Source organism: Vitis riparia, chromosome 16 (genome assembly GCF_004353265.1).
Source record: "Vitis riparia cultivar Riparia Gloire de Montpellier isolate 1030 chromosome 16, EGFV_Vit.rip_1.0, whole genome shotgun sequence".
Taxonomy (NCBI): Eukaryota; Viridiplantae; Streptophyta; class Magnoliopsida; order Vitales; family Vitaceae; genus Vitis; species Vitis riparia.
Window position 1 is genome coordinate 21095145 of NC_048446.1, and position 72089 is coordinate 21167233.

General features: G+C 36.0%; 2 protein-coding genes across 4 annotated transcripts in view; one reads left to right on the forward strand and one right to left on the reverse strand.

Annotated features, from left to right (window-relative positions):
* The first annotated feature begins 29754 nt into the window (after window positions 1–29754).
* Window positions 29755–55961, forward strand: LOC117933641 (ethylene receptor). 3 transcript variants are annotated; one of them, XM_034855111.1, is made up of 7 exons: window positions 29755–30056; window positions 30482–31429; window positions 49240–49608; window positions 49732–49998; window positions 50075–50202; window positions 50440–50637; window positions 55372–55961. In XM_034855111.1, exons 2-7 carry the CDS (start codon window positions 30524–30526, stop codon window positions 55727–55729), a joined length of 2226 nt encoding a protein of 741 aa, XP_034711002.1. In that variant the 5' UTR covers window positions 29755–30056; window positions 30482–30523; the 3' UTR covers window positions 55730–55961. The 3 variants fall into 3 exon arrangements, with proteins under 3 accessions (XP_034711002.1, XP_034711003.1, XP_034711004.1); XM_034855112.1 differs by having other exon boundaries at window positions 29755–30013; XM_034855113.1 differs by having other exon boundaries at window positions 29755–29945.
* Window positions 55962–65209: 9248 nt separating this feature from the next.
* Window positions 65210–72089, reverse strand: part of LOC117934193 (interactor of constitutive active ROPs 4-like) — a 7152-nt gene continuing 272 nt past the window's right edge. The window contains exons 2-3 of the mRNA XM_034855833.1: window positions 68799–68882; window positions 65210–66666 (exon numbers count right to left, since the gene is read on the reverse strand). Coding sequence (XP_034711724.1) covers window positions 65526–66666; window positions 68799–68812 — 1155 coding nt within the window. The 5' untranslated portion in view covers window positions 68813–68882 and the 3' untranslated portion in view covers window positions 65210–65525. The remainder of the gene's footprint in view (window positions 66667–68798; window positions 68883–72089) is intronic.

A 72089-nucleotide genomic window follows, 5' to 3' on the forward strand; every position in this document is an offset into this window, starting at 1 on the left:
TCAATATCCTTTGGCCATAAAGTGAACATAACCAAGGTATCCTAATGTCTAATAACTAACGATACAGAATGAATAAATTGGAATGACATCTCATTTGGAATCAAATTGAATAGTGTGGGAACCTAAGAACCTAATTGTGGACCTCGCATTTCGGCTCAATGCGTTTCCCACTCGAGGGCGAGCTTGATTTTTATTTGAAAAATTGATTTTTTATTGATTATTTGAAAATGACTTGGAGTTGCCACTTATTTTTGTTTTATTTTTAAAGGGTAAACAAAATAAGAAAGAAAAACCCTAAGTGTGACTCCTTGTTTCGGAAAAGGTGGTCTGTGAAAAACCGGATCAGGTTCGGGGGTCAGGTTACTTATAGGGAAGGTACGGTAAAGATCGTAGCACCCCTCTAAGTCCCTAAAGTCGGGTATCTACTAATAAAATGAAATAATCATGGCAATGGATGAGTAAATCAATGGATACCCACATCAATCATGCATATATGAGAATCAGAATACATATAGAGAATGATCAGAATGAATGAATGCGTACCTGGGCATCGAACAACAACGCGCTATCATGGAATGGGGTTAGTGAATAAACACAGAATGACTATATGTATATCAAGGAACAGAGTAAATCAATCACACATGGCAGACAAGTCAACCAACCAGTCAATCAGTCATGAAATCATATATGTGGGGCCCCCACCAAAGCCCATTTATTTTTGCATGAATTAATTCCATAAATTCCATTATTCGGAATTATGGAATTTTATTCTTGCTTATTTTAAAACATTTTTTAAAAATAAGAAGAGATGAGAATTGCATGGCAAAGAAAATGGTAGCGAAATTTTATTAAAAATATGATTTTTGGGACCTAAAAACTCTAAGGATGAAAATTTGAAAACCATGAAGTTATTTGGAAAATATTTGAAAATTGAAATTTAGGGGGGATTATTTTGAAATCAAAGATGGTGAAAATAAAATAAAAATAAAATAAAAAAAAGGTATGTGGCCCCAAAGGTGGCCATGCAAAAAATGTATAAGTGGGAGAGTTGATAAGGATTAACCATGCAGGTTATGGGTCCCCAGGGGTGCACATAAACTGGTCACTAAACCACATCACTGAATTCGCAACCTTCTGATTTTCACCTGGGCTTATGGTTGTACTCCAGATGCGCTTGGGTATTGAGGTCTTGATGATTCTTTTCTAGGCACACACTTCGATTGACTTTGTCGAAATTTATTGGCAAGGATTCATTCTCAGGATCGATTTCACATAGGTGGTAATGAGACTTTGCTGACGCGTCACTCCTTGAACTTGAGGACACTTGTCCTCTAACAGAAGACTCTCCATGCCCATGACTTTGCTTTAGAAACCCTGTAGCTTCAATAGAAGATTGACCTGAAGACGCTGATCCCATGCCGTCACCTTCATCATATTCCAGAGTTTTCAGAAACCAAGCAAAACTCGTCTATAGTGGAGGACAACCCTGCAGCATCTGCAAAACAACAAAGACAATTTCACCTAAAACCAAATCCTTGGAACAAGAGGATTCGACAAGCATCATGATCCACACTCGTGTCAATATACCAGATTTGGAGTTCTTCACCCGCTCTAACTTCATAGTGAGCTTCATTCCTATTATCTACCCATACGATATGCGTGTTCGGATCCATGAGAGATGGGTTTGATTCAACACATTAATATACCATTGCTCGGTCAGAAATGCCATGCATTCATTTTTGTTAGTATTCTTCCAAGTAAAACATTGAACTCGAATTGAACCCATGTCAAGCAATGGTCAGGATTGCTAATTTCCATAGTTCCTTAAACTCTGTATAGGACATCATAGGAAGGCTCACAGGATTTCCCGCGTGGAGGAGCAGAGTTCATAAGGTCATTATCTCCCTTTAGAACCATTTCCACGTTATGGAGCTGGTCAAATTGGAGGATATTTTCTTTTTATCAGAAAATTTAACGCATAAGTGAACGATTACGAGTTCACCCGTGTAGCAAACTGACTTATAGCTTAAGAAATCTGGGTAATCCCCTCCACATGCTCAGATTGTCAACAATGTGATGCACCTCTTCATATCAGCAGCCGACTGTTTCTCAAATGCTGATTGTTCTTGAAGCTTAAACGTGTCAACAATGTCAACCATTTTGACAGCTTGAACTAGCTCATCGGCTGAAAATTGCTGCAACTTGCAGGAAATGGCCTCCTGAACTAAGGGCAGTGTCTTTATACTCATTTGTTTCTTCGCTTCAAAGAATAAAATCTCAAGTTTCTAGCAATTATTTTACATAGCTCTGGAGTCTGATCTCAACGTCTCCAGAAACGGCCATGCTACTGCTGGAGTGGTTGCTGCTGCTGTTGGAGTGGTGGTTGTTGCTGCTGCTGCTGCTATTGTTGCTGTTGTTGTTGCTGTTGCGGTCCACTCCAACAGCCAGCTGCCACAATATGGCCTTCATCTTTTTGGAACCAATACCAGTAACTCACCAACGGATCCCACTATTCAGTCTCTGCAATTCTACCTGGTACCTCTTCTTCAAGTTGTATAACATGCCCATTACCTGAATGGGGTGCTTTGGAGGAAGATGGGTAAGACAAGTGGATGTGTGAGAGGGATGAATGTGAATAGGATTATGGTGGGCATCTAATGAGTATGGGCATGGTGGAAATATGAGTTGGGACGTGAAGGATTTAATGGGTATAACTGGTGATGGGAAATGGGTTAGATATGAATGTAGAGAAATGGTTTGTGGGTATGAAAAGAAAGGGTATGAAGACACGTGGTGTTAAAAAGAAATATGGCATGCATGGGGCAAAAGTGGGACTCGGGTAGGTGCCATTCCCCATAGCTGGTTCAGTATTTTCAGACCTATAGCATAGTGATCTGATGTTGCCTGGCTCAAAAAGTTCATTGATTCCTTAACCACATCTTTGAATCTGTCATCATCAAACCACCCAAACTTTGTAACTCGGCATAACAACTGAATTAGGGATCCAGTTACAAAAGGCTGCAGTTCCGGTCCTCTTGTCGCCAAATAATTTATAAGGTAATTTCTGATATCAAGACGAAGCTGTAAAGCAAAGCTATGCTCAGTGACTTGCTTCAACAAACTCGAATTGGCCAGCATCAGCGCATAAGGAGTCAATGCATTGTCCAGAATGTATTGGCATTGCGAAATGTAAATAGTGCTCACTGAAAAGCATTTAAGAGTGTTCTCTGCATGAGCTCGTTCCGCTGAGTCCTGCGAATTATAGAGCATCTCGCACAGGGCCTCCAGCTGGGCCAAGCCCTCCATCGGAATTAAACTCACTCCCAAGGACTCCTAACTCACCTACAGATGCTCCTTTCCTCTGTTATCTCCCTTGCTCCAACTCCTTCAACTGACCCACTGCGCACTTGTCAAAGGCACCGTCTGTAGACAGTAATCCATCACCTTTGCTCTGTCCGGTGAGCAAAACCCGATGTAGAGAGATCTATTCTTCAGGATCAAAACACCTTTCACCACCTGAGAGAACTCCACTCACCCTTAATACCCATGAGTCATGATTTTCTTTCTGTAATGCTCACTCCCCAAAGAACCCATAAAGTGATTTAAAAGGGGAACGAATACAGCCATCTGGTGCCAAACTCAACAACATCCCATAACATCACAAAATCTTCTCCAGAAATAGGAAAGTCCGTTTCTCATTACAAACCAAAAACAGAGGAAAAAAATAAAAGGAAGTCAGAGACAGAAACAAAGCTAGAGTGAATATGACAAAGGAAACATTAGTCCAAACTCTATCTCATGGGTGATAAATGAACTTAAAAAAAAACTGAGTGGGATAGATAAAAAGGCATTTCAAATATAAGTGGGTAGCATGACTGCAAATATGAAGAAGGAACTTTGCTAACCAATACCAACAAAACCAAATAAAAAAAAAAGAATGAGCGCGTTAGAACACCATCAAAACACCTTAGAGGTCAAAACCATCATGTAATCTTGAATGCCTACTCCCAATCAACAGGTTAATGCTGGGAACTCAATAGCAAACTGAGCAAAATAGCAAAAATGAGAATCGAGGAGATTCATACCTGAGCTCCCCGGGTGAAGATGGTCAAGCTTCCTCTGGTTCCCTTCAAGCTGTTTTCCCGTGATTTTGAAACTCAACTCACCATAGTTCTCCACCTCCCTTTCTCCTCTGTTTTCTCTTTAATCTCCTCTGGTTTCTAAAGCTTCCTCCTCCCAAGGCTCCTCCGAAATCTCTCTCAAATATCTCCCTGCAGCAAAATCTCTCCCTCTTCTTTCTTCAGTGAAGACCCCCTAGCTAACAGAATCCTCTGCTCTCGCTCTCTGCCAGAATCCCCCTCCTGCTCTAACAGAAACGCTGCCCTACCTCTCCACAAACACGTCCCAAAAAGCAACCTCTCCCACTACAGCTGTCAGACGCTCCTCCATAACGGCCTGAGGATCTTTAAATATCCTATTGACAAGTGTCCTATTACGATTGCTTCTACCATCTCCCTCTCAATGGTCAGGTGTGTTACCTGGTGACCAGTCTTCAAGCTCCACGTGGCTCCCTGAAATTCGGACATTTGGCAAAACAAGTTGTATGAAATGCACCCCATCATGGGGGTCTACACTAATGTAACCTCATCAACCTCATAATTGTCATCCAAAACAATAAGCTCAGATAATCCATCATCCTAACTTAGCATATGTATACTATCATCCTCTACAAAGTCTATGTGATTGATATTTCCTTAAGATGGAGACACCGCCTGTGTAGAATGGGCAGGAAGAGGGTTAGTGGTTACACTTGGCTGCCCCAAGTTAACTAAACCCTAGTCTATCAAATCATGAATAGCATGTCTCAAAGCGTTACAGTGGTTCGTGTCATGTCTTAGGCCCTGATGATAAGAACAATGCAGGTCTAATATGAGGTGAGGTGGCATTAGCTGAGGTATTGGCTTAGGGGCCAATGGAGTCAATAACCCACCCTCTATGAACCTTTAAAGAGCTCGACTCAAAGGCATACTCAATTGAGAGAACTAGCATGATGGTCTCTACACATAAGGAATGGTGGTTTGCAAAGCTTGAGGCTAAGTATGGGGTAGAGGATCTCTTTATGACATGTGCAACAAAAACAAGCTACGAGACTAGGTGTAGATAAGTAGGAGTCATGGGTTCGGAGGGAATAAGTGGCCTATACTGCACATGGGGTGATGATGGGAAGTAGAAACCAGAAGTCTACTGAGTTGTCTAATAATGTTTAGGGGGTCTAAGTCCTATAGAACTGATAGTGCTCACATTCCCTGATCTCTGTCATCTTAAAGGCTTCTTCCACTTAGAGTCATAGGAGAAGACTCAAGCCATAATCCTTTAGCTATGCCCCCTTTATAGCATATAAAGCTTGTACCAAGGATCCGAAATCAGTATAAGGGAATCCCATCAAGTGCCTAGCGAACCTAGGCTGTAAGCTCCTTATAATTATACTAATCTGCCCATTCTCTGAAGAACAATCAATAATCTATGCAATCTTCTCTCATCAACGGGCAACAAATGAGGTAATTGACTCCTCTACTCTCTGGCTCAAAGCCTCTAGCTCTCTCCTTTAAACATCAATGACAATGTTAAATGCAAATTGTCTCAAGAACTCTTAGGCTAGGTCATGTCCTACGACGTGAAACATCCAATGAAATGAACCAACGTTATGCCCCACCACTCAAGGACATGGGGAAAAAAAATAATCATTTGGGTTTCATCTAGTCTATGGGCCCTTATAACGGTACTATAAAGCCTCAAATGGATGCAAGGACAACCTATATCTGTGTATTTCTTAATCTCAGGCATTCTAAACCTAGTCGGCAAATTGGTCACTGGTGCTCCATCAAAATCCTCCCAAGTGATGGCTCCATCTAAAGTCCTCATTTGTCTCATCTTTTGCTTAAGTCTGTCCATACAAGCATGTGGGTCCTTTGAGGTTGGGGTAGGCATTGTGATAAGAGGCCAAGTAAACTCAGTCTAACTATGCAAATGAAAGGCATAGGTTGTGGGGCCGACTGATTAGGTAGAGGGGGTGGTGGTACTGTAGGATCATATTAGGCATCCTCTTGAATCGAGACCTGCTAGGCCTATTGCCCATTTATCCTTTGGCCACGACCAACTAAAGCTTCCTAGATTGAAGCCATGACCATAACAAACTGGTCATAGTAACTATCTGTGAGTTCATATCTTTCTAACCTGATCTTTGATTTGATACTCTAGTCAATCTACCTCCAACTCTGATCCACGAAGAGGAACCCAAATTGGATACGGTAACTCTCCTACAAATATGGAAACACTAGATGAGATGTAGTATAAGGGTAGCTCTATAGGAACCAACTGATAAGTAAGCAAGAATATAACCCAAATATACTCAATCTGATACCAATCTCTGGTCACACTAAAAAGATACTATGGAGAGGGTAACTGAACCCAACTACGACCAAGGCAGCTCTGAAGGTTCATAGACGCACCCACATGTAGGGATGAAATCTTAATTGGGCATAGGCTAACCTACAAGGTTAAGGTGGCTTTATAAGATAAAATGGGTGGATTAAGGGATCCTTAGCAGAAGCGATTGTATCCTTCGGTGATACAAAACCCTCTACACGCCTCTAGAGAGGCGGGGTGCTTCCATACAAGGTGGTTATCACTTTCACACATGCACTTCCTCACTTTCCCAAGGGGTTTCCTAATGGTGAAGGATCTCAAGCTTCTCAACTCTTAGGGATAATCTAGAGTGAATAGTGAAGGGTGTGGATGCATTCGAAAAACCTAAGATCTAAAGCAAGATAATAAATAGAGAAAAACAACTATACAACATGCAGGAGGAAGGGTTGTCATGCAACAAACAATCATGCAAAGTAGATAAATATCAAACAATCAAAGTCTTATCTAACATTTGTGAGAGTGAATCATGCTCAAGTGAGCAAGCAATCAAGTGATCATGCAAGACAAAAAGGTATAAAGACATGTTAAGATAGCAAATCAATCAAACAAACAAATTGAATCACTTTGCCTAAAAAAAAAGGTACCCTCTAATTAGCCAATTAAACGCCATATTTTCCTCAACTTGTGTTTAACCTTGATCCTCAAATTCCCCAGTGGAGTCGCCAAAATGTGGACTCGCATTTTTCACATGTGTACCCACTCGATGGTGAGATTCGCTTTTATTAGTGAAAATTTTGTTTTGAAAAAGTCAGAGTTGCCACTTATTTTATTGTATTTTAAAAGAGAAAATAAAACAAGAAAGAAAATCCTAAAAAATGTGACTCCATAGTTTTGGAAAAACATGTCTTTGAAAAGCCTGAGTCTAGGTCCGAGGATTAAGTAACCTATTAGGATGGTACCTCAAAGAGGTAGCACCCCTCTAAGCCCTAATGGGGTCTCTACTAACTAAGTTGAGGGAAATATGATAATTAATCAATGGATTGAGGTACTAGGTGGGTTACAGTGATTTCAAAACTAGCATGTCAAATAAGAAATCAAATCACAATCATAAAGGAGAATTAGGGTGCATACATGAACTGCTTCTTAAGCGTTATGTAGACCCTCAATTTTGTCCCTCGACACTGGCATTTATCCTTTTGGCGTCACCTGCACCCATCGTTCTCATATGGCACCACTAGGGCCCCTTTTAGGCTTAGTCGGTGTCCGAGCCTCATGTGGGCTTGTCTATGGTCCATTGTGGTGCGTATGAGGTTAATTTTGGAGGGTCACCATGGCCATTTTCCTAGTCATTCACATCACGCTATAGGAAGGAAGTGGGGTCATCCCAATGTTTTAGCTTAGTTGGAGTTTATAGGGGCATGTTGAGGTTCGGAGCACTTGGGCTTGTTTTGATCGTATCTCCCTCATCCAAACTTGGAATCAAGAACCGTTTCTTTTTTATGGATTTCTTATTCTTCCAGGAACATTCTGTAAAATTTTCAAATTTTTTTGCAACCAGTCAGCTGGTTGGCAGCCGGTTCAGCCAGTTCATCGAGTCAGCCGGTGTAGAACACTGATTTTTGGTAATTGTTTTGATCATATCTCTCTCTTCCGAACTCTGAATCATGCACCGTTTTTTTTCATGGATTCCTTACTCTTCTAGGAACATTCTGTCAATTTTTCAAAATTTTTTGCCATCGGTTCGATCGGTGGGCATCCAGTTCGTCCGGTTCAGCCGGTTCATTGAGTCAGCTGAGGTAAAACACTAATTCTAGTAATTTTGGGGCCCAAATCCTACATGGCTCAGGCCCGTAAGCTCCAGATTGGTTTTGGGCAATTTTGTGGGTCCATTTTGGGCCTTGTTTTGGGTTCCTTGCAGCCCACCACGAATCCATATGGATTTTTGGTGGTGAAGCAAGCTGAAAGCTGAAGGGAGTGAGCTGGCCTTGTAAGTTTAAGAGAAGTAATGAGGGGTGTGGTTCCCATGCTGATGAAAGGGATTTCGGTGCTGAAGGGGAAGGAACCCAGGAGGCTCAAATGCTGAGGTATGAGTATAAAAGGTGGGAAGAGAGGAGAGCAAAGGACCTTTTGGCATTTTCAGAGAGAGGGGAAATTTTGCTGAGGAAAGAAACAAAAAGGTCAGGAGCATCTTCTGAGTTGAGGGTGTGGGGGAAAGCTTCAGCACTGTGGTTTCTTTGAAGAGGAGAATGACAGCATCTTAGTTTTGGGAGTCATCATTGGCATACACGGATCATATTTGGTGGAGATTCTGAGGTAAGCATGCTGAATTTTCTTTGCTGACAGTTTATCTTCCTCGTCTTCATATGTTTTTCTCCTTCCTCATCATCTTTTCTTCCCTTTGATATGAATATTGTATTGCTTGGGTGTGGATAACAAAGGCCACACATGATTTTTGTTGATTGGTTATGAATGGTTTAAGAACTTTCTAACTGAATTTGGGATTTTTTTTATCAATCGGATGAATCGGTTCAACCGGTTCAGCCCCATAACTGGCTGCCTCTGTCAGCCATGGGGAACACCTGCCTTTCTTGGTCTGGTTCTCACTCATCTGGGCTCGGAATTGAGAACCGTTTCTTTTGTTTGCTTCCTTAATCCCTTAGGAACTTTCTGACCAAATTTGGGATTTTTTATCAACCGGATGGACTAGTTGGGAACCGGTTCAACCGGTTCAGCCCCATAACTGGCTGCCTCTATCAGCCATGGGGAACACCTGCCTTTCTTGGTCTGGTTCTCACTCATCCGGGCTCGGAATTGAGAACCGTTTCTTTTGTTTGCTTCCTAAATCCCTTAGGAACTTTCTGACCAAATTTGGGATTTTTTATCAACCGGATGGACCAGTTGGGAACAGGTTCAACCGGTTCAGCCCCATAACTGGCTGCCTCTGTCAGCCATGAGGAGCACCTGCCTTTCTTGGTCTGGTTCTCACTCATCCGGGCTCGGAATTGAGAACCGTTTCTTTATTTTGCTTCCTTAAGCCCTTAGGAACTTTCTGACCAAATTTGGGATTTTTTATCAACAGGATGGACCAGTTGGGAACCGGTTCAACCGGTTCAGCCCCATAACTGGCTGCCTCTGTCAGCCATGAGGAACACCTGCCTTTCTTGGTCTGGTTCTCACTCATCCGGGCTCGGAATTGAGAACCGTTTCTTTTGTTTGCTTCCTTAATCACTTAGGAACTGTTTGACCAAATTTGGGATTTTTCATCAACCAGATGGACCAGTTGGGAACAGGTTCAACCGGTTCAGCCCCATAAGTGGCTGTCTCTGTCAGCCATGAGGAACACTTGCCTTTCTTGGTCTGGTTCTCACTCATCCGGGTTCGGAATTGAGAACCGTTTCTTTCTTTTGCTTCCTTAATCACTTAGGAACTTTCTGACCAAATTTGGGATTTTTTATCAACCGGATGAACCAGTTGGGAACCGGTTCAACTCGTTCAGCACCATAACTGGCTGCCTCTGTCAGCCATGAGGAACACCTGCCTTTCTTGGTCCGGTTCTCACTCATCCGGGCTTGGAATTGAGGACCGTTTCTTTTGTTTGAATCCTCACTCATTTAGGAGTTTTATAGAAAAATTTTGGAATTCTTCTCAATAGGTTGTACCAGTTGAGAACCAGTTCAACTTGTTCTGCTGAAGGACTTTAGGTAGCCCTCGTTTTTGGCATTTTTCGAGCCCTTATCCATTGGGGCTCAAACCCATTTGCTATAGGGCACTTGTGAGCCATCTTGAAGGTTTAAGTCAGTGTTTGATTTCAGTTAGTATGGGAAATTGTGAAGTTATGGGTGGGGTGGTCTAGGTAAGTCTAGTTTGATTTGTATGACATTTGGGGAGTCCATTACCTGATCTCAACTAGCCTTCTTCCTGTTTGGCATAAAATTTGATGCTTGATTCTGAATACATGTTGCGTGGCTGACTCACCCTCTGCTGTAGCACATGGCTAGGGACCACAGGTACACACCGTTGGTTTTGATTGTTGAATTATATGCATGTATGGTGCCTAATCCTGAATTTTTGTTACATGTTTATCTGTGTTTGGTTGACCTTTTATGCAGCGCATGGCTGGGGACCACAGGTACGCACCCATTGTTTTGGGTTGGTTGAATTCATATGCATGCCAAATACCAATTAGGATTGTGTGATTCATGACATCTATTTAGCCTAGGGTTTCATCTTTGACCCATATGCTCCCACATACCCCAATTCATTAGTAGAGACCGAGTTCTGGGCCTAGAGGGGTGCTACCTCGCATGAGGTACCTTCCCAATGGGTAACTAGATCCCCAGACCCAGAATCTAGTTTTCGCAGACCGTTTTTTTTTCATACTGGGGTCATTAGGGGTTTTGGTTCTTACTTAATTTTCCCCTTTTTAAAAAATAAAAATAAAAAGTAAGTGGCGACTCCATACAACACCGTTCCTCACCGGGGGTGGGTTTTTCAAAACTGGAAAACTCCAACTTTTTCATTCCTTCTTTTCTTTCAATAGCGAGTCGCGCCAGTCCGATGGATCGGGTGAGGGTCCACACGTTATCATAAGACATCAAAGTTAGTTCAAATAATATATTACTCAACATGCATTTTATGAGAGACAATGAAACAAAAGTGAAGGCAATCAAGGACAACATTCAAACATGGATACAACTCATAACGTCCTACATATTCATGGATTTTGGAAAATAGGTGATAGAGAGGGTACTTGGGCAGCAAGCTCAGCACTTTAATAGAAGACAAGATTAGCTCAACAAATAGGTGTAAAACAATCTCATGTATCACAAAGATGATCAATATCAATCAATCATCTCATTAGAATCAATATTGAAAGAGATATCAAGGATGTCGGACCCCCATCAAGGTCCAAATTACTTTTGAATGAATTGATTTTATGAGTTCCATTATTTGGAACCATGAAGTTTGTTCATACTTGATGAAAAAAAAAATGAGAAAATCAAGAAAATGGTTGAAAAACCCAAGAAAATAACAAAAAGCATGCCTAAATGAAATATGGTAGCAACGGTTTTTTAAACTGAATTTTATCAACCTAGAATCTCCCAAGGATGAAATTAGAAAAGAGGAATTGCTTTGATGGAAAAGAGATTTTGAAAACCTGATTCAAAACATGCAAGGGCAAGGAAAAATAAAAGCAATAAGATGAGAATGGTCTGCACCAAGGTGGCCACTGCATGAGTGGAGCCTGGAGGTATGATTGAGACTACCTTGCTAGTGTTGAATCCCTAACTGCATTCTGCTTTCTTTTGTGCCCAAATCAAAGTCTCTTCTCATGCAAATTTCAAGTCCCTTTCTAAGCATTTTAGTCTGATAAGTTTTGTTGTGCTTAAAGAAATTGTTGTTGCAATTGAAGTTGATGATAGGGTTGAGGAGACTGTCCAAAGACTTCTACTACTACATAATCCTAGAGTTTGAAAACCATTTTGCAACCTGGAACTTCTATTTCATCTATAGTTTTTCTATCTTCCTTGGATGTAACTCCTCCTCAAAAGAACAAATAGCACATAGAAATCATTTTTTTGTGCTTTATAGACCATATCCTTCACTCTTCAAGCGCATTGGAAATTTATATTTTGGTTGCTGACACAACACAATGATTCACTAGGATTTCCCATAGGCATGCTGTGTAAGATTCACAGGGGTGGCTTTGTTTAGAGCTTTGGAAGTACAACACGCAATTCAAATCTTTTGATGTGTGTAAGAGCAGAATTTGGGGCAACATCTTCATTTCCTAGGGATATGATCTCTATAGTAGCTAACGATCCATTTAATGCCTAAGTCTTGTTTGCCTTATGAAGTAGGAGTACCAATTGTTTGGGAGCTTCCTCATTCCTCTATAATTCCATTTTTCCAGCTTATGAAACATTTTCTATAAGCTGTAGTCCCAACCAGATTTTCCATTGTGTCTACAATGTCATTCGAACACACCCTTTTCATCAGTCATATGATAATCCCCTTAAATGACAGCCAAGGCATTTCCATTAGTCGAAGAAGAATCACAAATTCCAGTTGGAAGGCCTTTTTTTGGTACAAGCTGATTTCTGATGTTGCCCACATCTTTCATGACTAAAATAAAGTTATTCCTCTGTCTCTCTTCAAACCAGCCTCCACTAGATTGATACATGTCGGAAAAAAAGACAACAAGAAGTGTCGAGGATCATGATGGATTCTCATGAGGGTGAGGTGCTAGTTGATGAAGAGCCTTTCTCATAACTGATGTGTGTCCCCAATCTGTAGAAGCTCATCAGAACTAAAATTGGAGAAATCAGATTCTTCATATTGAGATTCTGAACCAGTTTCAAAGTCTGCTCCTGGCCATCCAACCTTGAATTTTGAGTTGTACATTATTGCTAATGAAGCCCTCAATTATAGCCATAGTAGAAAATGAAATCATGGACGACTTCTTCATCCAAATCTAGTAATTCTGAACTTTTCTGAAAACCGCCCAACGACTCCAATTCATCTAGCACCCACTTGGCTTTCATCTTAGTAATGGGATGAAATGTCTTCATATCTTGCAAAGCTGATAACATTTCTTTTACTGGGAAAATCACTTTGTTTTCCAGATTTTGACTGGGTATTTGAGAACATGGTTGTCCACTCCATATTTTCCAAGTATTTAGAAACTTAGGAAGAATGTGATACCAATACTATGGCAACAGGAAGAGTGAGATCTTATATTGATTAGTTCCAGCTTATTGTGAATTCTGAAAGAGGCATCTTTCTCCATTAATTTTTCTCATCTCGATCATCCGCCCTTTGGGTATTCTGCTCCATTTCTTAAAACTCTACTTATTAGATTTCTCCAGTCTAGGAATGGTTATTAATTCACCATTTAGAAATTGCTAAAATGCTCGCTTCTTTGATAAAGTTCGGAATGGGACAAAACATAATTTCTTGTAGGTTGAGAAGTTGATTCCATAGTCTTTCCCTTGACTCTTTTAAGATCTCGTAGTTGCAACTTGCAAGGGTTCACAACAAGCCCCACTTGATGAAACAGACCGATCCATGAATGATACAACCTGCAGGACGTGATTACTAGTAGTTCCACTCAACATTTGTGCCTTTGACTACGGTTGGGTCATCTTCATTAGCTTTGTCAATGCCCAATTTCTAGGATTCTTTTAATGATCACTTCTTAAGTTGCTTTGGCATGTCATTATGCATCATCATTGCTAGTGCTACATGAATGGACTCCAAAGCGTAGAACACTAAGGAAACTGCATCGATATCAGTATGTTTGCATTCATTAAAAAACAAGTTTTCAATTTGATGAATTTGATGATCTTGAATCCTCAAAAGTCTTGCAAAAACATTCACAGGAACGAAATTTAGAAGTATCTTTGCATGGAGGATCTAAAGACTAGGCCTGCATCCCAATATTGCCAAACCAAAATGCCCTCTCTGCTTTCAATGGAAGGCCAGTTAGTAGTCTCTATATACAACTTCCTCACAGATTTAGCATTCTGCTTCCACTCAAAATCAGAATTCTGACCACAGGTTTCTCATTTTTCATCCTGTGACCACCATAAGAAGTAACAATATTCTGTTGCAAATCTAAGCTTCATGCATTGGAACTCCATCTTCAAGATGAGCCCTTTCATCTAAAATCTCTACGATTTCAATAAAATCAACGCCATCATCCCACCGTTTAAGTCCTCCAACTAGCAAAGTGCATCTAGTATGCAGGCTCCCTTAGATTCCTCAGCCATCGATACGGCCATCAACTACGAGATCATCAAGCTCCACAACTGCAACAAATGCAAGATTTATTGGCACAGTAACCTTGGTAATCTTACCCCTGCAGACCAGTGGTTCATATTTGGCAATCATTCTCCTTTAGTTGACGTTTAGAATACTTTTGTAAGCCGAGATATCAACTTTATTATGTCAAGCTCGCTTGTAATCAACAATTCCTCATAACAACAACATATGGTTACTGGGTCGTTTTGCTACCATTACTGTAGAGAGGATTCTTGCACTTTTCGCCTCTTAACAATTCAATTTCAGACAAACTAGTTAAGCTAGATTCGAATTTGGGGGCAATAAAGAATCCATTGATTATGAACTAAACCTTTTCTTTGCTTCTTCGGCTATTGTTTCCATAATTGTGCCGAATGCATGCTTGGGAATCCATGCTCTTTCTTGGAATCTGATGTAAGAAGCTGAGGAGTAGAGGACTTCAATTGTAGCTACTTTTTGAACTAGAGGCCCATTTGCCACATGAAGCTTCTGTCTTGTGCTTCACTTGTAGATGGCTTCAGAATCAGAGGCCTGTTTGATGCTCGAACGCTGCTTTTCGATTCTTTCTTCTGGATTACTGTGTTGTAGAGTCTAAATGCTTATGAGAGGAAATCCTCCAAGAATGTTCTACGCTCTCCATAATAACTCTAGTTGATTTTATCGACATCGACTTATAACAAAATTAGAACTCCTGGATACCAGTGTCCATAAAAAAAACACATTATTTCAAGTTCTGTTGTTGCATATATAGTGATCAGAATCCATATTCAAAATATTGGTCCCATTGTAAGAGGAGCTGACATTCGGACTTAAAAAAAAAAAAAAAAAAGGCAACCAGTGAGGTCTTTCTTTTTGCTCATTTCACTATAAACAAATATTGTGCAATTATGACTCTCTAGGACCTCATTTACTATTGGGCAAAACATTAGGATGACTCCTTGTAGAAGAGGTCTTTGTTGTGGTTCTTTGGCAATGCTACTTTATTCCTCCATGCCTCCGTTCTGTCAATTATTGTGGCTACTAAAACACTAGAGACTTCAACCATACTGAAGATTGATCAAACTATGGCCAAAATGGAACCCTGGTTATGAGTGAGAAGACTTCGCTTCTTTCACTGTAAGATGGGACTGTCAGAGTAGGAATAGGAGGATTGCTGGTTTTCATCAACCTGATATTCAGAAAGTACTTTAAGCCCACATAGATCAGGAGATATGCTTTCGAGGAACTCATTATTGTCTATAATACAAGTAATAACTGCAGGTATCTAAGTCATATTACATTTGTAAACAACAACCTTTTGAAGTAAAATGATCTTTTTTTGGTGGAAATATAAATTGTTTCATTCTGGGCTGCAACCTTTTCCTCAAGCAAAAGGCATTCTTTTTGTATCACAGCTCATATTGCCTCTGGAGCCTTCCCGTGTAGATTGCCCCTTTAGTGAAAGAACACATGCCTGTTATGTGGAAACAATCAAAATATGAAACCCAGGCGAAAGGATGCCACGCCACGTAATGGACAGCTTTCCCAAACCATAGTTTTAAAAGGCTCCAGGTGCACCAAGGTGCAAAGTACTCCTGGAGCCTGAGGCGTAAGACGCACCTAAGGCATGAGCTTTAGTGAAGTGAGACGCACCCTAATTTACAAATATATTTTTATATGATATAATCAAATTTAACAATCATTTATTTGTCCTAAACAGATAAATTCTCAAATATCATCCAAAACTTCAATTTAATAAACAAAAAACATAAAAATAAAGAACTTCAAGCATAAAAACAAAGCATCATGATTTCTAATATCCTAATACATATCCAAATCCCAAAGTTTCCAAACCAAAACATGAAATTTGTCCACAATTCAAAAACGTCATTAAAAAACATTTGAATAACAAATTTGTCTACAAAAATCAATCATCACTCATCCTCTAAATCAACAAAATCATCATCATCATTTCCATCATCACATTTGTAGCCTTCCCTATCTTCCTCATCTGTTGAATCAACCATTTCTTTATTTTCATCTTCATCTATTAGTGAACGGGAAGACAAAGTTCTAGAGCTTGAAGCTATCCCCCTTGGTGGTGGTATTATGCTTGAGCTTGCTCTAGCTCTAGTATCAAACCTAGCCTCCTCAGCTCCAGTAGCTCTAGCAATATCACCCCATGTCAAATTATCATCATCAAATACAAAATCATCATGTGCACCTCCATGAGAATCCTCATATTCCATTTTTCCTATCTACCATTCATTGCTATCATTTATATCTTTCAAGGAAATTGGGTCAATGGTGTTACGTTCATTGTATCTTCTCTTCAAGACTCGATTGTACTTTATGTATACCAAATCATTCAAGCATTGATGATCTAACTTATTTCTCTTCTTGCTATGAATCTACAAAAATTTATAAGCTCAGAAATATATTTTAAAGTTTTAACTTTTAAGTTACTTTCAAGACTTTATTAGACTATTACTTGTAATTATTTTGGTCACTTACATTTTCAAAGATGCTCCAATTCCATTCACAACCCGATGCACTGCATGTTAGGTTTGAGGACTTTCATTGCAAACCTTTGCAAATTTGGAGCTAAAGCTCCATATGTAGCCCACCATTTAGTTGTAGTATAGATATTAACAATTTAGTGAAACAATTCACCTATTTTAGCAAAAATACAATCTAATCATTTAAATAAACAAAACTAAATACTTAACCTAGTGCTCTAGTCTTCCTTGTCCTAGTAGCTAACTCATTCCCGAATAGTCCTTGGGCATTTGTGTACAAACTCACTTCGGCCACAACTTTTTCTTGCTTAGCAGGGTCTCTTGTTAGCCGTAAGATGCATTTATACAAATCACTCATAATCTCTGCATCATGCTCTATTTTTGGTTTATCATAGAAGAATTTTGGGTTCAAAAAGTACCCTGCTGCATGCAAAGGTCGATGAAGCTGAATCTTCCACCTCTTATCAATGATTTTGAAGATTTCTTTGTACTTCTCTTCATTTCCATTGAAACTTCTCACAGTTGTATCCTTAGATTTATTCATGGCCTCATAAATGTATCCATTAGAGTTTTTTTTTTCACCATCAACCAAATGAAGCACACAAACAAGGGAACCCAAAACCCTTAAGCAAAACATAATAGTGTTCCAAAATGAAGACATTAGAACTATGTTGACTATAGTTCTCCCCTTCTAATCTTTTTCCCATTTACTATCTGACCAATCTGAACTTGTAAACATCTTCCTCAAGTTGTTTTTTTTGTTCATGCAATCGCAATAATGTGATGAAAGTAGTTGCAAACCAAGTCTTAGCAAGCCTAAGCATTTCCCTTTGTCTAGTAAACCACCTCATCATGTTGAGTAGCCTTGAGCGATTATAAATATATCCATTTAGTGATATATCCCTCTCCAATGTCCTCTTGATGTTTGATAACTTTCCAATATCTTTCAACATCAAGTCAAGACAATGTGCAACACATGGTGTCCAATACAAATGCGGGTGCTTTAATTATAACAACCTCCTTACGTGACATTGTAGATAATAAATTTACATAAGTTCTGAAGATAAATAATTCAAATTTTAAAATTAAATAAAAATTCAAGAAATAGTATTTATTACTTGCCATCACATAATTTGAGTGATTATCTGTTATAACTTGAATAACATTCTCCTCAATGGATTGCATAAACATGGTTCCCTTTGAACAATTAACTAAAAAGTTCACAAAAGTTCTCTTTTTCCTATCGGTCCATCCATTCGACATAATTGAACATTCATTTTTTTTCCATTCCACCATATGATCCTTCATCAAATCTTTTGTAAGAGCCAATTCTTTCTTGAGGTTAGTAACTCTTACCTCATGAAGAGTTGGTCCCTTCATACCCACACCATATTGGCCAATAGCCTCAATCATTGGTTGAAAACTTGGTTATGTGATTACATTAAATGGAATAACAACCTCATACATCCACCTTGTGATAAGCATACAAATTCTTTCTCTTGCTTCCTTTTTGTAGGCATCATTGATAGTAGTTTGATTCATCTTCCCCTTCTTTCAATTTTAAACAACCATCTTTGCATTAGGAGTGGAAAAAAATGATCCATGAGACCTTTTTGTCTTGGTTTTTTTGAAGAAAACATTCTACTACTACTTCCTCCTCGGTTACTACCTCCACTAGATATCTTGGTGACATTCATTCTACTATTAATCTCCTCACTAAAATCTTCATATTCTAAACCAAACAAATCTTCATTAACATTTTTGCTTCCCATATACTCTTCCATTTATTCTCTAACATGTTCTGAACATTTTCTACACTTTTTAGCATTTTTATATCCACCAACAAGATGTTGTTTGTGTCTATTTATGCCCCATTTGGTTACTTTATCACAAAAAATTCATATGATGGTGTTCAAATATTTTTCATTTGGCAAACGAGCATACTTCCATTCAGGATTTCTTTTTCCATTTGCACTAGAGTCCACTTGAGTTTCACTCTCGTTATCCATCTTGCAAACAAATTATCAATGCTACAATAAAATAATTATAATTAAATTAAGAAAATAAAAAAATAAATATGCGTATTATATTAACAAAAAATATGCACATGAGAGTGTCTTTTATTTGGTTATTTTTATTTAGTAAAATTTTCATGTCAAAATACAATATTTATTTTTAAAAAAATGCTATGAGAGTTATGAGACAATAACAGAAAAAAAAATGCAAAAAATTGAAGAAAAGAGAAAAATACCAAGGTCTCAGAAAGGTACGTCTATTTTTTTCTTATTTTTCCTCATCTTTTTCGTCTTCTTCGCTTCTTTATAGTACAACAGAGGCTAAGAAAAATTTTGGGGGTGTTATTGGGTTGAAAACAACCAGAAAAGGGGGCTAAAAAAAAAAAAAAAATCAGGGCCAAAATGATGTCATTATAGATCCTATTTTTTTTTAAAAGAACATGGACCAAATGATGTTGTTTTGGTCTCACAAAAAAAAGGCTTCTCTTCTACCCTCTGTAACCCGTCATTGAAGAAGAAGACCAAAAGAAGAACAACAAGAAGAAGATGATGAAAAAGAAAAAGAAAAAGAAGCAAGAGAGGAAGAAGAAGAAGGAGATAGGGGATCGAAACGCACTTATGGACCGCATCACGCCTTGCACGTCTAAGCGATGCCTTTGTGAAGGGGTGTCACCTGCCTTTAGGCAAGGCATCAAAGCATCACGTCGTGCCGCCTAGAGCTTAGGCGTGCCTTAGGCATGCCTTTCACAACTATGTGCCAAGCCTTTAAACTTGAAGACTTCCGCTAGTTTCAACCTTTCAAGAAATGGCTAGCCACATGGAGAGAAATAACAAATCCTCCTCCTTGGCTAAAAACTCCTTAGCTCTTCCTTTTATTCTACTCTCATTCTCTTACTATGCTTTTCATTCCACCATTTAAGTCATTCTCCTACACCTTTTTAAATTTTCCTTCCACCTCATACCTGGAGTTGATGATGTTCATGCCAAAGATAACAACCTTGTTATATCAGTTGAAGGGAAAGAATCTTCAACTGCAAAGGAACTTCTTTTTTATGTTCTTGATATTACCATATCTCGGAACTCGCTGCTGACATAGGCTAACAAGTAATTTTCCTTGCTTTCTGATTCATGTGCCCCTTTGTAGAACTGTTTAGAACTATTACTGAAGCTAAATGGCCTAGGTTGCATCGAGTTCCTAGTCTTTAGAACCACAACAATAGTATCAAAAGGCTTAGAAAGATTTAGGATTTGGAATAACACATTATGTTTAAATTAACTTGCTGGATCAAACTTTTCCACTTCAAACTTTCTGAAAAACTCTATTTCTCAATCATCTCAATACCATTCAGAAATATTTTAAACTTTTTGATGAGGTCAAACATGTTTTAAGAAACACTGGTCAGGAACTCAAATGGGAATTGATAGCCTTCTTGTGATGGCATCTGTGTCATCTGATGATTCTGACACATCTTCGATAAGAGTTCCCAATACATTCTTCACGTGCAGAAAAAGAATGTTTTCCTTCACACAATCTTTAGTTTTCAATTAAAAAACAAAGAGCAAATTTTGAAGAATGGGAATGAAACTTGTTGGGATATGGGCCAGAAATAGAGGAAAACAAAAAGTGAAAAAAAAAATCAACAAAAGCCACAATTTCATGTTTCAATCCATGGGCTTAGGACAGGGAAACAATTTTAGTATAGGATTTGAACATAAATAGGGCATGATCGAATTAAATGATGGAGTCATATATGAATCATTTTTAGAAGACATTAATAGCATTAAAAAAAAAAGGAAAATCAAAACAGAGCAAACAAGTAAACAACCAATTTCAATAGAGCAACTTGTGGCCTTTACCATCCACACCCAAACAATAAAAATTGAATGTTTTGGAAACAACCAAAATAAGGAATCGAAGATGAGTCAGAATACAAAGAGTAACAAGAAGGATACTTGGATAGTCTCAATTGCAATCGCTTCTTCCTACTATTGTTCACATCCAAAATCCTTAAAAAAATCCATGAAACCTTTGTTCTTATTTTTCCAAGAAAACAATCCAAAAAAAAATCTCTTGCTTTCCATTTGAGTTCTTTTTTTTTTTTCATGCGTATATATCAACTTCCAGAAACCTCCTCTGCTGAAAAAAAAATCTTTTTTTTTTTCCTTTTTGTGTGTGTTTTCCTTTTCTTTAATCTCTATTGCTTCCTTTCCATATGTTGGGAAGAGATCTCATTTAAAAAAAATAAAATAAAATAAAATAAAAATTTTATATTAAATTAAAAAATTCTTATGAAAAAATAATTGACTTATATTATGTTTGTTAGCCCAAGGGTTCTCTTAATAAGGTTTTGATGATAACAAACTATGATTAAGTTACTAATTGGTTTGAATTATAAAAAATTTCAGGTATTAATTTGGAAATTCATCATAGGGCCTAATTGATGCAAAATCAAAACTTTTGGAAGACCTTTAATTATAGGAAATAAATGTAAGATGAATGCATGAGTGCACTTGGGATTTACATATCATTTCATGCATTTTTGAAAAACTCGATTTATTCTTTAAAGTTACATTTTCATCAAAACCCAAGTTTTATCAAATGTACCTTAGGCAAAACGTTTCAAAATTGGCATATTAATTTACCTAAAGACCTTGCCTAAGTGTTAGAAGAGAAAATAACAGAAAAAGATAGGTTTTTGGGTCAAAAAATGTGAACCGGTTGAGACACTAGCCAATCGGCTCAATTGGCTAAGGGTACTGGTTGATCAGTTCCCTCTTCCCGGTCGAGGTCCAGTTGAGAGGAACAAAAATACACTATCTCTTCCAGTAGCCTTTTCTTCCCTGTCGAGAGATCTACCTTCCTGATCGAGGTCTAGTCGAGGGTAACAGTTACCTGCCAAGCATTAAATGCTCAAACGACTAGTGAACCGGTCGACCCCCAGCTTGACTGGTTGAAGCTGCTTTTTGGTTTTCTTGGCTCTCGAGATTAGAAACATATAAATAGAGAGTTCTACTTCATTTATGAGTAAGAGAACACCTGCATTTATTTGTCTACCCACTCGTTTTTGCCTTAAAAGCTCTCACTCCTTTCTTGGTGCATTAAATCTTCATTTGCACATTTTTTAGTGCATCTTTGTGATCCATCCTAGCCTTGAGTTGTATTTGAGACTTTGTTGAGCTAGGTTGAGAGATTCATATTTGTTAATTGAGTGTTAAAGTTTTCAAGTGAGTTGAAATTTGAAGAGATTGTGTAAGAGCCCATTGGAGCCGAAATCCAAGTGTAAAAGTGATTGGAAGCTTGGTTGAAGTTTCAAGTTAGTGGAACCCTTATACAGTTAGGAGCTTGAGGAGAGTGGACGTAGGCAAGAAAGTGCCGAACCACTATAAAATATGAGTTTGATTTCTCTAACTCTATCTCTTTATATTTGCTTTTCTTGTGCTTAAATTTATTGTATTCAAAAATAATTTTTTAAAAACCCAATTCACTCCCCTATTGGGTGTTTTTCTCTTTTAAGATTAGCTTTTATTTTTTCAATGTTGTTAAAAATTATATTTTTCATTCGTTTTTAAAAACCATTATATATTTGTAAAACTTATTATTATTTTTTGTTTCTAAAGATAGAAAATAACATATAGATTAAATTAAATAATTTAATATAAAAGAAAAATATATAATATATCAAATTATTCAATCAAATGGAAAAAATATAAAGGAAAAATAAGTTTTTTTCTAAAGTTATTTTAAAAAATCAAAAGAATTAAATCTCAATAGAAAAATTTTCATCATTTTGGTAAATTTTATATCAAAATCTTAATATTTTAAAAACAATGTTGTAATTTTCTTAATAAAATTTAATTTTTTTAAATAAATAATGTAAATGAGTGATGGAATTTTTTATTCAATATTTGCACCCAGGACATACAACAGTTCATGCACGCAGTAATTAATTCTGTTTAATTATCTCCAAGCATAAAAACAGAAATATTTAATGTCTAATACTGTCTAATTTATCACAGAAATTTAAGCATAATAACAGAAATATTTGAATCTGAAAATTTTGTTTATTGAAATATACCTTGATTTACAGAGAGTTGATGACTACAGGTTGTTGACAGCAGAGGGATGACTCGAACTCAAAAAGAAAATTACAAGAGAAAATTTTTTAACTCTCAGAATTTTTGAACTCTCTAATATTTTTTCTAACTTTTTTCAAGCTCTTGAACTCTTAAGGAGCTTTCTCAAACTCTCGCTTAACTCTCTTTTTCCCTTTCTGAACTTTGCCTCAGGAAGGAGCCTTCAAACTCTATTTATAGCAGAGGCTTTGAGCTTCAGGAAGGCATTGTGCCTTTGATTTCTTCCACGTGTATGGAGATTGCAGGAGGTAAGGTTCTTTTCTTCTTCTTCATTTCATCACATGGGTAATGAGTCACCTTCTTGCTTTTTACTTTTGAGTCATAGTAAAAGACGAAATTCACTATTCACCTTTTTTTTTTTTTTTTTTATCTCTGCATTCTTTTTACATCTGCAGACTTTACATACTTTTTTTTTTTTTTTTTACACTAGATAATTACAAATGTACAAAAGATTCTTGATATCTCTTAATTGAGCATTTCTAAGAGATATTTTTCAAAAGTTCTTCTGGCTTCTTCTTCAAGGACATATTCTTTTTTGTACTTATCCACAAGATAAGTAAATTGAGTTTGAAAAAGAAGAGGGACTTCTAGAAGGTAGATTGAAGAAATGATTTTTTTATTGTTGTCTTCAGAGATGAGATTATAGTTAGAAGAACTATAAATCTCAGCATCAAGGTTTCTTGAAATCATTCTTGACCTCCAATGTCTGATTTGCTTTTTGAGGGTAAATTTAGTACAAGGCCAAGGGCTCTTTGTACCGAACAATTGGTATTTTCTTTGATTGGCTTTGAGAAGAATGAGATGTTGAGCAGGGTAAACTCCTCCATCATTTGACCATTCAGGAGGTTTACTTTCTATGATGAGTTCAACTGCTTTAAAATCTCTGATGAAGGCGTTTAAAACACAGACTGCTAATTTTCTTATAAATCCATCGGTTTGATCAGGATGAGAGAAAATCAATTGATAAAGAACTCCATAATCCATAAGAAGAGAAGGAGTTAGCTCTATTGACTCATTGTTGAATTTAATGATTATTGGTTTATAACTGTCTAGGTCAATGTTGGCTTTGCAAATACTGTAAGTAAGAGCACACTTACAGTCATGCCTTTCTAATGGAATTTCCTTACACAAGGGATCGATCTTTGGACAATGATTATAAGTGCTGTCATAATAAGAAATCCAAGTGAAGCTCATCCCTTGAATAGGAATTCCAAAAGTGCTACAGTCAGCAAGGAATTGCATAATATGCTCTTGCTTTGCTTCCCCTGTAGCTTTAGCCTTTTCATAGATCATCTATCTAATGTTTTCAAGAAGGTCCAAATTTTTCAACTTGAAAAATGAAAATCTGGAAATTTGACATTCTTGGCTTTCCTGAGAAAGTTTTGAATCTTCATTTGGTTTTGAAAGTTCTTTTTGAAATTCATTTTGAAAATCTTTTGAAAGTGCATTTTTGGATTCTCCTGCTTTTTCCCTGCAAATGAAATTTTCAAGATCTGTATCCATTGGGGTGCAATGTATATCAGAACTTGAAGGGTTAGAAAAACTTTCTAATTTATCATTTAGCTGTTTAAAATGGAAAGATAAGGCATTTAAAGCTTCCAACTTTTGAATATCACTTTTTGCATTCTAGAGATTGTCTAAAATGCATTTTTGTGATCTGTTTAATCCTTCTATGTCTTTATGAATTCGGAATGACAGATTACATTTAGAAATTACTGGAAGAGTAAATTTCCCAAATGTAATTCTTTCTTGCTCCATCTGTAGACAAAATTCAAATATTAGTATCTCTATTGAAGAATAAAACAAATATCTAATGATTTTGTCTTTATCATACCAAATTTGAAAATATATTGAGTTTATGAGAGGCACATATTTTCTAATAATGATGTTAACATGAGTTGTTGAATATTTTGAAATCACATTTATTGATTTATATGAGCATGCACAAATACCATCACAATCCTTTTGATTATCTGATTCTTCTTTTGTGTTTGACTCATCACTTGATTTTTCTTGTGTTATTAGTATTTGATTGTCTTCTTCTTCTGAATCATAATTTTCACTTGATTCTTCATTTTCTTTATCAATCATTAATCCTATCATTAGATTTTTAAGTTTATCACTTATTTCTAATGAATTAATCTTGTTTTCTAATTGACAGTCTCTTGAGTAATGTCCTACTTTTCCACATTTATAACATGTTGGTGTTTTTTTTTTTAAAGTTGTTTTATTTGAAGCTTTTGATTTATTAGGAGTAGATTTTACAAACTTCTTTTGAAATTTTGACTCTATGTATGGTTTTTTACTTTTTATTTTATTTTGTTTATTTTTTCTTTTTGAAGAGGCAACTATTGAATCATAACCATAATAAGAACAAAATTTTCCTAATTCTTTTTTACTATCTTGTTTTTCTTTTTTCATTTGACTCTTTAATTTAAGATCTGTACAAAGGGTTAATCCTTCATTATTGACAAAAGTAATTAATTCTCCATATGTTAATGACTCGTAAGGAATTCTACCATTATGAATATTTCTTATCCTTTGTCTAACTTTTTCTGCAAATAAAGTGGGTAAACCTGATATAAATTTTTCTTTCCAATAATGACTTCCACAATCATGTCTTGTCATAACTTTGACCAAAAACATATCTTTATACCACTTGAAATCTTGAAGTGTTGGGCATCTAAGATTATTAAGGATTTCAGAAGTTCTTTCTTGAAAATAAACTGGATCTCCTATGAAACGTTTTGTTATTGCAAATATTAGTGTATTGACAACATCTTCTTCATATGTTTGGACTGATGTTCCTTCTTCTTTAACTATTATCTTTTTTGCATTTAATATGTATTCTCTATCATTTTGACTCAAATAATGATCCCACCATCCTTTAAGTAAACCAGTGAATCCTATTACTAAGGCACCGGCAGCATGAAAGTCAGAATTACTGGTTTTGATTCTATAAGCATTAGCGGCCATCATCATTTCATGAAGTAAATTAATTATTTGATGTTCACTCATTCCATCTATATTCCATTCATAAAAACTACTACCATCATAACTAGCAGCTAATTGATAATTTCTATCTTCTAATTGAACGTCAGGAAAAGAGGGTTTTGAATAATAATTTTTTCTACTTACAAAATCATTAGAAATTGCATTGACTGTTGCAGGAGGGTTTTCTATTGAATCGGGAGACATTTTGAATTGTTCTTCTAATTTATTTATTTCTGGTTTTCTTTTTGTTATAGTTTGAATTTGATTCTTAATACCGTTAATATTGAGTTTGTCTAATCTAATTTGTATTTCTTTTAATATTGTTTCTGCTGGTGAGGATAATTGAATATTAGATTTTGCAGCATTTATCGGAATAATGAAAGGTTGTTCTAGAGATTTAGATGATGATGATGATAAAGATGATGATGCTGATAAAGTTGAGGAAATTTTTAAGGATTTTGATGATAATGTTTATGTTTCTCCTATCTTCCCTCCCGGGGTAGAAGAAAACAAAAATTTAGAAATTTTTGTTGTTTGTTGATTTAGATGTTGAAGAGAATGATTTGTATAATTTAATTGTTGTTGAACTTGTCTAATATCCTTATAGATTATGGGACTTTGTTCATCTTTGGTTCTTGGAATTTTGAAGGGTGATGCAGAGATTGAATTATTGTTAAAATTAAATTGATGATTAATTAAGGGTGGTTGTGAACCTAATTCTGAAGTTATTGTTAAAATTCTTTTTTGAGCATATTCTGAATGTTTTATTGCTAATTGATGTCCTTCTTTGTCTCTTAAAGTTATAATTTGTTTTCTTTGTTTTTTAAGTTTGAAAAACCAATAGAAAAAAGGAATAGTAATTTTCTTTTGATTCATGTATTCTTCATAACGTTTTCTTAATGCATTTCTAGTTTGAGGAGGAAATGATTGAAAATAAGCTCTTTTAGTATTATTATAAGGGGAAAAATAATATGATTTTATTCATTCTATATTAGGAGTAAAAGGAGTCTTTTTATAATTTTTCTTATGAATAATATTGACTTGATTTGGATACATATCAGAATGAGTAGGAGACACAGGAGGAGATTCTTGTTGCTGATATACAGGAATAGGAATTTTTGGAGTAAAATCAACACCATTTAGGCTAGGATTTGAAGTAGAAGGTCTTGCAGATATGAAATCTTGACTAAATGAATATCTAGAAGCTGAACTAAATTCTACTTGAATAGTACCATCTGTATGTTGTATAATTTTTGAAGAAGTTGTTAAAGGTTTAATTGGTTTTGGAAGAGTTAAATCTTTTAATTCCCATTGACCTCCTTGAGTAATTTCATTCCATTTTAATTTTTTAGGAACAAAGGCTTGAGTATTATTAGGATTATATTGTAATAATAATGTTTCATCTTTGACAGATTGACATACAGCTCTAGGATTTAATTGGGTTGTCATGACTTTATAATATATCCTATAAATTATTGTTATAGTTTGAGCTTCTTCTACAAAATTCATATTTTTGGTTTTAATGTTTAGGGTTAAACTTGAAAGAATACTTGGGTCATTTATATTCATGGAAAAGTTTGGAAAACAATTAAAATAAACGGGACCATTGGCAAGGTTTGAATCAATCATGCTAAGGACAGAATCAGTAAATCTTGTTGACCTAGCGTCTCTTAAACAAACAAAAACAGGAATATCTAGTCCTAGACGAAACAAAGGTTTTATTGCAACTTGAACTAATCCTATATGAATATAATTAAATTTCTTCCTATGATGATTAATAGAGTTTTGACTCAATAATTGAAGACTTTCTAAATTTTGATTAAGGGATATAGTTTTTTCTTCAGTTTTTATTGAATAATTTTGACTAATTTCAAAATTTCCTTGTTGATATATTGTATTAATTTTCATGTGAGGAATTGACCAATTATGTAATTGATTTTCTATTTGTGCTACATTTATTTCTTGACTATTGACAATATCTTGTGCAAGTGATGTATGTGTAGAATTAACTGATGAAGATGTAGAACTATTATTAGACCTAAGAGATCTGGAAGAACTATTTCTACTTAATCTCCTAATAATATTACTCATTGTCACATAAAATAATCACAATTTTATCCTTAATCAATACAGATAATTTCCTGAACAGGGACCACCACAAGCGGATTAACACGGGACTTACGCTCCTTCTGCCCTTAAACACCGCTTATCACAGGCTGACCAACCGTTCACAGGAAATTCAACCCGAACTAAGTCAGGACGAAATCTGCGATTAATTACTGTTCCAACTTGTAACACCACTCGGTTCTCAAGCAGAAAATGGCTCTGATACCATTTGCACCCAGGAAATTAAATAATTTAATATAAAAGAAAAATATATAATATATCAAATTATTCAATCAAATGGAAAAAATATAAAGGAAAAATAAGTTTTTTTTTCTAAAGTTATTTTAAAAAATCAAAAGAATTAAATCTCAATAGAAAATTTTTCATCATTTTGGTAAATTTTATATCAAAATCTTAATATTTTAAAAACAATGTTGTAATTTTCTTAATAAAATTTAATTTTTTTTTTAAATAAATAATGTAAATGAGTGATGGAATTTTTTATTCAATAATTATCTATAATATAATAAGTGTTATTATTAATTCACTATTACTTAATTAAATATAAAAGTTTAAAATATTTAAATATCTCAAAATGAATGAAAATCACTATTATATTATAATAATAAAAATAAAAGTTTCATAAAATTTTAAAAAAATTCATGAATTTTTTTAAAATTTAATTTATTTCATTAAAGAAATGAAAGATAGGTTAGGCTAAGAAGAAAAAATTATAATAAATATAAGTATTAAATACATTTTATTTATTTTTTCAAAACACACTTAAATATGATTTAAAATAGTTCAAATTTGTTATTAAGAAAAAAAAACTATAATGATCTTATACCATAGTCCACTTTTCTCTATACATATTATAAATAAATTAGAATTAGTGGTTGAGACTGATAAACAACATATTAGTGTCTATTAGTGCTAAAGGGGACACCAGACTATTATGCCAAAGATAAATGCCCGAGAGGTTTCCCACAAATATTTACCTTTTCCTTTATAGTTTCTTGAGAGTAGTTTGAAGATTGAATTTGAATATAAAATTAAAATAAAATATTAAAATTCTTTTTAAATAGTTGATGAAATAGAAATTGGAGGCAAATGAAAACATTAAAATTTTAATAACCTTTTTGATTTGTGATGGTAATTTCAGGAATGACTTTCGTTATGTTAAGTAATTAAAATCTTAATGAAATGAAAATATTAAATTCTCATTTAAATTGATTATGATTATGAAAAGATAAAATTTTGAATTACTTTGAGGTTTGTGATTGTAATTTTAAGAATAATTTTCGTCAAGTAATTAAAATACTAACTAAATAAAAAGATTAAATTAAAATCCTAATTAAATAAAAAGATTAAAAACTAAATGAAAAGATTAATTCCCATTTAGGTTGATTATTAGTATTAAAATATTAAATTTTGAATTATTTTTTAGGTTTGTAATGATGATTTTAGAAATGACTCTATTACATCCTTATCCACATGAGAAAATTAAATTCCTATTCAAATTGATTATTACAGTTGATAAGGGTATTTTTGGAAATAAAAAAGTGTTTAGGTTTAAAACCTTAACTAAATAAAAAGATTAAATTCTCGTTTAAGTTGAATATTACTATGGATACGAGTATTTTTAGAAATAAAAAAAATTAAAAAATATGTCGATAATATGGAATAGATTTTCCAAAATAACATGAAGAGGTGGATTAAGTCAGCGAACCAAAATACGATGAAGTGAAATGCAAAGGGTCGTCCAAGCCCAAATCACAACCTCTACCCCTCTACCTCCCACAGTCCGAAAATTGGCGGGAGCCCAGAAAGGCGGCCCGGCCTGATTAGGCCGGTGAAGTCAAAAAGTGCTGCAACTCCAAGCAACTTTCCCCACCGTGCTCAGCCTCAGTCCGAACCAAAACCGGACAACAAAATTGAGAGAAGAGAGATTGCTTCGTCAATACCTACGGTCTCTTCTTCGTTTTCAATCTTAGTTTCAATTTCGATCTCAATTTGGCACCACATCTTCCTGGATCCGTTAGTTTCTGCCTGCCTTACAATTCTATTTGAAACGGAATCTGTATGTTTTCTTTGCCCTAGATCGATAAAATTCTCAATCCGTTTAGATTTATTAATGTTTGTTTTTGTCTGAATCTCCTTTTGTATGATATTTGGTCTTAATTTCCTGGTTTAATCATAGCAATCTTATTGTTGGTATTGTTGTCATTTCTTGTCTCTGTTGGGTTTGCGAGGAAAGTTTAGGATATGGGGGTACATAGTTTGTACTTTTATTGAGGGTTATATAATTATATTTGGAGGGCATCTTTTTACTTTAATATAGTTATAGTAATTATCTCTTCATTCACCGAATCCCAGATTGGGTTTTCTGTAGTTTTTGTAAATGGGTTGATTTTCAACTATATGCTGGCATAAATTTTATTATGTATTGTGCCTTAGGTGTTTTTGAGGCATTTGTGTTAATTATCATTATAACTTTGGCTGCAGCTATACAAAAGAGGAAGTTTGGGGTGAGGTAGTTTGCTAGTGATGGAGTCTTGCGACTGTATTGATCCCCCATGGCCAGGGGATGAACTGCTAATGAAGTACCAATACATTTCAGATTTCTTTATTGCACTTGCTTATTTTTCCATCCCTCTAGAGCTGATCTACTTTGTTAAGAAATCTGCAGTGTTTCCCTATAGATGGGTGCTTGTGCAGTTTGGTGCTTTTATTGTCCTATGTGGAGCAACGCATCTTATTAACTTGTGGACTTTTGGAATGCATTCGAGAAATGTTGAAGTAGTTATGACCACTGCAAAGGTTTTGACTGCTGTGGTGTCTTGTGTAACTGCCCTGATGCTGGTTCACATTATTCCTGATCTACTGAGTGTGAAGACTAGAGAACTATTTTTGAAAAACAAAGCTGCTGAGCTTGATCGAGAAATGGGTCTGATTCGTACACAGGAAGAAACAGGGAGGCATGTTAGAATGCTGACTCATGAGATCAGAAGCACTCTTGATAGGCATACTATACTAAAGACCACACTTATAGAGTTAGGTAGAACTTTGTCTCTGGAAGAGTGTGCATTGTGGATGCCAACACGTACTGGCTTAGAGCTTCAACTTTCCTACACTCTGCGTCAACAGAATCCTGTTGGCTTTACCATACCCATTCAGCATCCTGTTATTAATCAAGTCTTCAGTAGCAATCGTGCAGTTAAGATATCACCAAATTGCCCAGTGGCAAGATTGCGGCCTCTTGCAGGAAAATACATGCCTGGGGAGGTTGTTGCTGTGCGTGTACCACTTCTACATCTCTCTAATTTCCAAATAAATGACTGGCCTGAGCTTTCAACAAAGCGCTATGCTTTGATGGTTTTGATGCTTCCCTCAGACAGTGCAAGGCAATGGCATGTTCATGAACTGGAACTTGTTGAAGTTGTTGCTGACCAGGTCTGACTTTTCTCTTTGTCCTTTTCTTTGCATGACTTGGTTATTACTTTGCATTAAAGAAACTTAACCAGAACTTTTCTCACTCATTTACTTATTTTCTCACTTTGATGCCCTTTAATATTCACTTTGTTAAATACTTTGTCTTGCTCCTGGATATTGCATCTGATAAACAATTTTGCCCTTTCATGTGAGACATTTTCATAGTGCCTAAATTGAGTTACATCTGATAATGAGTTATATTATGATTGAATGAAATATGTCTTCACTGTGCTGAGATCAAGTTCAAAAAGGATGGAGGGAAAGCAAAATAAATTGTTTAATCATTTTATCAATTGAACCTTTATTCTAAATAAATCCCTAGTGAGAGGATACTGTTGGGAAAAGAGATTGATTATTATATAGCTATAGAGTTGCATCCCATTGCTTACTAATCTAGAAAATATGTCTTTCAAGATTTCCTACTAATAATAATAAAGGGAAAGTAGGTAGGCTTTTGGGCAGTTTAGCTCGCACTCGTGAGGGTGGTCATTGATGAGTTGGCATCATGTTGTCCTTAGGTCTATCAGAATGAACATTGATGGTCAAAGCCCTCTAGTTGCATTCCTTTGTTGAGAGTAGCATGTCTAGTATTTCAGAAACCATATGATTATATAGTCAAAGGGAATATGCTGCGCCTAAAATCATCCCAAGTGCTGCTAATGTAGCTACTAAGCTATTTCTTTGGAAATCTCTAACTGAGATGGGAAATTCCTCAATAAAGCTGCTAGTACCGGGTGAACTCATATTGGCCACAGTAGAAGAGAAGGAAATGGTAGGGAGGGGGTCTAAACAGAAAATCTGCAACTATCATTGACCTTTTCTTGTACTTGATCACCAACTTGAACTGTTTTAGGAACTGTAGGACTTTACTGGCTATTGTTGCATCAAAGAAGTGGTCCCTATACCAACTAGATGTGAAAAATGCCTTCCTACATGGAGAAAACAATAAGGAAGTATATTTTGACTTTCATCGAGAACTTATATGCAAGATGCGATGCCACTGGCTGTAAAAGGAAGGACTAAGCTAGGCAACAAAAGGGATTCTGTTCTGATGCGTATGAAGGGAGAGAAGGTACTCATTGCTGAGCTATTGAAATTAAAGAGATCTTGTCACATGAATGCTTGATATCCGAGATGTGCTTCCCTTGGCATGATGGGTACAAGGTTCTTTCCTTACATGTTGCTCGCTTGATCAAGGACAATCTCAAAAGCCAAAGAGAATGATTGAATTGAATGAAACCTAGCCACTATTGGGCTCTATAAAAGTTGCTGGGAAACTCTCACTTTATGCTTGAGAAATTGCCTTTTCGATGATCTACTTCACGAATGGAAGGGTGGAACCAAGGAAGACAGCCGAATATTGGGAATTCAAAGAGAAGGATCTCCATAGGTAAATATTGAGCATTGAATCCACCTATCATTAGTATGAGTTAGGAGAGCGAGATGGATTAAAATACCCAATGGGTGGTGAAAAAGCTTTCTTGCACACAAGAACCTTCCTTCTATATTGCAACTTTTTCCATTGGCTTTTGTTAAGCCTTATCCCTACCTGTATGTTTGAAGCTTGGATGCTTTGTTACAAAAGGCGAACATCCCCATTCTAAAACATTCACATAGAGAGGATGAAAAGAGTATTTACCTTTACAATATTTTGGAATGTTCCTATCTATTCATTTTTTTCTTAAAAAATAAAAAAGGGTTCCATATCTCTCCGAGGCCCGAGGAACAAATTGCACAGGCATCCCATGACCCTTCATTGACAACCTTTAAACTCTAAAGTGGTTTAAGGGAGTTTCCTGGAAATTCTATGGTTTGAATCATCCATAGAGGACCATCAACTATAAAACCTATCTTAGATTGAAGCATCCCCCCAGGATCTACAGTGAGCTACTCTTGCTCCTTTTGGCTAAAATTGGTTTGAGTGTTCTCTATCCTAAAAAGAGAAGATGATGAAGCCAAAGGGGACCCTAATCTAGAACCTCTTTTATTGGATAGAAAAAAGGCTGCATCTCAGATAACTTCTAAAGCATTTTCAAGCAACTTCCACTATCTGAGGATGAAGGCGATGTCTGCCTTGAAACTTCAACTGAAGAAACTAAAAAGTTGTGCTTTTAAGGGACAGAAAAGCCTCATTTTTGTTGTGAGGGAGAAGGGATTTAGATCCACCAAAGGGCTCTCATAATCCATTTCAAGAATAGGTTGATATCATTGTGCCTAAATAAGGTAGAAAGATGGCTAGTGGGCTGAGGCTTGGCCCTACTTATATCAATGATCTTATGTCCAAATTGGGGTTCTATAAATTCCTCACAGTGAGAGAATGAGAGGAGGATGGTGTTGGTTTGCAGTAGATTCAAAATTCTTTATCTTTTTAACGTGGAGCTTGAGAGGTGTCATAGTGGAACAAAGTAGAGGCTTCTCAGCCTGAGTTAGATTTGGGGAGTTGAGTTCATGATGCTTGTTGGAAGGGGTGGAACCTTGCTGCAGAGATGAAGAGTTGCAGAAATGGAGCAAATGTTAGGTGAAGGGTGGTAGGCAGTTCAAGTTGGAGTGTAGACTAAATGGGGTAGGGAGATTCATTTTTTTGTTTTGTAATCATTAAAAAAGCCAAGAGATTTACTTTGATCTTTCCAAAAGGGAGGGGTCTCCATGGGGGTTGGCCCATTTTGGCGGAGAAACTTTATTTGTTAGGGCTTGTTCCTACAAGTGAGGCAAGGAGAGTGGTCTTTCCAATAGAGAAGAGGAATAACACTAGGATGGTGTCTGAAATGAGTCCTTTGCGATGTAGTTAGGAGGAATGTGGGCATGGTGGGAGGTGCGGTTTGGCTTCAACTTGGTGAGAGCGAGGTGCAAAGTAAGGAGAAGCAGTGTAGGTCATGTTTGGTTTGGAGGTTTGGTGCAGGCTCTTTTTTGGTTCTAGAGTTAGCTTCGTTGAAAAGGTGGGCGATTGATATTTGGTCATTGAAAAGGGTTTGAAGATTTAAGTTTTTAGGGGACCTCTACTTTGCATTATTTTTGCCTATTAAAAAAAAAAGTTTTGGACCTCTACTTTTGTTTGAATTTGAAGATTGTTTGGAGGCAAAAAGGCTCCTTGCTAGGGGCTTAAGAAGGCTTAAGTAGAGAGTCTTGCAACTGGAAAGGTGGACTCTTAAGGTGGGTGCTTGGTTAGGGGGATTCGTTAAGGAAGTGTGGGTAAGAATGTTGGGACTTTCTATGCATCTTTGGTTTCGAGAGGTGCTTAAGAAGATTGGGGATTGTTGCAAAGGTTTCATAGCAGTGGATGAAGACACTGTCTTTTCTTCTTAGGTGTAGTGGGCTAGGATTTTGGTAAAGTTGGATGGGAGGGCCTACCTAGGTATGTTGCAAGTGGTGATTGGTTCATTGTGTTTCTCCTTTTAGTTGTGGTGGGAAGTCCTTCCTAGGTTTACAGAAGTAGTCTTGAGTAGTTGCAATAGCAGGCATCTTGCTTCGAAGATTAGGGGTGATGAGGATGGTGGGACATGTGTGGGTGAAGGTGTGGGGAAGGATTTGTACTCTTTGCAGCTTGATGGGGTTGATGTGTCGATCTCTATTGGCAAGAGAGATCGGGTAGGTGAGACTATAGCTTTTTGCCTCTCAAAAGTTGCAATAAGAAGGGAAAGGAATGGAGGCGATAGGAAGGGTACATAAGTAGGTGGCGGGGATAGTTGGTATGGGATTGGAACTAAAGGTGGCTTTAGAGGGGATGTTAGTGGACCCTAGTTATTGGGCTCCCTTGCGTTGAAAGAGGCCTACCGGGCTTTTGGAAAGGGGGGATGCTTTAGGTTTGGGCTTGGCCTAGGAGAGAGGTGTTAAGGAAAGTGAGTTGGCTGGTTTTTGGTGGATAAGTGTGGGGGTGTGGAAGGCTCGTTAGGGGTCCTTTTTGGGGGTGGTTTTCTGTAGAGGCTCCTATGACCAAGCTAAGTTTGTCGATGTCATCTCGGATTATGATCACTGACAATGTGCCCGCTGTGGTTGCTAGGTACACGATTATTTCTCCTTTCTCTTTAGTCCCTTTGGGGGTGCGAGTTATCTCTTCTTCTTCTCTTTCTTCTTAAGATCGGGTTTTTGAAGAGATTTGTGATTCTGGTTATGGCTCGAGCTTAGAGAGTTTGGAAGGGGAAGTCACTTAACGTCCCTTGAGGATGATTTGGGTTGATGGTAGTTCTGTGGGGTGTTTCTTTGAGGTAGAGAGGGCTATAATAGAGGCAGGGGATGGGAGTCAAGAGGGAAGGGTCTTCGACATAGGGTGTTTAAACAATTTAGGGGGGGCAGGGGTGGAGGAGGGCATGACGAGGGTTGGTCCTAAACCTGCCTAGCTCAGTTTAACAACGTTTTGGGTATGCCGAAAAAGGGATTTAAGGAAGAGATCTTAGCCCTGCTTAAAAAAATGAAGATGAGAAAGGCGTAGAAGGCTTCGATGGGTGATTTTAAAAGAAATAAAATTGTTAGCTACTTTGTTCTTATCAACAATTCTCCTTCAAGCTTTTTTCAAAGCTTTTGGGGATTGAGGCAAGGGGACCCTCTCTCCCTTTGTCTTTTTGTGATTGCCATGGAGGCCCTTAGTTGTTTGCTTAAGAGGGTTAAGGTTGGAGGTTTCTTATTGGGTTGGTAGGTCAGAGGCAAAGGAGAAGAGGGGGTGAAAGTTTCTCATTTGTTGTTTGCTGATGACAGATTACTATTCTATGAGCGTTCTTTAGATTAATTAACTTGAACTAGTTGCTTATGTGGTTTGAGACCTTATCGGGATGGAGAGTTAATTTGGAAAAGAGGGATCTAATTCTAGTGGGGAGGGTGGAGAACTTAAAGGAGCTGATTTAAGAGTTTGGTTGCAAGGTTGGTGCTACTTTTTTAGGCCTTCCTTTGGGTGCTTTGTTTAGTCTGTGACAGTTTGAGATTGTGTGGAGGAGTTTAGTAAAAGATTAGCTATATGGAAAAAATAGTATATTTCCGAAGGGGGGAGACTTACCTTAATCCACAACACTCTTTCTAGCATGCCTATTTATTTTATGTCATTGTTTTTTGCATTCAAGGATTGTCAGATTGAGGTTAGAGCAAATCCAAAGAGATTTTCTTTGGGGAGGAGGGGTCCTTGAGTAGAAACGACATTTGGTAAGGTGGTCTATCGTTTACTTAGACAAAAGAAAGGGTGGTCTAGAGGTTCAGAATCTTTTGTTGCTCAACAAAGCCCTACTGTGAAAATGGAGTGGGTATTTTGTTGAGGAGAGGGGGCTTTTTGGAAGCAAGTCAATAGCGGTAAATACATGGAAGAAGAAGGAGGGTGGCACTCTTGCAAAGTGAGAGAAGGATATAGGATAGGGTTTTGGAAAACCATAAGGAAGGATTGAGATATTTTGAGTTATAGAGTTGCCTTATCCGTGGGTAATGGGAGGAGGGCAAGGTTTTGGAAGGGCAAGTGGTGTGGTGACGATCCGTTGTGCATTTCTTTTCCCTCTTTATTTGCTATAGCTCATTCCAAGGAGGCTTAGGTTGAGGATGTTTGGAACCTATTAGTTGATGGGGGTTATTAGGCCTCTTGCTTCACTAGGCAACTCAACAATTGGGAGGTTGAAATTGTGGAGTGCTTTTTGCTGATATTGCAAGGGAGGAGGGTGTATAAGGATGTGGATGATAAGGTGTCATGGACAAAGTCAAAGGATGGAAAATTTTCGGTTGAAACCCTTTACAAGTTTATGGAGCCAAGAAGATAAGACATCTTTTCAACAAGTGTAGTTTGGAACTCATAGGTGTCGCCAAGGGTGAGCTTCTTTGCATGGGAGGTCACTTGGAATAAGGTTTTAACCTTAGATCACATGCAGAGGAGAGGGTGATCTTTGATGAATAGGTGTTTCCTTTGTCTTACTAAGAATGAATCCATTGGTCACATCCTCATCCACTTATGACATTTATTGTTTTCTCTATTTGGTGTGTCATGGGTGCTCCCCTCTTCAGTTAGGGAGACGCATGTACGATGACACGGTTCTTTCATGGATACAAAAAGGATAAAGTTGTGGCGGACTGCTCCCTTATGCCTTTTTTAGACAATTTGGTAGGAAAGAAACAACATGGCATTTGAAAATGAGAGGCATTCGGTTCAGAGGCTTAAATGTTCTTTCCTTTGTAATCTTTGGTCATGGTCCAAGTTGTTTATAACTTTTAGTCTCTCTTACATTGTAGATTTTGTGGATTGGTTGAGCTATGTTTGAGGGGGTGATGTTTTTTGTAGCCCCCTTTGTTTTTTGATGACACATTAAAACGTTCTTTATATATTTCCCGTGTACTTCGGGATGCTTTTTTGAGATTTTTCTTTATAATATTCTTCTTTTTATCAATAAAAAAAGATGTCCATACTAGTGGGCCATTTCAAAATGATTAAGCCTAACTCTTGTTGGACCAATATGATTGTTGTGGCCCACTTCCAAAAATATCCTCTCCCTTAGATGAATTGATAGAGTGAACTTCCTTCATAGGCTTCCTGGGTTCTCTTATCAATCTTACATTGGGAAGCTCATAGCCTTTAGAAAAATTCAACCCAACACTCTTAACTAAAATTGGCCCTTTGTCTATGTGTGCTAGAGACTTCTCGTTAAAAGCTCAATAGACTTATTTTACCAACCCATCAGCTTTGAGCTAACACACATAACCTCTATCTTCCTTTTGACCCCTACCAATAATTTTGGAGACATAGTGAGAGGATGTTGAGTCCCCATCCACCGTTAAAAGCTTAGGGAAAGTAGTAGTGGCCAACCTAAACCTACTACACATATTATCTTAGTTGGCCACATGCCCACCTTTTGAGTCATCGCTTTCCACACACACATCAAGGCACTTGAATAAGCCTTTTCTCCAACCTTGATTATTTGTTTATTTTTATTTAGTAAAATTTTCATGTCAAAATACAATATTTATTTTTTTTTAAAAAAAAAGCCAGTGAGAGTTATGAGACAAGGACGAAAAAAAATGTAGAAAAGTGAAGAAAAGATAAAAATACCAATGTCTCGGCAAGGTACATCTATTTTTCCTCCTTTTCTTTGTCTTCTTCACTTCTCCACTGCACGGTTGAGGCTAGGGCAAAATTTGGGAGGTTTTCGGGTTGAAAACAACCAAAAAAGGGGGTTGGAAGGGAAAACAGGGCTAAAATGGCGTCGTTTTGACTTATTCTTTTTAAAATAAAAAAGGCCAAAACGACGCCGTTTTGAGCCTTTTTAAAAAGGTCTAAAACGACGTCGTTTTGGTCCCAAAAAATAAAAATAAAAATAAAAATAAAAATAGGGCTTCTCTTTACCCTCTGCAACCCGACGTCAGAGAAGAAAGGCGAAGGAGAAGAAGGAGATAGGGGATTGAGGCGCACTTGTGGACTGCGTCGCGCCTTGTGCGCCTAAGTGGAGCCTTCATGAAGGGGCATTGCCTGCCTTTAGGCGAGGCGTCGGAGGGTGGCATTATGCCACCTGGAGCCTAAGCGCGCCTTTCACAACTATGTGAAGGCTAGTGGATCTTCCATTCGATGACTCTCTTTCCTGGATCTTGGCATGTGAGGAGGTGGAATTGTCTTTAATGGGAATGGAGGATAGGGTTCCTTTTTCTGGAAGACTGAATAGCAAGGGTATGAAAAGGTGTCGAACCTTAAACTCCTTAAGAGTTTTATATAAACTCCCTTGTGGGTTTAAGTGACTTGAGTCCATCTTGGGCTTAGGTTACTTAATCTAGCCCATTGGGTCCTAATTAATTAGTTAGTCTTATTGGGTTCTAATTAATTAATTAACCAAATTCAAAAAGATCATTCATAAGTTCTTGTGAAACCTTGAGTATTTTCCAAAATGCCCTAATGCATACATATGAATAGAGAGTCCAAATATCCCTCAATGAATGTGTCACCAAGGAATATAAACTCGAGCGGGAACTATTGAGACCCATACGAAAATATTAGCTTTCTCATAATCCAATTATGAAGTTGACTCAACACCCACTACAAAGGGTCAACTATATTCTAGTATCCTATGAGTATAGAATGAGATATTAGAACTTGGGTCCGTGACCTACTATAAATATCCCTCAATGAATGTGCCACCAAGAAATATAAACTCAAGTAGGAACCTTTGAGACCTATAAGAAAATACTAGCTCTCTCATCCAATTATGAAATTGACTCAACACCCACTATAGAGAGTCAACTATACTCTAGTATTCTATGGGTATAGAATGAGATACTAGAACTTGGGTTTGTGACCTACTATCCATTAAATGTAGGCTTCCCATGAATTGGTGTCTGAATTTAACGAGGTGGATATTATCAACCTCTCAAGATAACATCTACCATCTTAGAGTCCCAGATCCCCTTATCATGTGATCAACTGATATACTCTAGTTCTTTAAGAGCATATATCAAATTTCAATTAAGGAATTACTATGAGTAGAGATTTCTTGGTCATATGCCCTTAGGATCACTTAAGAGGACACGTTGTTTCAACCTATGAGATATCATGGTGCCCATTTTGAGAATACCTGTTGCCACCAACCTTAATCAACAACAACCCAATCCATAGGAAATATATGATTATCTCAAGGTCTCACTTGTAGGTTAAGGTCACTAAAGACTTTAATACTAGATTAATATCCTCTCAAGGTTGAGAGCCTATACAATATAATGGTTTGGTGAAGTCATGACTACCCGATGACCAATGTCATGACTCACCATAGGCCTATCAAATGTGTAACTATACACACTAGTGTACTCACCATGAGAAATCAATTCCAATAACCAACATAAGTTATCCATCTAATTAGGGGGTAGTGCCTGACAACTTCAAATGCATTGCTTAAGTCCATGAAATAGCTGTGAACAATTCGTTTACTTACAAGGAACCCATGACTTGGATTTTTCGTGCTCCTTTTAATACGCTTAAGTCTTGTATAATGTAAAAGATTCTAGGTTTGAATGCTCTGATAATGTGATGCAAAAATAAGATAGATAGAAAGGGAAACTGGAATCATATCATAAATAATAAAATCTGTTTATTGTTACATCATGTCATACTTTTAAGAGCTCTATCTTAACTCAAATATCATAATAATAAGTTCTAGAATAAACATATGACGTACATGAGAAACTACCTATAAAGTCTACTATATAATCAATCATGAAGAAAATCTACTAATTCTAAGAGGACAAGTACACAAATTTACTTGGACCATATGCTTCTTTCTCTTAGGTATCTTACATTGGTTAGCAACTACAATTATCTTCATGTTTGTGACACAACACCTCGAGCTCCTTAGACCTTAGTGAACTTAATGATTTAAGAGGATGCGATCAACCATTAGGATTCAACCTTTTTTTTTTATTAGTAAAATGGGTGTTGTAGTAAAGAAAAGGTATACACGACGTACACATATACAAAAATCAATAGGGGCGACAACATAACCGCACCCTACGGGGAACCTAACCAATTCACAAAATCTATCAAAGAAGTAATGCTATCCTCTATGTACACTGTAACCCAATTCCAAAATAAGTACAAAAAAGAACTTTTAAAAGTTTGATCTAAGCATTCCTTATCCTCAAAAGCTCTCCTATTTCCTTTCCTCGAAATGGACCAAAAAATGTAAAGAGGAGCAACTTTCCAAGCCTTTTTCTTTTTCTTGCCAACTGGGACACCATTCCAACTTAGAAGCATCCCCCTCATCGAAGAATGCATCACCCACTAAATATGAAAAAGAGCACAAACCAGCTGCCACAATGTACTTGCTTTTGGACAATGCAAAAGTAAATGATCTCCCGTTTCCTCTTCAACCTTGCACATGTAGCACTTGTTTGGCATCCTTTAACCTCTCCTAAGTTGATCTTGTGTCAAAATCTTAGCCCAAGTTACCTCCTAAGCAAAAAAGCTAACTCTAACAGAGGCCCAAGAGTTCTACACTATACCGTTTGGGAAAGGCTCCACTCTCCTACTTGCCAGAGAGGAGTAAAAGGACCGAACTGAAAAGTCACCATCCTTAGTCTCCAACCAAACCATGGCATCAAAAGTATCTGTAACGATGGAGTAGCCATGCAAGCTCCTAAATAAGGCATCTACCTCTAACTCCCAATCATTGAATTGTCTAATAAACCTCGGTCCCCAACTACCCCCATTCCAAACATCTACCACCCAAGCATCCTTAAAGGAAGCTATAGCATAAAGACTCGGGAACTCATCTCTCAATGACATATCACCAAACCAACTATCTTTCCAGGATTTACCTGATTCCTCGAACCAACCTGAAGCCTAGTTTTATCTTTGAAGTCCTCCCAACCATTTCTAATTGCCTTCTATACTCCTACACCGTACCTCCCTCTCACCTCCTTTGTGCAACACTCCCCTTCCTGAATCTCATACTTACCAACAATTACCCGCTTCCAAAGAGGGTTCCTTTCCATCACAAATCTCCAAGACCATTTATCCAAAAGTGCCTTATTGAAGAGAGGAAAGCTTTTAAAACCCAAACCCCTATTGTGCTTCTCCAAACACACAATCGACCAATTAACCAAATGAGGTTTTTTCTCCAACTCCCCTCCCCCCCATAGGAAATCTCTTTGATTTTTTTCCAATCTGGCCACCACTCTTTTAGGGATAACAAATAGGGACATAAAGTAAATAGGCAAACTAGATAAAGTGCTCTTAATCAATGTCTGTCTTCCACCTTTTGACAGATATTTACTCTTCCACAAAGCAAGCCTTTTTTTGTACTGTTTCTCCACACCTTCCCATACCCTACTAGACTTGTAAGGAGCACCCAAGGGGAGGCCTAAGTAAGTGGATGGAAGAGAACCCGTCTTAAAACCTAAAACCTCAGCAAACTCCTCCAAATTTGGAACCTCCCCAACGGGAATCAATTCACTCTTCTCCAAATTAATCTTAAGACCCTAGCATGCCTCGAACCATATAAAAACCTAGTTCAAATACTATAAGTTTTCCTTGCTTGCATCACAAAAAATGAGAGTATCATCTGCAAAGAACAAATGAGATACCTTAACCCCCACATCATTCCTCTCTTTAACCCGGAAACCCTCAATAAAACCACCATCCTTTGCCCTTGAGATCAAACAAGAAAGGATCTCCATCACCAAAATAAACAAATAAGGAGACAAAAGATCTCCTCGTCTCAACCCTCTAGACTTATTGAAGAAACTAGAAGGAGAGCCGTTGACCAAAATAGAGAAATGGACCGTAGAAATACACCATCTAATCCAACCCAACCACTTGGAGTTGAAACCCATTTTATCTATCACTGTTATAACACAATTTAAGTTAACATGGTCATACTCCTTTTCTATATCTAGTTTGCATACCAAGCCTCTCAAGTTAGCTTTAAGTTTAGAATCTATGACTTCATTAGCTATTAAAACTACATCTAAGACTTGTCTCCCCCCCCTCCACAAAAGCATGCTGAAAATCCGAGACCAAAGAGCCCATCACCCTCTTGAGTCTATTAACTAGAACTTTGGCTAACAGTTTGTACAAACCCCTAACCAAGCTGATAGACCTAAAATCCTTTAACTCTTCAACCCCCCCTTTCTTAGGCGCCAAAACAACAAAAGTAGCATTTAAACTTCTCTCAAAGCAACCCGACTCATAGAAGTCACCAAAAAAACCAAGACCTCATTTTTTACAACATCCCAGCAGTCCTGCCAAAATGCCAAAGTAAAACCATCCGGACCTGCTTTGTCTCAACTCAAGTTAGACAAGGCAAAAAAAACCTCCTCTTCAAAAAATGGAACCTCCAATGTTGCTGAATCTGCAAGCGATAGAGAATTAAATGCCAGCCCCTCTATGCTTGGCCTCCACTCCCCTATCTCAGAAAGCAACAACTGAAAAGCTCCCGCCACCCCTCTTTAATACTATTCTCCTCTTCAAGACAAACACCATTAATCCCTTAACTTTTCCAAAAAATTCCTCCTTCTATGAGCGTTTTTTTGCCATTTTGTGAAAAAATCTAGTATTTTTATCCCTTTCTTTTAGCCATAGCTCTCTTGATTTCTGCCTCCAGAAAATCTCCTCCAACTCTACCCATTTTTTAAACTCGTCTACAACTCTCCTTTTCTCCTCAAACTCCTCCACTGTGAAGGCTCTTTCTCTTTTCTTTGCATCCCATTGACCTAACTACTCTAAAGCCTCAAGTTTTTTGGTGGACACATTTCCAAAAACCTCTCTGTTCCACACTTTGAGATCCTATTTCAAACTTTTGAGCTTACCCGCCAAAATATGACTATGAGACCCCTGGACGCTATATCCCTCCCACCAACACCTTATAAGATCCTTGAACCCTTCCTCCTTTAACCACATATTTTCAAATCTGAATGGAATCTTTCCATTTCTAATCCCTCCCCCATCCAACAATATTGGTGCATGATCAAAGACTGGGTTTGGCAGGATTTTCTGAACCAATCCACTAAACTGGTCTTCTCAATCATCAGATACTAGGAAACGATCCAGCCTAGAAGCTGAACTATTGTTTAAACCACCACACCATGTATACTCGCTACTGGAAAGGGTAAGGTTTTTAATGCCTAGCTCAGCGATAACCTCACAAAAACGTCTCATTGTAACTGACATTCTCAAACAACCCCTTCTTTCTACTGGAAATCTTACCACATTAAAATCACCCCTAATACACCAAGGATCCCTCCAAAGACCTCTAATAGCACCCAACTCAGCCCAAAAATCTTCCCTTTCCTCAGCGAGAATAGGTCCGTAAACACTCGAAAAATCCACACAAAACTACCCTTGCAATTTCTAAATTGGCACAACACTGAGAAGGCACCTACCTCCATCTCAAGAAGCTCTAACACCCTCTTGTCCCAAAACACTACTTATCCCCCTTGCTTGACCTCTAGCATCCACTGCTCGATTCAACCTTGAATAAGAGTTAGGCTTTTCGTAGTGTTAGGAAGGCATAGGAGAATAATGATGACAATAACAATGTAAGACACTCATGTGTTTTAGCAGAATAAGGCATATATTTATATGGAGAAACCCTTGCAGGCTAAGGGATAACACTAATAAAAATGGAACAAGAATTATGAAACATATGTGAAAATTTCCTTGAGCGCTTGCAAGGGGTACTTGAGCGCTCATTAAACCTTTTTCTTTTTGTCCATAAATTCTACATATTATTAAAAAGGCTAATATACGCCTTTCAATGTCATTATTCACCTAAACATATTCAACTATACTTAGCTTATTGATTCAAGGTCAGAATCCATGATGATCTTGAGTCCTCAAAGATCAGTGTAAATCCTAGGAAGTATGTAGAGTGCATCCAATAATGTTTAGTATATTGCCAATCTAAACTAGCTAATGTGGCCTACTAACAATCTCTCTCTTTGTTAATCTTGTGACAAAATAATGATTACATAAATCCTTCAATACTCTCAAAAGGAGTTTATAAAACACATAATCTCTCATGTTTAAACTAAACATCCTCAATAAATGGTTTTCAATTAGTACGCTGCAAATCCTAAAAAATCTTAGAAATTTGTGACATGCACATGCTTAAACAATAATACCTATGAAAAAAAGTGTGGGAAAAACATAATTATACTACATGAAAGAATGTCACAATCCAATATCTTGACGTCAAGTCATAATTTATTGCAAAGAGATATGACCAACCATGCGCAATATAATATATCAATCATATCATATGAATAAAATATATCAAAATATATTAAGTGGCTAATAATAATAACCATAACTCTATCCCCCTTTTTGTAAAAAAAATGGCAAAGTGAAGTGATAAAATCAAGGTGAAATCATCATATCGCAAGATATATATAGATATATATATATAGAAATACCTAGACTAGTCATCAACTACAAGCTTCCTAATGATGCATTAGGATGGATTAGGTATCCTGTTTCTAATAAGATTACCTTTTTGGTACCCTTTGGACATTATGAATGGAACATAATGACCTTTGATCTTAAGATTGCACTCTCAGAATTCCAGAACATAATGGATGAAAACTTTAACCAGCTTTTTGTTTTTATCATTGTCTTCATTGTTGAGATTTTGATAATCAAAACAGTCAAGTCCAGTGTCAAGACCCTACCTAGCTTAGCCCTAGATAATCTAGAAGCCTTTAAGATTGTTAAGATTGACACTTCAAACATAGGTTATAGTGGGATTCTTAGGCAGAGTAATGATATCCATGAAATATTGGCTAGGCATACTTCAAGAAACTGGAGTATTACCCAACACATTCATAGCATCATTAAAAAGGAGATTTTAAGCATTGTTTTATACATTTCAAAATTTCAAAATGGTCTTTTAAATAAAAAACTTTTAAGAGTTGATTGCAAATCTGCAAAATCAGTTTTACAAAAGGATATTAAGAATATAGCTTCTAAGCATAATTTTGCCAGATGGCAAGCTATTTTAAGTAATTTTGATTTTCAAAATGAGTATATTAAAGGAGAAAATAATTCAATCCCTGATTGCTTAACTCGTAAATTTTGCAGGATTCACGAAATCATGGCTAGCAGCTCAAGCTTTTCCCAAGAAGACTCTTATGCTGAATCAGATGATTCTACATCAAACTATCTTCCAGATAATGATTGTGAGGGTATTCTCCCTCCAATAAGGAAATCAAAATAAAGCTCTTTCAATCTTATGGCATTATCAAGCACTCTCCATTCAAGCCTTCACATGACTCCACTGATAAAAATATTCTCCACCGACAAGCTTTAAGCAGTCAGCACGGATCAGAAAAGCATTGAACCATGCTCTCTGATTGTCCCAATAGTTAAAGAATCTTGGTTTTGAAGGCTTAGAGAATTCTCTTGAAAAATTGGGATTCCCACCCCACTGCTTGAATTTTATAAATATGGCAAGTAGAGAATGCCAAATCCAAGTATATATATATATATATGAAAACATCAACCAGAGGATCTGTTCAAAGCATACATAACATGTCCAAAATACATCAAAATATGAATGTCATAAGCTAAAATATAGATGAGCTAGAAATACATCAAAATAAATTAACATAAATTCCTATGTTAAACTAGCTTGAGCTCCCAGGTGGAGGGAATGAATTGGAGCTAGGACCAGGCTATGCTAATAGCTAAGAATTAGTGATAGCTAGTCTCCCATCCATGTGCTAGACTTGATCATACAACTTGTTCGAAATGAGTGTACATATGAGCTGTAAGCTGGTTGATGAAGTCCATCAACCTCTCTGAAATCTGAAGGGAGCAGCCCCCAACAACCTCTGGTGCAATAGCCAATCAAGTACTACTAGCTTGTCCAGAACTACTCAACCTATGTTGCATGATCCTTTACGCTTGCCACCTCCTTACTCCATCTCCAAAGTCTCAACCTTTTCTACTGCGTTGGCAAGACTAACAAGTCATCCATGTGTACGACTCACATGTTTAGATCAAGAGCTATCATGGATGGGAGTTGTTTGATCAAGCACTAGAAGATCATGTTGGAAGTGGAATCTTGCATCCAAGAGAAGTCAAGAAATCAAGATAAGGAGAGACAAACTCCCTAAACAAGATGAATCGCCATTTGAGCCCATAATATCGAGAATGTTCTAGGCTATGTCAATAGGAGGTCCAATCAAGACATAATGAACAAAATGGGTTGTGACTCTCCAGATCTAGGTTCGATGATATGTAGGATAAAAGGTATAGCTAGCAAATATCACAAGAACCCAAGTTGACTTAGTATAGTCAATGAGACAGATGTAAATGGGTAGATCCCATGGAACATTAAAACGACTCACAAGGATCTCTTGGAGCTTGAATGGAGTCAAAGAAGGGACCTCTGGTGCAAGCAAAAATCTCTTAAGTAGAGGACCAAGGCACAAAGCATGCCCAATAGACTGAGTAGTCAAGAGAATGGTCATCCCATACATCATGACGCTGAAAGAGAGGCTAAGAACTAGAAAATGGATGTCCACATAGAACATCCAAGTGTAGTGTGGATAAACAATCCCACTAATATTGGCTAGTGGCTCCTAATGATGCTCTCAAAATATTTGGGAATGTTAGTGCTGTGGAAAGCCACCAAAGAAAGCTCCCTCTCAGGCTTGACTTGGTGGTTGACTGTGATATATGGACACATTAATTTCAGCCAACATACCCATGCCTACATGATGCGACATGGGTGTGGGCATGATATCTGTGTCTGATATGCTTGTATTTCATTCGATATTACTTGATCTTTTACTTTAATTCTTTTTTATAATAATAAAATTTTTAAAAATATTTATGATTTTTTTTACAAATATATATTTGTTTGGTATTTAATTATTATGTAAAACACACAATTATATATATAATTGTGTGTGTTTGCGCATGTGTGTGCTCATACAACATAAAAGCATGCTTGGCTTAGTGATTGGTGGTTGCCCTTTTATGCTTGAGATCCCATGTTCAATCCTTGATTGTGTGCATGTGCACACACACTTATACAACATAAAAGCATGCTTGGCTAAGTAGTTGGTGGTTGCCCTTTTATACTTGAGGTCCTGGGTTCAATCCTTGGCTATGTAGTCTTCAGTTGGGGTTTTTTTTAAAGTACAACATAAAAGCATTGTTGGCTTAGAGGTTGGTGGCTGCCCTTTTATGGTTGAGATCCCCGGTTCAATCCTTGGTTGTTTAGTCTTCAATTGGGATTTTTTTTCCCTTTTAAGTTAAGAAAGAGGGCATCATCATTCATTGGAAATGTATAAGAGTTAAATGGTGTATTTAATCATGTGCCCTATTTAACCAATAAAAGCAAAAAACAGAGCTAGGCTTAAGCTGACTATGCTTTAGCCCATTTGACCTACAAACTGAAATTTTAATGCAAAAGCGGCCTGTCTGGGCTGATGTGTAGCTGATAAAATTAGTAAATACACAAAAAATGGGCAAAATATCAGTATATCATCGATAAATTGGAAAAAAAATGATGAGAAATCTGAAACATCGGACACTTGAGATTCCTAAAGCATTTGTTGTGTTGGATTCCTTCGACACATAATAATAATTGTTCACATTAAAAAAAAAGGGTAGCTGTATATGCATTCTGTTAGATGCTCTGAATAAGGAAGGAGATCATTTAAGCATAAAACAAAATTGAGATTAGGTTTTTTGGTAAAGGTCCTAAATACCTAATGCAGCCTTAGGATTTCTTATATTAGTGGAAATTGGAGAACCTTATGCGAATGGTAAAGGACTTTCTCATTCAATTATTTGGGCCAAGCACTCCCAAACAACATGATATACCTAGAAAAATAAAGTAAAATAAATCTAATCTCAGCAACATGTGAATTGCAGAAATCAGTCTACTGGAAAATTTCTACTTTATGAAATTCTTTCAGTAAAAACACAAAGCACCTGGCTTCCATAGGCCTCTGCCTCTTTGGTTATTTTTTAACAAATGTTTTTTCAATCAGTCTTGCATCTTAAACCGGCATTACTCATTCTAGAACCGATCATTTTCTAGTAATCGAGTTCTTGAAATTGTTGTGTGCAAGTATGTATGAGCATGGGTCTGCATATACTTCATATATGTTGAACATATGTTATCTTTTAGATGATTATTAGATATCTTGCTTTTTTTATATAACTGTATGTGGAATATACCCTTGCCAATCACTAGCTTGCTTTGCATTTGTTTTTCATTTTCTTTATAATGATTTTTTTTGGTTGATTGGGATTGGACTTGAGTTTTTCTTGATGATGATACTTGGAGGTACTCACTTGTAAACTTGGCACGTTGAACCAGGTGGCAGTGGCTCTTTCACATGCTGCAATCTTAGAAGAGTCAATGAGAGCAAGGGATCTTCTTATGGAGCAGAATGTTGCACTTGACATAGCCAGGAGAGAAGCAGAAACAGCGGTTCGTGCTCGCAATGATTTCTTGGCTGTTATGAACCATGAGATGAGAACACCTATGCATGCCATCATTGCACTCTCATCCTTGCTGCAAGAAACTGAGCTGACTCCTGAGCAGCGCCTGATGGTTGAAGCCATCCTAAAGAGCAGTAGTCTTTTGGCTACACTCATAAATGATGTACTAGATCTTTCAAGGCTTGAAGATGGTAGCCTTCAACTTGAAAATGGAACATTTAACCTTCATGTGTTATTCAGGGAGGTAAGATAATGGATACCTGCCTATTATTAGTTGTTTTCAGGCCTTAGCATTGGGCAATCTATAGATCATTTCAGTGGCTGGTAATGTTTTTGACTTAACTAAGATTAATGTTTCTCGTTGCAGGTACTTAACTTGATCAGGCCTATAGCGTCTGTCAAAAAGTTGTTTGTTTCATCAAGTTTGGCTCCAGACTTGCCTGAATTTGCTGTTGGTGATGAAAAACGCCTCATGCAAATTATGTTAAATGTTGTTGGTAATGCTGTGAAATTCTCGAACGAGGGAAACATCTCAATTTTTGCTTTTATTGCAAAATCAGAATCTTTAAGAGATTCTCGTGCGCCAGATTTTTTCCCAGTGCACAGTGATAATCACTTTTATTTGCGTGTACAGGTTTGCTTCTAATGCTTAATTTGATATATATTTATCTCTGGATGCTTAGTGCATTACAGTTTTTCTTCTTGTGTAGGTTAAGGATTCAGGATCAGGAATTGACCCCCAAGATATTTCTAAGCTGTTCACTAAATTTGCACAAAGTCAATCACTAGCAGCTAGAAATTCTGGTGGCAGTGGACTTGGCCTTGCAATTTGTAAGAGGTATTTTCAATCTTCTTACTACCCACAACTTCAGTTTAAGGGGCAAAACAGTCAATTTGAGTTGGTGTTTCTACCTGTTGCCTGGTATTCTAATTTTTATTGGTAGGCAATTATGTCTACTAAGGAGATATCACATTTCATTATTAACTAATGCTATAATGCTTATAATGCTTATATCACATTTCGTCATTTGAGTTAATGCTTATAATGCTTTTTCCTTTCGTATGATCCTATCAGGTTTGTAAATCTTATGGGAGGACATATTTGGATAGAAAGTGAAGGGCTTGGAAAGGGAAGCACTGCTGTCTTCATTGTGAAACTTGGGATTCCAGAGTACTCAAATGAATCTAAGCTCCCTTTCTTTCCTAAAGTGTCAGCAAACCATTGTCAGACAAATTTTCCAGGACTCAAAGTTCTCGTTATGGATGACAATGGGTAAGTGACAAAGCCATCTTTCATACCACGTTCTAATCATGGGTGTATAACCACTATGTTCATTATTTTCTTAAATGTAGATAGGCTGAGATGGCTCAAGTTTTAATCCATTGTTACTAGAGTATAAAGTGTTAATGAGAAATAACATAGGAACATTTTGGGTCCAAGATACATGAGAAATGTGAGGCCAGACAACAATCTGGGATGGAATAATAAAAAACTTTTGTAAAACAGAAGGAAGGCCTCTAAAAATGAAAAATTGAAGTTGTTATTATTACCAAGCTTGTATAGCTATTTTTTTAAGTGAATCTTATAAAATTTTCTCCAATTTCAAACTATGAGGGATTACTTCAAATAACAAATGATTAACTGATTATGAATTAGTCCTAGTTCAAATTAATCTATTAATCAACATTGGAAAGTGTCAAATTCCTATTTGGTGAAAAAAATACTATAGAGAATAATTTCTATGTTGATATTTCCTTGTAAAAATAAATAGCCTTATTGAATGAGGTAAGAATATCTACATAAATATTCTAATTCATGGGAAAAAAATTATGAGATTGAGACGAGCTTGTAAAGTCTAATAGGATAGGTAGAGATATAAAGAAAAGTGAGACACCTAGTGGAGCGAGGGCTTGTAGTCAAGGATATCAATGTTTGAAGCAGGGAAACATGAGATTTTTTTGGGGGTTAGGAGTTGTATCTATTTTCTCTTTCCTTTGCAATTTCTCTGTGGTATAGTGGGTTTTATTCTCTCTCATCCATGAATATAGGTATAGTTGGCAGAACAACGTTAAAACTTCATATACCTTTATGCGTGGAAAACTAGTAGAACAAGTAGTATCAAAGCCATGATGGGGAGTCCTAGAGATGCCAAGGTGAAGATTTCTGGAAGAGCCATAAGAACATAACACACAAGAGGATTGCAAAACGAATTTTGGTTAAAGGTGAAGTCAGTCATTCTTTTATTAGAATGCGATATATGGTGATGTTCTTCTTTATTTGGAATTTTGGTTAAACAGTTAGTTCCAATTGATCTTATTAATTCAAGCATTTAGTTGATTTACTCATATTAAGTCAATTGAATTAGATTGGATTTCAACCAAGTTGCAGTCAAAATTGAATTTGGTGCAGTTGTTTAGGGAAGGTCGGGGAATTAGGCCATTGTTTTTGGAAACAGAGTTTTTTTAGGCAAAAAGGTTTTGGTGGTTTGTAGTGTAAAAGGAGAGCTAGTGGATTAAGTAGGTAACGTGAGAATTTCCATTGAGGTTGAAATTGGTGTTCAAAAAGGGTAACTGCAGGTATGAAATTGAGAAATGGAAGAACTATTACGAATTATTTTGACTCCTTTGTAAAAGGGTGCAGTTGAGGGTGTGGTTGGTGGTTGCAGTGGATTATGAAAGGAAGTTTGGTGCAGAGACGCTACTGTTGACCATCTTTGACCCTAGCATTTTCATTCTCCACAATCCAAACAAGTGTGGAAGTCTTGAGTTGAATTCCTGAAGAGATAAGGGAATTAGAGTGTTTGATTTCTTTGGAAGGCTAAACTTAATGGAGGTAAAAGGGGAGAGGAGAGTGGGATCTGTTGTAAAATGCTTGGGAAGTATCTTGATGTCCAAAAAAGAAGGTGCGGAATCCAAGGATCCCTACTAAGGTCCCTTTGTTTACTTAGACCATGGATTTTGTACAAATGTTTGATGGTGGATCATCTTGAGTAGGAATTAGGCCATTTTGAACAGATGATCATTTGTGAGGAAGAAGTGGAATTGATTGGTCTATCTTATCGTCATTTCATGGGTGCCTGTAAGTTATTGACTTTACTTTCTTCCCTCTTTGACTTGCATGGGTGACTTCAAGGATGATGCTTGAGTTGCACTTCGGATGGATGACTCAAGCTGGTGAGGTAGCATTGATAAAAGTAGGGTAAGGGAAGTATGGAAAAAACATCTTGAATATTATTTTTATTGGAGCATTTAGAAGGAAATAAGTAGGAGAATTTTTTTCCTTTTTATAAGGAGATATTTATAGGAAAATTGCATCATTAAATATTGAATGGGCTTTTCTTCCAATATATAATACTGAATGGAACATATATATATATATATATGGCCCTTATGTAGTTCTTATAAAATATGGTTATTCATTATTTTATTTATTTTTTAAATAGCAGTATATTAAAAAATGGGAAATTGTGTCAAGGTATTTTATAATGTGAGAAAACCTTGGTACGGTAGGATCAAAGGCCATAGATGGCTGAATAGGTTCAATTAAATTTAATTAATGTTTATCCAATTTGAATAAAATCTTATATATCTTTTAAGGAGCATATTCTAATATCTTTTAAATTTAACTATGATCATCATCATCAGAGATTCTAATATCTTTTGAAGGCTTGGATCTGTCATAGTTAAACTTACAATACATTTTTATTTGATGTTTGTCTGTTTGGTTAAAAAAGTCAATAGACAAAGATACCTTATCTAGATTTTTTGATAGATTGTGTGTAACCTAACAGCCTTTGTCTAGCTTTATGTTGCTTTTCTCTTTCTTTTTAGTTTGGATGTTCTGTGTATGCTTACTCTATACCCTAAATGCACCTCTTCTTGGAGTACTCTTAACAATATTTGTATTTAACGATAAATAAACCTTGTTTACTTGATATAAAGATTTTGAAGTCCAATAGGAAATAATTAAATGAACAACATCTATCAATTATTTACAAATAAACTGAGTTAGACCATTTAAAATACATATTGTAGACAAAAAATTTTAGTGGATTAAATTACTACTAAATTGGTCTTCAAAATTGTGACTCCTTAGTTGAACAAAATTTGGGCTTGATGAGTGATGAGTCATACACATTTGACATGTGACATGTGACATGTATCAAAAGGTGACACATGACAAAATTTGGAAGACTACAAAATTTTGTTTTGCCAATAAAATAAAATCTTCCAATTAAAGTCAAAAGAACACTAAAAATAAATATTCTCTCATGACAAATTTCTAAATGAAACAAATCTTCCAATTGAAGTCAAAAGAGAATTTAAAAATAAATATTCTCTTGTTGACAAATTTCCTTAATGAAGGAAATAAGTTTCTAAAATCAAGGAACTAAATTATTTGAATTAAACAACTAAATCTTAGGGGATTCCAAATTTAATTCCTTAATTTCATCTATAAATAAGGATGACTTCCTTTAAAGAAGACAACTTTGGATTGATCGGCAAATTGACTCTACATAGGAAAAGAGGCTGAACTAAGAAGAAAAGGCTTCATAAAATCTCCCTACAATTTCGAAAAATCGTAGAAGAACTATACACTTGTTTTTTGCCTTTCGACAAAACTACTAAGGAATAAGCCATTCTACGCTCTCGATTGACTTTAAAAACAAAAAAAAAACATCTTCATTGTCATTTGTTGGATTGTGATTAAAGGGAAAATATTCTTTTGTAAAGAATATTAACACTAAAATTGTGCTCCACAATCAATTATTAATTTTAATAAAGTATTTGTTCGCATTATTTTTTCCTATAGTTTTGCTAATTTTGCAAGACTACACGAAATTTGTGTATACACATCAATGATATATGTTAGCTTAATTTGTTTAATCTAATTCTAACACAAGGCACATGATTGATTAACACATGCAATTTGCATGAAGAACTCTTTTGGAAAAAACCATAGGATCATGTGTGGTATAAACAAAGCATTATGAAAGTTTACAAGTTATACTAAATCTCAACCTTACCCACTAAATCGCAATCCAAAATCCACCATTTGCGTTTTAATCGCAATCCCAAATCCACCATTGGTGGTTTAAAACAGATGAAATGTCCATAATTCACCTTCCAAGGATTGTATTCAACTTGGTACAACAATGCGCATTGGAATCCTACCAAATCATGTCCCAAAACCTATTGGCCATATTTTCAATCAAAGTTCAAAGTTCTAATTCATCCACATGCAGCCACTTTGTTGTGCCTCGAGTAGCAAAAAGATTAGGTGGGATGAGGAAGTTCCAAGTCCAATTACATGTATCACAAAGGAGAGAAAACCTACCTTTCAAAAAATTAGGTTCTTAAGTAATTTTCGTGGCTCATGAGGGAAATTGCCACTAGAAATATGAGGGGAAATTGCCTTCAAATAATGTGAAAAGGCCCTAGTTTATTAAGAATGACTTTCATTAATTAGAAGGTGAACCAAATCAAGGAATGACACTCATTCTCTCAATCGATCCTAAGCCCACATTCAATCAGTGCTGGTATGTATGCCATTGATCCACTGTGAGAATGTGTTTTGCCAACCAAGAAAGAAAAGGTAAAACAAGCCCTTGAGGCCTGGCTTAAGTGGTAAAGGGATGGGGAGGGTTTGTGGGAGGTTCTAGGTTCAAGTCCCAATGGGACAAAAATTTACCTATCAAAAAAAGAAAAGAAAAAGTAAAACAAAATATTGAGAGGGCATGTTTCTATTGAGCCAACCAATGGCAAAAATGCCAAACTCTATATTTAATTTTCCAATAGAATTGTTAACACACTGATATCTTAATTCAATATGTTTTTGTCACACACCCCTACCCACCCACCCCCACAAAAACCCACACACACACACAAACAAAAAAATCCAGTAATTTCAGAGCATTGCATTTAGCAGCAGAATTTAGTTTTTGTAATTGCAGTTTTAGCTGCTGCCTGCAATTTATGTTCAACTTTGTTATTTGTGGTAATGTAGGGTTAGCAGATCAGTGACAAAGGGTCTGCTTGTGCACCTGGGATGTGATGTAACAACTGTAGGCTCAGCTGATGACTGCTTGCGGGTTGTTTCTCAGGAACACAATGTGGTGTTCTTAGATGTGTGTATGCCTGGTGTTGATGGTTATGAAGTTGCTATTCGTATACATGAAAAATTTACAAAATGTCATCAAGGGCCATTGCTGGTAGCACTTATGGGAAACACGGACAGGGTGACAAAGGAGAACTACTTGAGGGTGGGTATAAATGGAGTTGTACTGAAACCTGTTTCAGTTGATAAGATGAGGAGCGTATTATCAGAGGTTCTAGAGCACCGTTTTCTGTTTGAGACCTGTTGAGTTGTAGGGAATGCTTGCATGAGAAGCCCAAAAAGGGTGAGTGCTTCTTCAAGCCAATATTAGAGTCTGTACATAACTTATACGGCAATGCAGAAATACTGTGGAAGATGTAGTGATGGTGGTAATAGTGTAACATAATATGCTACAAGCAGGTTTGTTTATTCTTCTTGTTCAACTTGTAAAATGAAAACTCAAATAAATGGTAAATTAACATATTGTTTATCCTCTTCAAGGTTTCCATTTCCACATTAATCTTTTATAGCAGCATTTTTACATGATCTTTAGATGAGCTAGTATTAACAAGTTTGTATTGACCCTCTTTCTTTCTTTTCCACATTTTCCTTCTTCAAATAGCATGTCTTGGGAATAGTACTAGTCTTTGTTTTTCCACTAAATATTCTACTCAAATACAGTTGTCATTTGTTAACATAACCTGCATGGCTGCACACTGCAAGCCAGTAGTGTTGTTGTAAAATTATGTTTGAGACTAATGCCTCATTACTTACTGGTAATGGAGTAAGTACCACATCAAGATTTATGTCTCGTAAGCACCTATATTTTATATTTTATCAGTAATTATTGAGCAAAAATGGCTGATCACGTCTTCGTATTTTGGCCTCGTTTATTAAGTTGAACTCGAGTGCTTAAGAGCTTAATCTTAAGATCGACAAGACTTAGGACTTGAATTTCTATTCAAAGAAAGTTGATCTTTGAACTCAATATTGCAGAAATTCGAATATTTGAACTGGGATTTAGAAAGTCTTCGAATGGACTTGAAAGTGTTTGAAGACAAGATTTGAAAAATTCTTGAAGCTTCCGGGTAGACTGTTGTGAAATTTTGAGGAGTAGCTTATTTGCGAAGATTATTAAGATTAATATTTAAAGAGATTTGAAAGGTGATGTTTAGATAGTATAAAACTCTGATAATTATTGTTTTATAAATATTGATGATTATCTTCTCAATTATTGTGTTCAGCATTTTTAAGTGACTACTTGTGAAAAAATACAGTGAAAACGACTACAACTCTCTTTTTGAATGACTACAATTTTAACTCAGATGAATCTCAAATGAGGTGAGCTCACCTGGAGGATTTCGTAGTGAAATTCAATACTTAATGTTTTGAAAATAATCTAGATTTGGTCCACTTCTTTAATCCTTTAAATTCTAAGTTGCTTATTCTGAGCAAATGATCTCGTCATTAATGAATCAATCAAGCTCATGAAAGTCCAAGGTAGAAGAATAAAGCATCCTGAATATTAGTAAGCATTCACTAAACCATAATCAAAGCAAACAAAGACTTTTTTTGGGTTTAAAATGAAAATTAAGTCAAATTTTAGTTTTTAATGGTTCTTAACAATGTTTTAAAAGGTGCGGTTTTGAAGCACTTTCCCTAAATGAGGCGAATCATAAGCCGTAAGGCAGAATACGGTGTAAGTCTCAACTTTAATAATAATAATAATAATAATAAATCTTAAAATAAAAAAATACTAATAAAATCACATCAAAATTAAATAATAAGAAATCAATGCAATGTATATTAATCAAATTAATTAAGTCATTTTCAATAACTTCTAATTTAGGGTTAATTGGTAGTCAACTAAGCTCTTATTTTCTAAAAAGTTTAACCCTAATCTTGGATGCAAAAAAAAAAGGCTTATAAACCTATACCAAAACCCTATAAAAGCATAAATCACTATAACCAATATCGAGACTTAAACCTCTTAACAAATATATACCAAAAGCCAATAAAGGCCCTAAACCCATTATAACCTTTTGAATATTTGAGGCTTAAGCCTTAATTACCCTATATTGAGGCTATAGTCTCAAGGCTAATTGCATAGCCTTGCCTTTAAACCACTGATTCTTAAGTGATGGACATGCATTCATAAAAATTGGCCCCTTTACCTGGAGCACTATTGGGGCTTATTTGAAATAATTACTCTAAAACAAAACAAAAATAAATAAATAAATAAACACATGCCAAACTTGCAACCTTGAATCTTTGAGAGATCAAAAGTCATACATTAAGGAAAAAAAATGTAAAGAATGGAAGCAAAATGGCATGAGAATAACAACTAGAATGATGGAGAATATGAAAATATGTGCCAAGTAAGAGAATTGAAAGAAGCTTGATCTTTTCTATGTTGCCCTTTTATATGCCCTAGTCTTTTCTTCCACACAGAGATCTATTTCTCACTAAAAATTGTGTCAAAATTACCTAAGTGAAACCTTTAAAAGGATAAGAGATCGTAGCCCTGAAGTTGTTGTAAAGTTAAACAAAATACACTATAAAAAGTGCTTAGCACTTTTAGAGTGAAAAAAAAAAGTAGGGAAATCTAGATTACTTCATTCCTTGACCCTGAATCTTGTATGGTGCATGCAATCTATTCCTGGGCTTCATCAGATATAATCATAGTTGAAAACATGGCAATAAAAAACCATAATAACTTAGATTTAGAGAAAATAAGGGTCATACCTATGATATGGATGTTCTTAGATTGATTCCAATCCGATGAAGTAAACTATGGGTGTTGTAGATCTTGTATACCTAAAGATCTTTCACCCGATCACTCATTTCAAGGATCTCTAACACAAGAGAATGGTGGTCTTCTCTAGAAGGAGGCCAGGGTTTTCTTTTTTGGAGTTTGGAAGATATTATCGAAAAGTGAAGCCCTAAACCTCTAAGTGGGTTTATATAAGCTTCCTTATGGGCTTAAGTGACTTGAGTTTAACTTGGGTTTGGGTTACTCAATCCAACCAACTTGGGTTAACATTGTAATAAAAAATAAAATAAAATAAAAACAAAAACAAAAAAACAAAACAAAACAAAAACAAACCTCGTTCTAAAGAGCTTGGAGTAACACCTTGGAGGGTAAAGTGACCTTTTAAGGTCCTTAATACCTAGTACCTTGGGATAATACTAGGAACCTCAGATTACTTCATTCCCTAACCCTAGATCTTGTAGGGTGCATGCTATCTATCCTAGGCTTCTTTAAATTTACTTTAGTGGAAAACTATGGCTTCAAAAACTAAAACGAATATAGATCTAGAGTTAGAAAAGTTTATACCTACGATTGAAATGTTCTCAAATTGATTTCCATCCGATGAAGGCTATGAAACCATGGTGGTCATTATAGAACTCGTCTACCCAATGATTTTCCACTCGATCTCTCCCTTCATGGGTCTTAGCATGAGATTAAAGTGGGCTTCTCCTCTATAGGGTGACTAGGGTTCCTCTTTCTGAAAGACACTAGTGAAAATGGCAAAATCCTTAACCTTAAACTCGTAAGGGGGTTTATATAGGGCTCATTAGGGGCTTAAGTGACTTGAGCCCAAATTGGGCTTAGGTCACCTAATCTAACCCATTTGGGTCTTAATTAATTAATTAATTAGCTATAATGGGCTCTAATTAATTAAGAAACCTAACTAACCAATTTAAAAAGACAATTCATAAGATCTAATACAACCTTATGTTTTTACCAAAACGCCCTTTTGTTCACTTATAAATTACATACCCAAATGTTAGGATAAAACCCTTAAAAACACAACATGATGTAACATATTTGAAATTCATTATTTATTTAATGTTATTCTAGTTTAACTTTCATCTATCTTTATTCCATTCATTGTACTTTATGAGAATTCTTGCCTAAAATATTTTGTATTGTACATGACTTGGGTGCATTAGAAGTTACACAGAAAATTCAAGTTATGGTTTCCTTAAGTAGATGACTTGTTCACAATTGGTTCATGAACTTAGGCAATCTATTATAGGTTATAGTGCACTACCTTTTAATTGGAGGGATAACTAGTCTTGGTGATTAAGATGGGTTTTTCATGATGATTACACTAGTGTGTATGGTTACACATTTGATAGGACCTATGGTGAGCCATGACGTAAGGTTATTAAGTAGTCATGACTTCACCAAACCACTTCGTTGTGTTTTCTCTCAACCTTGAGAGAATATTGAGCTTGTTTTGAAGTTAGTAGTGGTTTTGACATTGGGTGAGATCTTAAAGTAATCATATATTCCCTATGTATTGGGTTATTGTTGATGGAAACTAGTAGCAATAGGTATTCTTAATAAAAACACCATTGTATCTTATGGGATTGAGACAAAGTGTCCTTTTGGGTGATTCTAAGGAGGTGTGTTCATGTAAATTATGGTCATAGTAGTTCCTTAAGTGGAACTTGACATAATTATGAACAAGAGCCATTGGTCTTCAACTTGCCATAAGTTGACACCAATATTTGGCATCAAAACTTGCTAAAAGAAGCTCTTATATAGCTGTCATAATTCAAAAACTTTTAAGCCTAACAAATGGCCCAAAAAATGAGCCCAAACAAGTAAAAGGAATTGGACCCATTTGCAATCTCGTAATAGCATACTCTTTTTGTAGCTTTGCTTAAAATGACTATATCTCTCTCTCATTTCAACTCCAAATTGTGAACCATTTGTGCAATTGGATTCATGACTTCCTAAGCTTCAAAACCATATGTAGCTTGCCCTAAGAAACTTATAAGAGGAAGCCCCAATTTTGAGTTAAAGTGAATGTTGCTATGTAGCCATGGATCTAAAAAAAAAAAAAACCTTTTTTCTTCTTCATTTTCCTTTTATTCAATCAAACAAAGGATTCATCATTTCTTCCATAGCCATTAAAATCCTTGAATCTTCATAGATGATGCTCTAATAAAGATCTAATCTTTATTGACATCATTGAGGAATTCTTCTCTTGTACCCTCCATAGATGATAACAAATTTAACTTTACAACATAAAATTAAATCTTATGCCCCTATAATGGAACTTACATCCTAATCTATGGAAAATATTAAAACTTTACAAGAGAAATTAAAAACCTATACTCCTTCAAATCCATTGGTAACTTTAACACAAACTCAATATTCTCTCAAAGTTGAGAGACAACATAATGAAGTAGCTTGGTAAGGTAATGACTACTTGATAACCTTAAGTCATGACTCATCATAAGTCTTGTCCAATGTGTAACCATACACCTAGTGCACTCACAATGGGACCCATCCCAATAGCTAAGATCAGTCATGCCTCTAATTAGGAAGTAATGTACTACAACCTCTAATATACTGCCTAGACCCATAAACCGATTGTGAACAAGTCATCAATATGTGAGAAACCCATGACTTGAATCTTTCGTACAACTTCTAATGCATCCAAGTCACGTACAATGTGAAAAATGCAGACAAGAATGTTCATAAAGTGTAATGCATGGAATAAGGATAGATAAAAGTGAAACTAGAATATCATTAAATAACGAATTCCAAATTTTATTACATAATGTCATGTTTTTAAGGGCTCTATCCTAACACTAACAAGGTAGTGTCATCACCTATCAAGATTACCTCTCTAATATTTGAGTTATATATCCCATTTATCATGTGATCAATTGACATACTCTTGCTCTAAGGAGCATATGTCAAATTTCCACTAAAGAAAATGCTATGGCCATAGTCTTCTAGATCACATGTCCTTTGGATCACCCAAAGGGACACACTGTCTCCAACTCATGAGATATTATCATGCCTCTATTGAGAATACCCGTTGTCACCAGTCTCCATCAACAACGACCCAATCCATAGAGATATATGACCTTCTTAGGGTTTAACCCATAGGTCAAAGCCTCATATTGACTTTGGCTCAAACTCAATATCCTCTTAATGTTGAGAGTCCATGTAGTATAGTAGCTTAATAAATCATGACAACTGATAACCTTACATCATGATTCGTCATAGGTCTTGTTCAATGTGCATCACATACACTAGTACACTCACAATGGGAAACTCATCCCAATGGCCAAGAAAAATCATCCCTCCAATTATAAGGTGGTGCATTACAATCTCTACTGAATTGCCCAAATTCATGAACTAACTATGGACAACTTATCTACTTATAAGGAACCCATGATTTGCATCCTTTATGCAACTACTAATGCACCCAAGTCATGTACAATGTGAGAGATATTGATTGAAGTCTTACTTTTACGGGCTTAGTCCCAACAACATTGACTAAGGGAAAATCAATCTCCCTATGAAGGGGATTGTGCACTTAAGAAGCGTGCTCCAATTGCATATTTGAATTGTCCAGTCTTCCTTATGTCCTTGAATGGGTAATTTAGACAGCCCACCAAAGGTGCACATTTAAAATGCACCTTGCTAGATGCACCATCCAAATTGTTTGCTGCAGGTGCACAAATTAGACCACACTTTCAATTAATGCATTTGATATTGCACCATTTAGGTGTAAAATCTTACCTTTACTAAAGGACCAATCTTCATTTGTTTTGAAGGACGACATGAATTAAATATAACAAAAAAGAAATACATACATGGTTTTTATCGAGAGTATGTGGTCGAGCAATCTTAGAAAGTAGAAGATTTATGTAAAACAAAACATTAACAGTAGACAACAGCACGAAAAGTAAAAAATACCATATATATATATGTGTATGTGTGTGTGTGTGTGAGAGAGAGAGAGAGAGAGAGTTAAAAAAAAAAGGAAAAAAAAACAAAACATTCTTACTACTGTCACAAAAATCAATCTTCATTCTTGAACCAAAGAAAGAAAAAAGAATTGACAATTGTATAGATGTTAGGTTGTCTCAATAGGGTACCTAGGATTAATAGTACCAGGAGCAAGAGTTTTAGGTGTGAATACAAGGGAAGAAACATATTTTTGGTCATTTTTTGGGAAATGTAGGAAACCTAGAAACTAAAAAGAAAGCAAACACAAGATTTTGGAAAGAAAAGTCATTGGAATGCCCTCTCTCAAGCCGAACTCACACAACTAGTCCCAATTCAATGGTTGCGGCCTTTGGATCAGCTATACCCCAACAATAAGGCACTAATTGACAAGAGAATCAATCACCTCAACAAAGGCTCAACTTAGTCTAACAACTCCTTTTGGTCATTGCAATTAGATGATTTAGATGAGTTTATTCTCATTTCAAAAAGCCTATTTATGGTTTATTAGACTCATGACCATGGTTACTGAGAAAATAAAGGCTAATCTTAAATGAGAAAAAACATCCAAGAGGGGGGTGAATTGGGTTTTTCAAAAACTTTTTATTCAAGCACAATAGAAGCAAATATAATGAGATAGAGTTAGAGAATTTAAACTTAGATTTTATAGTGGTTCGACACTTCTTTGCCTACGTCCACTCTCCTCAAGCTCCTAACCGAGTGAGGGTTCCACTAACTTGAAGCTTCAACCAAGATTCTAATCTCTTTTACACTTGGATTACGACTCCAACGGGATCTTACACAATCTCTTCAAGATTCAACTCACTTGAAGGCTCTAACACTCAATTTACAAGAATGATCTTCTCTCAACCTATCTCAATAATGGCTCAAATACAAGTCAAAGCTAGGATGACTAACAAGGGTGTACTAAAAGATATGCAAGTGAAAATTTTAATGCACCAAGAAAGAAATGAGAGCTTTTAAGGCAAGAACAAGTGGGTAGACAATTAAATGCAAGTGTTCTCTATATCATAAATGAAGTGGAGTTCTCAATTTATAGGTTTCTAACCTTGGGAACCAAGAAAAACAAAAAGCAACCTCAACCGGTCGAGTTGGGGGTCGACCGGTTCACTAGCCTTTGGAACATTTAATGCTTTGACAAGTTACCATTGCTTCAACCAGACCTCGACCGGAGGTCAACCGGGAAGGAAGATACCTCGACCAGGAAGGGAAGGCTACTAGATGAGAGAGTGTTTTTAGTACTCCTCAACCGGACCTCAATTGGGTAAAGGGAATCGGTTGACCTAATGCCTTGACCAGTTCAACCTTTTGGCCTCGAAACCTATTTTTTTATGTTATTTTCTTTTCTAACACTTAGGCAAGGTCTTTAGGTAAATTAATATGTCAATTTTGAAACGTTTTGCCTAAGGTACATTTGATAAAACTCGGGTTTTTATGAAATTGTAACTTTAAAGAATAAACCGAGTTTTCCAAAGATGCATGAAATGATATGTAAAACCTAAGTGCATCCATGCATTCATCTTACATTTGTTTCCAATTATTAAAGGTCTTCCAAACATCTTGATCTTGTATCCATTAGGTCCTTTGATGAATTTCCAAATTAATACTTGAGATTCTTTACAATTCAAACCAATTTGTAACTTTACCATGGTTTGTTATCATCAAAACTTGATTAAGAGAACCCTTGGGCTAACAATTTCATATAAAAAATATCAGCATAAAAAGATAAACAAATTTGCGAAAACAGAATATCAAAATATTTAGAATTTTTGGCATTAAATTTTTCTAATAAATGGAGTGTGGAAACTGCCATAAAACAACTTCGATACCAACAATGGGAGGTGTTTTGGTACATACGAGTTGTGGATTGTGTGATGATAGCCTCACTCCACTTTGTATCTGAATGTTCACGGTGTGTAGAGATCTCTCTTTGGAATACTTATACCTTAATTGGGCTAGCTCACTCTCTATGCTCCAATTAGGCAATGCCCACATGATAAATCAACATGATGCTTGAAAGAAATTTTATGTATAGGCTTAATATGATAAAAGTATCTAGAAGGTGGGTAACTAGGTAGTCTTTAAATTAAACCCCAAATTAATATATTATTTAGGTATGTCCCTTTATATTAATTCTTTAAAGAAAGCAAAAATCTCATGCAAATATAAATAAAATTAATCACATAAATCAATACAAGATATGATGTGAAAAAACCACCTACCAACCTATTAGGTGTAAAAAATCAAGTAGTCTCTCAACCGCTAAATAATCCACTAAATATGAGAAAATAGTAAATAGTTTTACCTAATCGAATGCACCTACTCCTTACAGTCTTTTATCATCAGCACCTGCACCCCTTTTCCACATTCTCGATGCAACACTCCCTTATGCTTCTTAGTGGATCCTTTGAAACTCTTATCAAAATTTTGCGATGAGATCTTTGACCATTGTTATAACCAGAAGTTATTCTAAAAAAAAACCTTGAAAGTTTGAGAGTTAAAAGATCAAGCTTTTGATGAATGGCTATGCATTTTGTTTTTCAGACTTCAACAAAAGTTTTGGAATATAATCGTGATGAGATCTTTGACTTTAAATTTTGTTGAAATATTTTTGTGAGAAGAATTCATTTTTAATATTATACCTCTCAAGTTGAAGATTGTAAAATTTTTGCATCTTGGTTTTTGACTCACTTAAGATTTATTTTCTGATAACTTATAAAATTCATGATGTAAAACTATTTATTTTTAGAGGTTCCATAGGGTTATAGAGATAATTTTTTCCCCCTCATACTTGATTCTCAAAATTCTCATTCTCGTATTTGAGTTTTGAAAACCTTATCCCTCAAGTTTGAACAATTAAACAAGCTTAATGTTTGAACTCTTTTAGAGAAAGATCATATCATTTGAAGCAGAAAGTCCGTGCCTTTGAGGAGTTCAGGGTGGGTGGCTTCACTAAAAGGCGAATCGGGAAGTTTCATGGTTTTTCATCCAGGAAAAATTGCAGGAGCATCATCATCCACAGATGGTAGGAAAAGGACTTCATATCGTCACTGTTCCCTGATGAGGTTCCAACACGCTTCTTCCTCAGTTGAATTACAACACATCAATTCATCCTTAAAATGTTTGGATTATACAAGCACTAGAAACAAGATGGCTGGCATGCCATGGTGGTTGGAACACAGTGCAAACCTAATGCAAAATCATGAGCAACCATTTTGTGACCAGAATACATGATACAGATGAAAAAGACTTTCATACTCACATAGGACAACTGGAGAACTTATTTCTGGCTCTTCCTTTTCCACAAGTCCCCAAACATTTTAATGCCAGAACCCTTCCTCTTTCCACTTCCAAAACCATCATCAAAATCATCAGCCAGAACAGGTGACCCCACAAAACCAGCATACCCACCTGCAGATGACTCAAATACCCCGCCAAAGTGTTTATCCATTGACCCACACCTCTCTGAAATCCTTCTGCCATTCATCTCCACTCCCCCAGCCAAAACAGCTGCTGCAGCATCTGCTGCTTTCCTCCATTGCTCAGTTTGCACTCTCAGTTTTTTCATCTCTGCTTCCAATGCCTCCTTCACTCCTTCCACAGCTTCCAATTTCTCCTTCAAATGAGCTTCATTTGCTTTATTTGCTTTCAGGTCTTCTCCCAGTTGGCTCAGCCTCAGAGCCATCTCTTCCTCCTTTGTTTGGACCAACACAATCTCTGATGCTGCTTCATTTAACTGCTTTTTCAGGCCCTCAATTTCTTGACAAGACCCCTCTAATTCCTTTTCCTTTTCCTCTAACTTTGCTTTCAGTAAATTAATCTCATCGTTCTTCATAGCCAACTCTTCAAATGACACTTTCTCTGGTTCCAGAATTGCTGGTGGCTCAGTTGAGATGTCAGTTGGTTTGGATCTTTTATCCTCTTGATCAGAAAGTTGACTGAGATCAACCTTGGCCTCAACTGCCACTTTTTCCACTGGAACTTCAAAGACATCAGTTTCCTGCTGGTTGTCATCTGGAGCTTCATCGGGATGACTGCTGTCTATTTTGTTTGATTTGTAAGCTTCTGTTGGAGAATGTTTCTCTTGGATTTCCATAGCATCATGAGTGATTGGCATGTTAGCTTTCTTCTCCAATTCTTCTTGAGCTTCTTTCTTTGCTGCTTCAGCAGAAGCTAACTGAAATTTCAGGTTCTTTAGCTCTTCTAGAGCTTGCCCAAGTTGAGATTCTAAATCTGCAATGCGGGTACCGAGTTTCTTCTGATTTACGGAATCAGATTGAGCACCTCTTGGGGATCGACGGTCTCCTACCTTGGGGCTCCGATCGGTAATAGGACGATGATGTAGAGGATCGGAATCAGAGCTTGATGTTCGAAGCTGAAGTGACCCTCGGGGAGACTGCCTTTGAGGCATTTCTGATCCCCTATTCATCATTTAAAAATGTTTCTGTAAAACTGATCCACTATATTTGTGAAAAAACCCACCATCGAAGACATTGAAGATTACTCAAAAGAAAATGGCCATGAATGGATTGAAGTGACTAAAAATTGAAAGTGTCATGTTGGCATGGAAGATGATACAGATATATCTTATGTTTCTGACAGTTTTTCAACACATCATAATTGTAGTACTTATGTCTATTCAGTAATTAGACAACAATTACCAGTTCTATTTCATGTGTGGTTAACCACACACAAAACAACTTTGTAAAGGACAAGTCACCTTCATGATGTGCTTAGTGTAACTAGGGATGCATGGTATGTGAAAGTGTATGACGTGCACTATAGTTTCCCAACGAACTGCACTCCCATTTAAATAAGATAACCAAATTCATCAATTTGGTTCAAGAACGTTTTCATTATCTACTGCAATAACAGCAACTTGTACAATATTTACAAATGACAAAAGGGGAATTCTGCATCATCTACATGCGGAGACACAAATTACTGCTACTAGGTACTCCATGATCACACATGTAAATCATAAAATAAGATGACATTTGGTAAAACTTAATATACTTAATGACTTAAGATGACTTTAAGTCAAATTATGCTCAAAATGTTAACTTAAAACTTATTATTTAATTTTTATTCTAGGTAGTAAGGTCGTTTGATAAAATAAGTTTCTTTTTTTTTTTTTTTGTAAATTATTAAATTAATATACTTGCTAAGAAAAAAAGGAAAGAAACATAAAGCTTATGAGAAAAACATCAAGGAAAGGAACATGAATAATTAAGGCAAAAGATAGCTGAGTTTTAGAAAAAGTTATTTATTTTAACTTATTACTTTTAAGTTATTTTTAATTTTAAGTTGAGATATTAAATTATTTTATCAAACATGCTTAAGGGTTCTTTGTTTCATTTTTTAACTCTTAAAACAAGTTGCTTTAAGATTTAAGATAAAAGTAAAAAAATTGCTTGTTCCATTAAGACAAAATTGCCTTAGAAAAAGTGATAAGTTAAAAAATAAAAATCTTTAAAAAGACTTAAAAGTCTTAAACAAATTGCTTTAAGATTTAAGTCAAAAAATAAAGAAAACAAACAATTTAATACTTAATACTATTTAAGACTTAAATTAAGGTTTATTTAGATTTAAGACAATTAAAAAAAAAAAAAAAGGAAACACCACCTTAGTTTTAAAGAAAATTGCTTTAAGACAAGTAAAAAAAACACACAACAACAACAATAAACAAACAACTTAATACTTAACATTGTTAAATATTAAAGTGTATTTATATTTAAGACAAAAACAAATGTCACCTTAATATACTTAATGACTTAAATTAAGTTATTAATTGCATTTACAAAATACCCTCTAAGTGCACTATGTTGCTCCAAAAGGCAGAAAGCTATTTGCACCTTGATATATCAGCTCATCAGTATATATAGGTACAAAACACTAAAGCCACAAATGTGACAGAACCAAAAGGCAGACCTGCCAAGCATTTTTGATAAACTAAAACCATATCAGAACTTCATTGTCACATGTCAACTGTCCAGCCACAAGCAATAACCGAAATTTAAGATTTGTGATAATATCACATTTTGTTAAAGTCCAAAGTTATATGAAACTACCACACTACCTTGAAGTGCATCAAACCAAACTCTGAATCACTCAATTTAAGATAATAGGAAAATAATATAAAGAAAGACGACTAATGCACACAGCCGATTAAGAGATTAGCAGGTTGTGGGCTGTCTGAATGCACTGCATGCAGTTATGAAAAAAAATGCAGAATCAGATGCTCAGCTTAATTGGGAAACAACACCCTTCCCCAGCAATTGGCTGGTGAATCCATATGGACCCCACCTATCGACTCGGCCAAAAAAGTATCTAGGGTCCATTATAATGTTTCTGTCCACTTTGATCAGATTATTTCTGTTCACTTTGATCAGACTAAGAGGTAACCAATACACAAAATGGTTTCAGGTTTCAAGTAGTTCAAAAAGAACATGATCTGTAGAACCAGAGAATGGACTAACAGTTGACTTGAAAGCAAAGCAACACAAAACAGAACATTGATAGGAACCTGTATTACTAAAATGATGTCCCTAACCTTGTCCTCGGCATTTGTTCCACTTGAATACAATTGGTTGAACAAAAGTAGTAAAAAGGAGGTAAATCGTCAATCGCTTGTAATCTGCAAAATTGAAGATGCGATGAAAATGAAATATACATACATACATACACACACACACACCCCTATATATATATATATATATATGCAATTTGGAAATAAAAAACCATTTAAATTTGCTACCAAAATTAGGATACAAATGAAGGAGCAAAATGCTCATGACATACAAATCTCAATACATGGAAAAAAGTAGAAATTAAATTCTTTATGTTCATATGTAGGAAGATAATCCGTTGGAGACAATGGCTCCTGTAGTAACTGATGATTTCACTGTACAATCATAATAAAAGAACCACTATGCAGCATGAAGAAGCACATTTGTCATTTAATAAAAATCCAGAGCAAGCCAATTGCTAGCATTAAGTAATGTTTCTGACTTTCCACAATAAGCATTTCTGCTAATTCAAGCAAGAAATACTTCTAATATGTTTATCTAAGACTTCCTAATGAGTAATTCATTCAGACTAAACCTTTTGCTGCTAATGGTTATAAGGCTTTTTCCCCCTAATGTTTCATAATTTTAGACAATGCATAATTGAATGCTCTGCGTGCTTGAGGACATTTCCAATCACAAATGTTAATTAATATTGCAAAAAATAAAAAAACAATGTACAAGTATCTTGCGGTTATAGCTAACTTATTGCAAAACTATCTAGTCCCCAGAGAGCAGGGGCACCACTTTGAAACCAAAATTCAAGGGGAAGTGAATGTGTAGAGTCAAAGGCAAACTTAATGTTGCTATTAGGAATAGCACATGAATAATAACAAAACATCCCTCTCATTAACTGATACTTATTATCCTTTATCAACTGAGATGTTGTGACTGCCTTCAACAACAAAAGGAGGAGACAAATAAAAAAATAAAAAAATAAAAAAAATAAACAATAAAACCAGAACATGGTTAAACAATGTTTTCATAAATTAGTCTGGACTTGCCTTACATATCTCTTAGGTACCCGAAGACATTGCACCAGATCAACATGGAAAAATGGATTGAGCCTCATCAATCAATTTCTCATTTGGCAGTTCAACAGTATCAAGTACCAAAAAATAAAAATAAAATAATGAGGCTATCATAACATTGTGAATTAGCGGCACTAAGCCAATACCATCTCATCCTATTAGGAAGGGAAAGTAGGATATGGTCATGTATGAAAAGGATTAAAATTTGATTATAGAAAAACAAAATTGTTCTTTTTTCTAGCTCTTCATATGTTATTGTCTATTCAAACTCCACTTATTTATCATATTATCTATATTTACAAATGAAAGTTGTCCTCTTTCTCTTACAATTCTCCATTTCATATGAGGAAGGTCAATGATTGCATAAGCGAAACCAGTAAGGTCAATCTGTAGAAAAAGATATGAAAAGAAATATATAAACAAAAATATATTGGTTTCCTTAACTAATCTGTTAGAGCCTTTTTTTTTTCACAGACAACCATATATTTTAACTGGGACAATTATCTTTATAGGGCTGCAGTAACATGACTGGTTAAGAAACCATCTAAGTGAAAATCAACCATAGAAGATGAAAACAATACAATCCTTTCCACGATTACTCACAAAGAATAGCTTGAAAGCCCCTGTTTAATTTTCCTAATTCAAAAATTAGATGCCTGTCTCTCATATCATCATGTAGTCTAATAATATTTAGTTGATGATACGCACATGATTTGTAAGAAGGGTTGGTGCTGATGGTTTCTGTCTTGTGTTGATATGAAATGAAAACCCAATCACTTTCACCACATGAGAATACAATTAAAGAAAATCAAGCGATTCATAGGAGTGGATCGAGACTTATAATGCAGCTATTTTAAAATTTTTATTACCACTATACTGTTCAACCAATAGTTTAGCTAGTTTGGATATCAAATGGAACTGTTCAAGACATAAACCAGCAGGAACCACTGAAACAAGGTGGGTCTGGTGCCAACCAACAGATTGATTGGCCTCTTAGATGGTTGGGATGTGATAAACGCAGACCATGATTCAATTTTTTGAACACCCTGCCATCATCCTCAGGTAACTAAACTAAGTTTAAACAATTGATCTTGGAGGCCGATCACAAGGCTGCCGGTGTTTATTTATTTTCTTTTTCTCCTGACATCATTGTTCAAAGCACATTAACAGTGCTTTCAAAACTACTATTAAATTCCATATCCATATCCATATGAAGAAGGGCAACACTGAGGCCCTCGGTCCCATCTATTTTTCTTCTATCTCCCCATGGATTGTTTGTAACACTAGGTACAGAGTCGACTGGGAGCCCACATATCCTTACATACATTACATATATACATATATATGGCATATCAATAAACCCATAAGATATAGGACCACCACAGAGAAGTTCCACTTGCCCATTGAAAAATAAATAAATAAATAAATAAAAATAAAATAGACCTACCTAAAAAGACGATACAAGCTAAGTAAAAAAGCACTTTTTCACACAACCCACATATTCTCAACCTGCTCTCATACTAAAGGCCGCTCTGAGCCCCACTTATCATAATGTAATTTAAATCTGAAATAGAGAAATGCAGTCACTTCACTTGCAAGAGCAGTTCAGTCCTTCCATTCAACATTTTCATTTTTTTTTTGAAGTAACACCAAAAGTGTGGAACCATGTCAAAACAAAAAATATTTTCGGTAATCATCTTACAAAACTGGATCTAAACATATAAAACTACTGCTTGGTACCAAAACAAAGGACCAAGCACACTTTTGCTTGTGACAAAAACCTGTTTGAAAGTTTGAAAATTTGAAGCAGGGCAGTAGACATACATGTGTTGTCTACCAATAATACAAAAACAAAGAAGCAGATCTTTAATTTCTGACATGAAAAAGTCATGGAAACAGCTAAGTTGAACCAACCCCACCAAAACTCATGTACCCCTTTTTCTTTCTAAATTCTGAAACAGCACTATATATATGCAGGTTAGTTGAAGAGAAAAGACAAGAAAAGACAATGAAAATTCATATGTTTAGGGTTAGAATGGCGTGGTTATTATAATATTGCAACTTTTTGCCTCTTTTTTCCCTTCTTTCTCTGCATCCAAACAGATTTAAAAAAAAATTATATTTCAACCCCTCCTAAGAACTTGTGTTTCCATGAAGAAGAAAGACTAATGCGAAGAAGAAGAACAAGAACAAGACTCAAACTGGACCGCCTTTTGTCAAAAAGAACCCAAAAAAGGGGGGAAAAGA

Bases quoted from the DNA above. Each gene is read 5' to 3' on its own strand.
- LOC117933641 (XM_034855111.1), top strand. From the start codon at position 30,524: ATGGAGTCTTGCGACTGTATTGATCCCCCATGGCCAGGGGATGAACTG. The intron at 31,430-49,239 runs GTCTGACTTTTC...ACGTTGAACCAG, and splicing joins TTGAAGTTGTTGCTGACCAG to GTGGCAGTGGCTCTTTCACA. The intron at 49,999-50,074 runs GTTTGCTTCTAA...CTTCTTGTGTAG, and splicing joins ACTTTTATTTGCGTGTACAG to GTTAAGGATTCAGGATCAGG.